The 54,405-nt window shown below is 43.5% G+C and overlaps 1 protein-coding gene and 1 long non-coding RNA gene across 3 annotated transcripts; both read right to left on the reverse strand.

The window, feature by feature from the left end:
• Window positions 1-1,120: 1,120 nt before the first annotated feature.
• On the reverse strand, window positions 1,121-11,301 carry ERVMER34-1 (endogenous retrovirus group MER34 member 1, envelope; the record flags this gene model as incomplete). The annotated part of the gene is made up of 4 exons (XM_082642987.1): window positions 1,121-5,051; window positions 8,709-8,846; window positions 9,157-9,399; window positions 11,297-11,301. 4 exons carry the CDS (start codon window positions 11,299-11,301, stop codon window positions 4,550-4,552), a joined length of 888 nt encoding a protein of 295 aa, XP_082499113.1. The 3' UTR covers window positions 1,121-4,549.
• Window positions 11,302-11,859: 558 nt separating this feature from the next.
• Window positions 11,860-18,006, reverse strand: LOC309793851. 2 transcript variants are annotated; one of them, XR_014291951.1, is made up of 3 exons: window positions 17,936-18,006; window positions 16,855-16,966; window positions 11,860-14,907 (listed from the first exon to the last, which is right to left on the reverse strand). It is a non-coding gene; the product is annotated as an uncharacterized lncRNA (long non-coding RNA). The 2 variants fall into 2 exon arrangements; XR_014291952.1 differs by lacking the exon at window positions 11,860-14,907 and adding an exon at window positions 15,189-15,820.
• Between the last annotated feature and the right edge of the window lie 36,399 nt (window positions 18,007-54,405).

Raw genomic sequence — 54,405 nt, forward strand, 5'->3', positions numbered from 1 at the left:
ACCCTGCATTGGCAGGCGGACTCTCAACCACTGCGCCACCAGGGAAGCCCTGTTTGTAGATTTTTTGATGATGGCCATTCTGACTGGTGTGAGGTGATACCTCATTGTAGTTTTTTTTTTTTTTTTTAGTTGCATTGGGTCTTCGTTGCCGCGCGCAGGCTTTCTCCAGTTGCAGCGAGCGGGGGCTACTCTTTGTTCTGCTGCGCGAGCTTCTCGCTGCGTTGGCTTCTCTTGCTGTGGAGCACGGGCTCTAGGTGCGCAGGCTTCAGTAGTTGTGGCTCTCCGGCTCTAGGGTTCAGGCTCAGTAGTTGTGGTGCATGGGCTTAGCTGCTCCGCGGCATGTGGGACCTTCCCAGGCCATGGCACAAACCCGCGTCCCCTGCCTTGGCAGGCGGATTCTTAACCACTACGCCACCAGGGAAGTCCTCATTGTAGTTTTGATTTGCATTTCTCTGATGATTAGTAATGTTGAGCATCCTTCCATGTGTTTGTTGGCAATGTGTATATCTTCTTTCCCACCAGCCATTTTTAAACCATCTGCTAGCTGCAACCTTATCTCAAGGTTGTTCCCCCGTGTAACCATGCAACCAATTCAGACCCCAGTCAATCCTTATTTAACAAGCACCCTTACTTCCTGCCAGCTCCCATTATAATTCTTAATAAACAAGTTATGTAACAACTGTAACCTTGCAGTTTTTGCCTTGATAAGTCTCCCCTATTTGGTAGTCTGGTGGAACACAATTCAAGTGCTTCTTGAAGCTGTCTCCCATCTTAATTCTATTTGTAGATTAAGGTGTTCAAATCATTTATCATTGTAACAAATATCATTCAAAGGATTACTCTTAATTCTAACAGAATTGATTACAATGGCCCCTGCTTTCTGGCATCTTTCATTGAGTCTTGGTAAATGTTGATAAATAATTCAATGAATTGTTAAAACATCTGAGGCTTTTCAGTTGGCTAATAAACTCTTTTGCCAACTAACATATCTTGTGCTCCATCTGTTACAAACTGATGGAAAGACAGTATCTGTCCTACAAAATAACTTAAGATCCAAGTATCAAAAATGTGTCCATTAATAATTTTGAAACTATTTTCTATAACTTTTCATGCCCTACAAACTTTACATAAGGAAGCAGAAAAGGTGTATATCCTTTAACGCAATATTGTGTGGCTAAACACACCTCGAAATCACTCATGCCAGCTGATAGAATAAGACCTTATCCTTCCAATAGACATTTTCTTTTTTTTTTTTTTTTTGCGGTACGCGGGCATCTCACTGTTGTGGCCTCTCCCGTTGTGGAGCACAGGCTCCGGATGCGCAGGCTCAGCGGCCATGGCTCACGGGCCTAGCTGCTCCGCGGCATGTGGGATCTTCCCAGACCGGGGCATGAACCCGTGTCCTCTGCATCGGCAGGCGGACTCTCAACCACTGCGCCACCAGGGAAGCCCCCCCAATAGACATTTTCTAACATTCCAATTACTACACTCTCATTTCACAACTTTTCCTCCTAACTTTGTTAGAACTCAATGGTGTGAAATAAGGGCTGAATAAGTAGATTTGCATATATGCATAAGGTTTCTAATGTACCCGAATACTTGAAAAGGGAAACAAAGTAAGCCATGATCAGAACTCCAAAATGGCATATAATCAACTTTATTCATAAGTTTTTGGAAATTTACATCTGACAACAACCAATGCCAAAGTTCAAACCTGCTACTCATATTGGCTGTAAGTGAACTCTATCTTACATTTAGTTAAGCAATGCCCAAGGTCAGCTTTACATGCATTACTTAATCCTCACCACAACCCTCTTCATTGTGATTCAACAAATATGCCTGTCCTTGTGAAGCTTACATTCTACCAGGGAACAGACAATAGGTATACAAATAAGTTTATAATCTAGTGTGTCTCAAACCTCTTTAAAAGTGACCCTTGAGCACTGAATTCCAAGGGTCAGTAGCTATCAATCTTCTCCTGAAAGGAAATTCATTAACAATAAACTTTGTATCAGTTTTTGTCACAAAGGCCACAGAGAAAGCAGTGGTGGCCTACCTACCCTTTACTGTTTTTCTCCATTTTACAGAAGAAAATTGAGATTGTGTCAAGAATCTAGATTTCTTTTCTGATCACTTCCCCCAATTGCTTAGAACACTCCTGCCACTCTAATTCAGCATCCCATGACCCTCATCTATCCAGGTACCACAAAATACCCAATACCGAAAGCTGAACGCTCATCTTTTAATGGTTTCTCTAGTTTCAGTGCAAGAATTTAACTACTGTTTGCTTACACACACAGGAAAGGAACAGATAGAGGACTGCTGCTCAGGAGCCCCCCTCTTACTATGCCCTGTACCACTGGAACAGTTTTCATATTTTATCTTCTTTTGATATCAATATCACTATGAACAATAAACCCACCTCTAAGGATGTACCCAGAATACTGTTCATTTTTTGGCATAGCTTGAAATAACTTTTCAAATAATTTTCTCTATGTGAAGTTGTCAATTTGCTATAATGTTCATTAGTTTGTTTATATTCAACTTTCAGTTGTCTTTTTGCAAAGCTGAGTAAGTATATGTATGTATACATACAGGCATACCTCGTTTTATCGCTTCACTTTATTGCACTTTGCAGATACTGCATATTTTACAAATTGTCGGTTTGTGGCAACCCTATGTGGAGCATGTCTGTTGGTTCTATTTTTCCAACAGCATTTGCTCACTTTGCATCTGTGTCACATTTTGGCAACTCTTGCAATATTTCAAACTTTTTCATTATTATTATTATATTTCTTATGGTGATCTGTGAAGTCACTATTGCAAAAAAGATTGACTTGATGAAGGCTCAGGTGATGGTTAGCATTTTCTAGCAAGAAACTATTTTTAATAAAGGGATGTGCTTTGTTTTTTAGACATGTTGCTACAATAAACTACAGTATCGTGTAAACATAACTTTTATTTGCACAGGGAAACCAAAGTATTTGTGCGACTCCCTTTATTGCAGTGGTCTGAAACCAAACCTGCAATTATCTCCGAGGAATGACTGTGTATTTTTTCTTTTTTCCTCTATGAAAGGTTGCACACTAGATACCAGTTCTGCATCTTGCTCTTATTTTCAGTAATGGTATAGTCTTTTTTTTTTTTTTTTTGGCTGCGCTGCATGGCACGTGGGATCTCAGTTCCCCAGCCAGGGATTGAACCCATGCCCCCTGCATTGGGAGTGTGGAGTATTAACCACTGGACCACCAGGAAGTCCCAGTAATGGTATAATCTTTAGCAAGTTATCTACCCTTCCAATTTATTCATCTGTAAAACGGGAAGAACACTGTGTGAGAATTAAACGGAATAATGTAAGGACAGGAGCAATGGAGTGACACGTGCAATACGATAAATGCTACCTCCACTTGGTCCCTACAGCCCCCCTCGCTGCTGCTGCCCATAATCCTAAGACAGCTACAACTCATACCAGACAAACACCCTTTAGACCGTAGATTAAATGCTCACGGGTAATCAGGAGAGTACAGCAGATCATCCCAGATTAAATGGTCTACAGCTTTCTCCCTAAGGGAAATAGAGAGAAAGTTTGCAGTCAGTTATTAAACACACAGTTTGAGACAAATTTAAAAGGATTTCCACAGAGCCTGTGTACATGTACACTGGATTCTTTCACCTTCCAACAAAATCAAGGTTTCCAAATTCCCTTATGTATTTGAACACATTCTCTGGTGGATCCAGAAAAGTCTAAAAAGTGTTACTGGGATGAAAACCTTTTCTTTACCAACTTAGGTTGAAGTACTGGGGGCCTGTGAATTAACAGACAGATTAATAGAAGCCAAGATTATTATACATGTAGGCAAGAGCATGCTGTAAGGAGTAAGAATTTATATACCAGCTTAATAGGATGGGGGTGGAGTGGGGAAAGGTATTAAGGCCTCAGTGGGAAAGTATGGAAGGTTCTCCCAGGATGTATTTACACAGTTCCTTGGCAGGTCCTGATGCCAGAGAGGGCTTACAGCAGCTGAATACTTAGAAAGACCTGCTTTACTTATCAAAGGGAAGTTCAGAGAAAATTTTCTGTATTTTTGGTGTTTTTCTTTTTCCCAGCAGCTGCTGTTTGTTCAGATGGTCTCAGTTTCAATAGTCATTATGCCATTTTGGTGAGGTGAGTCCCTTCATTTCCCTGTTATAACCTATCATGAAGTTTCATAGGCAAGGAGCTGGGGAGATTGCTATGGGGAGACATGGATTAGAAGTCGGGAGGTTAAGACATCTGCGAACAAAAACATAGATAACGAGGATGAATACGCATAAAAGAGCAAATCCCAACACAGAGCCCCATTTTTCACTGAACCAGTCTCTTATTCTCGAGGTCAGTCCAATTAATCAACGGTGCTTCACTCATTTTATGTAGGATGTCAACCCGTTCTTTTATACGGTTCAAACTATCCTGTACTTTTGATTTATTTACATACAAGCAGCACTGTCTGCCAATGATGGCACACTGTGTTCCCTGTTGGGCAGCCCGTGTAGCCAGGAGATGGCGATTTCAGAGCACAGAGGCGAAACTGCTAACCCCTGACGGATGTGCTTTCAAGATCTGTGGGGTGCCAGTGAATCCTTGTTCCATGACTTTGGAAATGTTCAGAATTGCTTCTTCTAAATCAGAAGTTTTCAAGCTTGGAAAAAGGGTCCTTACTGAATCAGTATTGCGATACATGCGTGGCTTGCCTACAATGTCTGGTTGGATGCGTCTACTTGGTGCTACTTTATGCCTGAAGGAGCCCAGGTTTGTAATCCAGCTAGCATTTAAAGTGGGATAACTAGTGAGGGAAGGTGCCAGGTAGCCAAGTCCACATCGCCCTGACCATTTAGGTGGGAACCCTTTATATATCTTATTGCCACATAAGATAAACAGACCAGAGGTGTTCACAAACAAGGTCAGAGTGGAACCTGTGACCCACCAGATTGGAGTTCGGTGTCCATGGTGGCCTTTGTCGTTAGTTATGTTGGCATCTGTATATCTCCATTTCCCATGTGCCTCTGTCAGGCTGTAAGAGCAAAACAGGCTACGAAATATCTGGTAAGAGGAGACCTTCAGTCTGGTTTTGGCAGCTACCGAGAAAGGTCATTCCAGAATTTTGGTCGACCCATTTGTGGCCTGGGGTATCAGGCAGACCAACCAGGGGAACAGCTGAGCTGTTCCAGGTCCTATTTGTGTGGCCTGCAGACCAGGAATACTGTCCAGTGACTAAGCAAACATTTGTATCATTATAATAATCAGTCTGGAACTCATTTATAACATCTTTGGAGGATTTGAAGGTGTCATCTGTGGAGTCAAACCACAGTGTTTGATTACAGTATTGTTTTGGTATGTTACCTAGGAAGGGTCCAGTGCCGTTTTTATTTTCAATGCAAAGAGAAAATTTTCCCTCCAATACCCTCACCTGAGTGAAGGACAGACCTCAAGCCTCCATGGGGGTTCCCCAATGCCAAGTTACTCTGCCATAGGAGGAAGCAGAGTGCCTTCCTTACTTCCACTGTCCAGAATGGGTCCACCAGGTGCTTGCACTGGCAGGGACAAAACCTAGTTCAGGTTCTGGTGCGTTACTTAGACGCTGACATAATCAGCAATTAGACTGATTAGTTAAGGTGGCCAGGGTCTGAAAGATTGGTGTGAATGGGTGTTGTGGTCATGCTAAAACTGTTGAAAAAGCAGTAAGAATTCGCTGAAGCAAGACATAGTCTGAAAGGGAGCCCGTAGTGGGGGAACAGAGGGAGGATAGGTTTAGACAAGCAACCTCCAGTCAGTCCTTCTGTAACTGAAAGAGGAAGGGTTTTGTTTAAATTTCTATGTCAGAGAATTTTGCAGGTCAGGCAGAGGTTGCAAGGGAAGATAAATGGAGACAAAATTCTTGATCAGAGATCTTGGGTACAAGCTGGCTACTTGGTGGTGTCGTCTGCTTCTGGAGCCTGAGTAAGCTCTTGAAATCCTCAATTTGAGGTCACACATAGGGATGGCCTTCTAATTGTCCTGGGGGGTGATGATATGGATCTAGCTTGGTATCTCATGTGAATCCAGGAGGACTTTTATTCTGATGACAGGGTAGATGGTTAGCAGGACTTCCTAAGGCCTCTCCCAGCAAGGTGACAATGTACGTTTTCTTCTAAAAATGTTGATGTATACTCATCTCCTGGAAGAAAGGGATGGCAAGGCCTGTCAGTGAGGACCATGCTTTTTTTCACCTGTTGATGAGATGCACCAAGTATAGACGTTCTTGTATATAGCTAGTCAGAGTAATGAATTGTTCACTCAAGTCCCCATGTTGCTCACCCAATCCAGGAATGGAAGGTTTAGAGATGCCAGCTGGCATTGGGGTGACTAAAAACTATTTCAAGAGGGGTCCCTTTGGAGTATCCTGGATCTGTATAAGGGCCAGGGATAATGCTTCTAGCCATGTAAGTCTAGTTTCTAGATAAATTTATTTTCCCCCGGCATTCTTTTTTATGTCTACATTTTAAGGTCTTCCTTCCCCTGAGGATAAGGGATGGTAGGGAGTATGAAATGTTAACGAATATCCTCTCTGAGTCTTTGTGAGCAAGTGATTTGTTTCTGCTGTAAAGTGAGTTCCTTGGACAAACTAATGGTTACCAGTGGAGGTGGGGGGAGGCAATATAGGGGTGGAGGACTGGAGGGTACAAACTATTGGGTTTGCAGGCTACAAGGATGTACTACACAACACGGGGAATACAGCCAATATTTTGCAACAACTGTAAATGGACTGTAACCTTTAAAAATTGTATGAAAAATTTAAAAATTAAAAAAAAAAGTTCCTTCGTCAGATTCAGTTCATAAAGAAATGCCAAAACAAGGAATAATCTAAGTTATTAGTTTGTTACAACTGTTGTGGCATCAGTATGTCTAGTTGGCTAGCACAGACCATCCACTAAACATGCAGACAATAACTGAACAGTGAAAAGAGCCTAGGGCTGGAGGTAAGTCTATAAAGTCCAACTGGAGTGCCATAAAGGACAGTGTGGGTCTTGGAGGACCCCCTGAGCTACATTGGTTACCTCCAGAAACTTGGTAAGATTTATAGGTGGTACACTGGGAAATAATTTGTAGGAAGTACCAGTACCTGCAGAGGTCAAGAATCTGTGGAACTGCCAAAGTGTGCTAACAGCCTGACAGACTCTAAAGGCTTATCTAGTCGGTGTAAATGTTTGTAGCCTTCCCTTTTGCCAATGTATCAGCCCTAGGAAGAGCTATGAGTTTTGTAGCTTGGGCTGATTTTCTAGTGGGCAGCATGCAGCAAGTGTTTGCTGTGGCATAGTCAGCTTCCCTGAAAATTTTGTTTACAAGAGCCATAACATAGAAGAGCATGTCTGGTTTGCTAAAGGACATGCCCAAGAGGTCTTCTTGTGGTTTAGAAATCATCTCGATGGTTGTAAGGTAACCATGTGGAATGGCTCTTTATCATGAGGGGTTTAAGAGTATTAGAGGTACAAGATGATGGAGGGATATTTAACAGGCCTGTTCATAGGTGGTCTTTCATTGAGAAGAGACGTCTTATGTTTTATGGACTTGTAAGAACTGATACAGCATGGGAACAAAAAGGTGAAAAGGGGAAACTTGTGTAAGGCTACTGGCTTCTGAATCAAGGTGGCAGCCAAGTTAATGTACTTAGGCACAGGAGATGTCTGATGCCATAGGGTCCAACTGACATGAGAAATATTCTGTGGGGTGTATGTGAAAGGGAAAAGGTTGTCCTGGAATACCTGCATCTATCCCACTCTTTTCATGGCAATATAGGTGGAAAGGTTTGTCAAAACTGAATAATCTGAGGGCTAGGAGATGGACAATGTGAATTTCAATGCTTCAGTAAAGGATTCTGTGGTATATCTGGGAGGAAGGCATATAAAGGTTTGGCGGGGACAGCAAAGTTGGTAATCCATTAGTGGCAAGAGCCAACTGCCCATAAAGATTTGCATAATTGTTCATCTTTGGGAGAGGGATGGACAAAACTGAGTCAAAGCATTTGGGGTGAGTTTTTGCATACCCTGAGATATTTCATGACAGGAGGAGGTAACTATTGTTTCTACCCAGTGAAGTGTGACTCTGGAAGTTTTATGACCTTTGTCAACTGGTGCATTTAGATGCTTGTCTCAATTTATAGTCTTTATATCATTCTAGTGCGTTGTCCCGGCCTTCAATGACAAATACCAACACTTGTACTATCAATGCTAAGGTTAAGTTTGAATCCATCACTTCTGCTCTGAGCTGTGTAAAAATATCACAAAGGTGCTCACAATGAAAGGAACTTTTCTTCTGGTTCAGCTGTGACTCCAGACAGGATCCAAAGAGGAGTTCTACAATCTCTTCCCTGGGTTTTATGGAGACTTTCTTTACCCTTATGTGTTAAGACTCTTAAGGCACTGCGTCGACCTTAAAAGGGCACAGGAAAGGGCGATTTGGGTTTTTCACAGGGTTCTCTACGATTTCCTGCGTTCCTCTCGTCAGTGTCCGTGGACCTCAGCAGTTTCTTTAACCGAGTCTGAAAACCCACTAGAAGCAGCTGTTCTGCTTGTGAACGTCCGTTTCCTTTGTTAAAGGAGAGCCGGAAACACGTGCTTGGGAATCCTCCAGTTGTAACTGACCACGTGCTCGAGCCCGGGTCATTTCATTTCACTCAAAGACAGGAACATACCTGCGCTTAGAACTCAGGCCGCTGCACCCGCAGTCGTTGGAGACAAACTCCCCAGGCTCACGGTCGGTCCGAGACCCGCTGTTGCCGCCGCAGGCTGGGCCTGGCCCGAACCCGCTGCAAAGTAGCCGCGGCAGCGCCCTGGGGAAGCAAAGCGCAAACTTGTTACCACGCGCGAGCCAGCAGGCCGGGAAGCCTCCGGGAGGCTGAGCGCAGTGTCTGTGCCTCGCGCGGCCCCGGGACGGGCACTGCCGTCCCTCCCTTCCACCCCTCCCCGGACCGCCGAGGGCTGCTCTACTCCTGCGTTCCGGCCGCCGGGAGCAGCGGAGCTCCGGATGGGCAAAGCTCGAGGGGACGCGAGGCGAGCCCAGCCCCACCCGGGCCCGCGGACCGGCCGGGAACCCTCCCCGCCGCAACAGGCCAAGAGACCGCAGACTAGCGTCACACTCACCGCCCAACTCCGTGGCACAAAGAGACCCACAACCCGCGGAGGCCCAGCAGGTGGGGCGGGACCTGGAGGAGGGCTGCGGGGCGGGCAGCCAACCCCCGCGACGGTTGGGGAGGGGGCGGGACGGGAGGAGGGCAGTGGGGTAGGCAACCAATCCCAGGGAAGTTTCGGGCCGAGAGGGGCGGGGGCCCCGGCCTTTCGACTTCGGCGGCGGCGGGAGAGCTAGCTGACTGTGCGCCGAACGTGCTTTTTGGAGCCTCAGGCAGTCCGCACGCGGAAGCCGGATTTATCTGGCGCTTCCCCAGGCCTTAGCCCTCGTGCATCTGGTTCTCCCAGGCCAACGTTCCTTCCACAAGATCTCTCCTAGCGAGGCCTTCTCCTGTATCCGCTCTTCAGGTTAGCGCCTGGTCCAGGGCTCCCGGTCACACAACCCCCTAGAATGCTGAGCTGCTCGTTCCTATGCCACAGTTTAATTTGAGTGCCTACTATGTGCCATGCACCCTTCTAGTCTTTAAAAAGGCGAAACAAAGGGCTTTGACATTCTAGTGGAGAACAAAAACAGAATCAAGATGTAAAAATAAAATGTAGGGTAATAAGTGATAAGGAGAAAAACCTAAGTATTTTATTACAACTTGGGAAACTAAAGATAGAGACAGTAGTCTTTGCTGTGAACAAACGCCCCTTATGGCACTAAGAAACAAAGAAGCAAAACTTGTCATGACTAGCGTTACTGTGCTGCTTTGGAAAATATATTTCACTGTAGAAATGACTAAATATGATGGAAGGCTGTTTACCAGAGATCCCGAGTAGGGTCCTATTTGGATCCATATTGCAGAGGGGACCAAGATGGACAAGGACAATGGCCCTGGGCTACGGGACACATGGTCCACAGTCCTGGTGGCAGTCACTAGTGAGAGGATGCTCGGGAAGGAGGCTAACTGTCATGGGATAGTGGTCTTCAAACCCTTCAGATTCCCAGGTCTCCTCTCTCAGCCCTGAATAGGCCTGCAGCCTGCTTTATCCTCCCCAGTGTTCTGTCAGCTGGGGGGAACCCTTCCCCCAGAGCAGCACCAATCCCACTGCTCTGGTCTGGGCTCCAGTCCTATTAGCTTCCTCAGCCCTCCCAGGCTATTTATTTTTTATCTCCTGCCTCTTCAAATTTCTCTCTCTTTTGCTCTTCAGTCTGGCTCAAAAAATGGGTGTAACCACTATTCACACTGCCCTTTGCTTATGCTGATTCACTGCCCCATTTATAACTCTGTTTATTTCATTGATGTCTCTTTTCCTCCCTCTCCCTTTTAAATTAAATTACATTTTGTTTTCCCCAAGCTATTTTTACCTTCCAAAACATGTTTGTTTTCACAGTACAGCTGAGTAAAGCCAGGGCTGAGGGGAACAGTGATTGTGAAATAAAGTGGAAAGAGAGAAATGCTCAGTCCTTGGAAGGAATTGCCTCCTGTTGGGCTGTGTTTATTCATTTATAGAACTTATATGTATTGAGAACTACCATATGCCAAGCCCTGTGGTAGACCTAGAGGTACATAGATAGTAAGAAAAAGAAAAAAAAAAAAAACAGAACAAATCATGGACCTTGCCCATGTGGAACTTTTAGTCTAGTGGGTAAAACATATTAATAAAGAATCACATTTTTAAAACGTGAAATTACCACTTAAGAGCTAAGATGGAGGTCAGAGACTCAGCTGTGAGGTTGAGGAAGGGGTGATTAAGCAGAAAATTGAAGATGAGTTTATAAGGCAAAGCAGAGGAGCCTGGGGTTTAGTTCCACATAGAGGGAAGAGCATGTGCAGTGTGGGCTCCAGGAAGGAGCTCAGTGCATTCATGGGAATGTATGAAGGCTGCTGTGACTTCTGCACAAAAAGCCAAGGGATGGGGATGGAGAGAGATGCAGGATAGGCATGATACAAACTGGGCTTGGGGGTAGGGGACTGGGGTGTGGAGGGCGGGGTTATCTGGAGATGCTAGTGGCTGCCAGAACTTGTAGACCATAAAACTGCCCATATATAATGCTCATTAATAATGTGTTGTATACATGCAGGTCAGGAAAGTTGATGTTTGCAAGGCTGGCATGTGTTCAGGCCAGCATGTTGAAGACCATAAGAGCTAACCTTTATCGCCCACTTACTACATGCTCTGAACTCCTTAAACTGCTCTACACAGATTAGCTTATTTACTCCTTTCAGCCACCTACTGGGTACACAATTTCTCATTTTGTACCAGAGGACCCACATATTGCTAATATTTTTTGAGAGCTGTTCTCCTGCCACTCTAATAGTTTAGGTGGCTGGTAAACATATTAGGAATTGTGAGCACATCCAAACAGTGGGTCAGGTTCCTCCCCAACACGTGTACACAAACATAACCTTAGGGAAGGAAACTGAAATCATAGCTGCAATGGCCAAATGGTGGACAGAGGATGGCAGCATGGAATTCTCAATTTCTGTAACTTTGAAGGTGCTTTTCCCTAAAAGTGATTGTGAAATTTCAATTAGAACTCTGAGAAAATCTAGAATTATGTTGATAGCCATATTAGAAGTTGCATGTTGACCAGCTGAACCTGAACAATGGTACTTCCTGTCCTACAGTATTTGATTATACTGGATTTTAAATATTGCTTTTTCTTAAAAAAAAAAGCGCTCTTTAAAATAATTACATGTTATCCATGAGAAATGGATTATTGCCTGCCATGTCAGTAAACAAAGGATGTCACAGTCATCAGCGATTGCAGCCGCAGCCGAAGGTAACCTGGTGAGCCCCGAGGGAACTCAGGAAGGAAAAGAATACCTGCCATCTAGCAGCCATCAGACTGCAGCCACTCCCTATGATGAGTCCTGAGAAAACACCGATGTGAAAACACTGGATACTGGCCTGGAGAGCTGAGGTGCATATCAAAGGAATGATTTCAATGAGCCCCAGACTCTTGCATCTTCCTATGCATAGAAAAGCGCTAAATTCCTTAACTTGAGATATCTGGTTTTCTTTCATTTACAATAATCTTTTGACATTCAGACTACCTGCCCTTTGTTGCAAAACTCCTATAGGTCCTGGCCCTTACCTCACCTCCTTGGAGCAGTTCTCTCAGGGTTACTTGAGATGCTACCTCCCGGGCTTGAAGTCCTAAAAATTTCCACCAAATAATACATAACTCTCAACTTTTAGGTTGTGAATATATATTTTTAGTCAACATCCATTATGCTTAGCATCCAATGTACTCTATGAAAATAGTATATAAATTATATTTGGCCAGTTAAACTAATTAGCATAAGGTATCCAATTGAAAGTACAGCAAAAAATGGACTATTTAATTCTATTAAAGAAAATGGAGTGAAGAGCTAGACCTGCTTCTTCAGTAGCACAATTTAATGAGACTGCTTCAGATGAGTCCTGTTCTACATCAGAAAAGGAACACAAATCCCTCCAGCTTCTATTTCTGGCTCTACCACAGGCTTTGCTATTATACCCAGAGCAAGATGGAACCTGCTACTTTTTCTCCATCTGCAAAACGTAGGCAATGCTTTTAGCCTTTTTCACAGGAGGGGCAGGATTAATGAGAGCCACAAATGACCTTGACCTGTTTTGTAACTGCAGATGCCTTTTTATTGCTATATTTTCATGAAAAGTGAAAATCTGCTGGATTTTTTTTTCTGACGAGTTAATATTAGGCTAAAACTTTAAAGTCTGGAATATGTACTTTATCAGCTGCTCTTTAAAATTCCAGTATCCAAATTTAAACAAAAGGAGAATAAGATAAATCTTTCAAGTGATAATCAAAACAGTAGGAAGGAAGTGAAAGGGTTGCCTTATAAATTGAGGTCTATTTGTTTTTTCAAAACTGTTATTTTCAGTAAGATTAGTAAGACTGAAATACATTATTAAAGCCATGTTGAATGAGGCTAGCTTGCTGGAAAAAATACATGCCAAAAGTAAGTTGGCGTGTCAGGATATGGTCCACGTGTTTACATGTCAAGCCAGTTGAGAAGTTTGTGATAATGTGCTTTAGAATGATTGTTGATCACTCTGAGATCTTTTCATCAATCCCAATACTGATGCCGCAGGCCTGGGATTGATGGTACATGAAGAAGAAAAATTCTTAAACGTGGTGCTTTTGCAGAGCTCTGACTAGTCAGAGAATATCTTTTCCATCCTAGGCAATGGTTACTGGTCTACGTCACTGTAGGAGAACGCAGTCCTTATTTCAGCAATTAGGTCAGATACACATTGTGATATACTTGCTTTTGAAAGACAGAATCTAGGTCAGAATCATAAGGAACGAAATCAACTATTTCAAAATACATAGCTGGTTAGTGGGAAGCGCTTAATTCCCTATGCCTATAGGTTCCAGGTGGAGGTATTTCTAGTAGAATAACATGCTTGTCTGTCTCTGCTCCCTTGCTTCCTCTTCCTCAGGGAAGGAAGGGCTTCTCTCCTGGATGAGTTTGAAGAAGGAGCAGAGCAGGAAGGGGCGGCCTCTCCCTACCTCGGGGGCTCTGAGACCAGCTGAGCTGCAGTTGCTGGTGTGAATTCTGTTTACTGCAACTGAGTCCATGTAACATATTTGCTTTGTGCTTCTGGCCATGCTATTATTAATGTCTGTTATCTGGACTCTGGGATGAATTTCACATAATGAAGAAAATGAATCCATATTCACAAAATTCTCCCATATCAAGTCTTATCTTATTTCAGAAACTCAGAGGAGAAATCACCCATTTTATAGATGCCAGAATCCAGATGACATGTAAAATAATGGATATTCTGTCTTTTGCTTGTGTTCACATTCTTTCATATTCTTCATGGCAGTGGCTGTAGAAGTATAGAGGGAACGGGAAAAGTGCAACGTTTTTACATATACTTTTCCTACTTTAATTTTAACTAAGACTGTGGGCTGTACGAGGCCATCTCCTTAGATCTAACATAGTAGCTAACACACACTTGAAGCTCAACACATATTTGTTGACTGAATGAATTATTAAATTCAGGGCATTTTAATTGAAATGTTTAAAAACCATTTTAAGGTATTTCATAATGCCCTTAATCATATTCAATAATAGATTACTTACAGGTAATCTGATCCAGCCTGGGGGTCCTACCAAGCTCCTTTTTGGGCAGACCCATCACGAAGGTCATGAGTGTACACAACTGAGGAAGCTTTTAAGTATTTATCACACAAAGGAGGGAACGACCGCATTAGCATAGACCTCACATAAATATATAATACAGAAATATAGAATCCCAGCCAAACACTTCTGGATGGGAAGAGTTAAAAAGGATAGCATCTATCATGGACACTGATTACAAGGAAAATGATATCAGCCCTCTGGGGCCTGAAGCTCTAGCCTGTGCCCAGTAACGGCTGTCATTCATCATCTACCTCAACTCAGCCTGTACCTGATGAGCCCCTTTCTACTTACTAAGTGTACTTCCTCTGCCTCCCTCTGACCTTTCTACATCACATCCTCCAACTGCCTGTCCTTGCTCCAGATGACATATACCGCTAGGGGTTCTCCTTCTCCTTCCCCAGACTCCTGGGGACTCTCATTTTCAGCCTCATGGGTGAAGGGTGGGCTCACTTCCATTCATGCACTTAATTGGGCAACAGGCACTAACTGAGCACCAGCTGTGTTGAGCACCGGGCTACGTGCCTGGGATACAAAGATGATCCAAACATAGTCCTGGTTCTCCAAGAGTTCATGGATGACGGTCAGACAGGAAGTGATGCGGTCGAGGTAGCACCGGGCACTGTGGAGACAGAAATGAGACACAAAACCAGCCCCAGAAGAGTTCCAGGAGCAGAGCCTCCTTCCTCAGGTTGCCATGTCCCAGAAGAGATGGAGGTGGAGGTAGGCTTGAGAATTTTTTTTTTAATTTTTAAATTTCTATTTTTTTTATAGTAGGTCCTTGTTGGCTATCTATTTTAAAAATAGCAGTGTGTACATGTCAGTTCCATGCTCCCTAACTATCCCCCCCCACTATTCCCTCCCCACCCCGGTAACCATAAGTAACCATAAGTTGATTCTCTAAGTCTGCTTCTATTTTGTAAATAAGTTCATTTGTATAATTTTTTTTAGATTCCACATATAAGCAATATCATATGATCTTTGTCTTTCTCTGACTTGCTTCATTTAGTATGATAATCTCCAGGTCCATCTATGTTGCTGCAAATGGCATTATTTCATTCTTTTTAATGGCTGAGTAGTATTCCATTGTACATATGTACCATATCTTCTTTATCCATTCCTCTGTCAATGGACATTTAGGTTGCTTCCATGTCTTGGCTATTGTAAACAGTGCTGCAGTGAACATTAGGGTGCATGTATCCTTTTGAACCATGATTTTCTCTGGATATATACCCAGGAGTGGTATTGCTGGATCATATGGTAGCTGTATTTTTAGTTTTTTAAGGAGCCTCCATACTGTTCTCCATAGTGGCTATACCAATTTACATTCCTACCAATAGTGTAGGAGGATTCCCTTTTCTCCACACCCTCTCCAGCATTTATTGTTTGTAGATTTTTTGATGATGGCCATTCTGACTTGAGACTTGAGAATTTTGAATAAGTCCCAGATCCAGAACAAAAGGCTTTGTGAAGCTGAGTTTGTGCTCAGACGAAGAGGAATAGTTAGATGTGGGCCCAGCAGAGGAAGGAAAGTTCTGCAGACGTTACAGAAAATGTCAGTTTAGATTTGGGGGCTTAGAAACAGCACTCATCCCTCTTTTTGATGGGCCTTATTGGCACTTTTTTAAAATTGGGGTTAGAGAATCAGGGCTAAGGCATAAAAAGGGTTCATTTACTAAAATTCTTATAATACATCAGGAAAAATTATGTGTGTGCTGTAGGTATTTTACTGCCATTTTAGAGGAGGTTTATGGTTTCTTAACAAGCTTCATTCATTATAACGTGCATACTTGTATAGACAAGTTGAGGAGAAAGCTTAATTGACATTAATCCCAAAGGTGTTGATGGGAAGGGCTTTTTTTGTTTGTTTGGTTGTCTTTGAAGTGAAGATCAGAGGTGATTCTTTGTCACCCACAAAACTTTGATGTTTTCCTGCCCTAATGCTTACAGTCAGGATGTAAACACAAATATACACTGGCAACATCCACAATCACTTTATGACTAGGTGAGAAATTTGTTAAGGAAAATATTTGTTACTGCTCAATGTGGCTTTGAAATGTTCCTGGGCCCCCTGGAGGGAAACCTAGTTCTAGAACAGAAGCATTAACATCCATTAACAAACAAAGTCTACATAAAAAGCCAGTTTAACAGACTGCAAATGAATGTATCAAAATGGAAAAGAAAAAAAAAAAGGTTGGTGGGGGGATGGGGGGGACACTTGCTTTAGTACAGTTGGAGTGGGAGTGTATAAGGATGTGAGTCTGACTGAGTTTTGGAGCTGGACAGGCTCAGCTTTGAATCCTGGCTCTGTTATTTGCTAGCTGTGTGCCTTCAAGCAAATTACATCTTCTCAGCTTCCTCATAAATTAAATGGAGATAATACTGCTGTTAGGATTAACATTGCTAACATATTAGCAATTACATAGTTAAGGTGCCTAATATATAAGTACATGCTCAAAATGGTAGATATGTTGATCTTGAGCAAAACAGTCATTTCACAAAATTTTAACTGATATCTTAAAGGATATGGTATGAATTTTAAGTGTACTAAATGCCCCAAATGCCCTACCTTGCCAGCTCTTCATGGTATGATACTGGCTTATGTGTTTCATTGTTGCCGTGGATGCTGAAGATGCCAGAGAGGATTCATCAAAGGTTATGGATGAAACCTGGTAGAGAACCTGAGGACCAATTTATTCACACACATAACTACAATTATTCCATATGTTGTATTAACACAAGCATCGATGAGTTCTGGTTATATCTGGCTCTCTCTTACAAATATTATCCTCTGCTTAATTTATAACCTGATATACCTAGGTGGAAGTAGTACTTTTGTTAGGTAGTTAGACATTAGCAGCAAGGAGGTTACAGTGGTGAGAAAACCAAGACGAAATTAAGTCACACACCCAGCCATCTGGGGACTCTGCCTTGGCACCACCCAGACGGGTAAAACTATGGTCGTGTGGTGGGCAGCTTATCCTGGTAATAGAGGGGCACAGTAACACAATGCGAGTTCCCCCGGCTGCGCATGCCCAGACCAGACAGGCGTATAACCTATAGTAAACCCAAACTCATTATACCATAATTATAAAAAAATCTACATGTGGTTTTGCCGCCCCCCCCCCCGCCCCGTGGGCGTTTCTTAGCGATTCAAGGGTGAGAGCATGCGCAGCAGTAAACTTGTTACATAGCTCGGGACTGTCAATCAAATAATGATCCCCTGTCACTCACCCCCGCCTCCCTGCAAAATGCTCCTTAAAAGCACCCTTAAGCGTGTATAGGAATGCTGCTTTCCATTCGCAGAAACAGCCCGCCCTCTCTCCCTCTGAGAGTGTACCTTTGGGTCGATAAAATTTGCTTTGGCCTTGCTTCACTTCGCTGAAACAGCCCGCTCTCAGAAACAGCCTACTCACTCTCTCTCCCCCTCTCCCTCCTCCCCCTCCCCCTCCTCCCTCCTTCTCTCTCCCCCACCACCAGAGTGTACCTATGCTTAAATAAACTTTGCTTTGTGCTTAAGCTTAACGGGGTAGTTTGCAATTCTTTGCTTACTATCGTGAACCGAGACTGCTGGTCCGGGCCTTCCGTTGACCTCCTCGGTTCAAGCTATTTTGTTATAACGTACGTCCACCCCGTGACACTGCTCTTACCGTGAGTCGAATCCGCAACGGTACGTTTGGGCCGCTGCCTAGTAGCTCCCACGGCTTTCTGATCAGAGGTATGTTTGCGACGCCTACTTTGCGGCTTCCCCGCGCCTGCTTTGCAGCTTCCCGCAGCCTGCTTTACGGCTTCCCTGATTTCGCATTCGCTAAAGGTAGAATTGCGCTCGCGGGATGCCTTGCACCTTCCCAGGCTTTCGTTCAGTTGCATGACAGTTGCCCAGCCTGTCTTACATGCCTCTGCTCCTTGCCTCATTCACCTGAGAAGGGACTACTCTGTCGCTGCTAACGTGAAATGGCCCTAATGCTGTTTTATTTTCCTACTCACAACTCTCCTTCCCGGCCTCTCGCTTGCGTCCTTCACCACTGCCGGCAGCAACGGTGGACGAATTGCCACCTTCTGACTCTGTTAAGTGTTTACACCTGTCAAACCGACCTCCCTGATCAGCTTCCTTAAATTACGGCTATAGAGAAGGCTTCACACCTCTCTCCGGCTCAGCTTACTAGACCTCCTAATCATTTTTTCTGTCACTGACTGGAACCGAGATCAACAGTGGGACTCTGGGAGGTCTTTTTCCCACTTTCATTTCGGGGCCCTTTTTTCCTCTTCTGAGACTCGAAGGAGCTTTCTTCTGTGGATAGGTCAGGCTGATGGCCGCCCTGAACACCCAATCTGTTATATTTGTGAGGACTTCCAGCAGTTCCACACACCACTTTTTGGCCAGACCGCTCTAATTTGGGATCCCCTCATTCTTTTCCTTGTCGTCTCAAACATCTGTTTTACATGGTCCCTAAGGAAAGCCAACTCTTCCTCCCCTCAGCCACCCAGAACAGTTTCCATCACTTACCAGACCTTGCCGATTGCCAGCCTGTCAGGAATCTCCAGGGACTTGCCTTTACGGTCCTGATCACCTGCATAGGAGCCTTGGCCCACTGGCAATGGGAAAGAAGGAATAGCCACGCTATTATGAGATTCAGGAGCCAGAGAGTACAAACAAACGGCTCGTTAAGGAGAGGGAATCTCTTGGTGACACAGCCTCGGTGCGGTGTATTCCCTCTACCTAAAAACCAACTGCTCATCCAGGTGAGAGAATCTCTGTAGGTGACACAACCATTGGCACACGGTCTGTTCCTCTCCCTGAATGTTGCGTGTCCTCACTGCCAGTAAGGCAGGGGGATCTCTGTTGGTGACACAGAGATCTGGCCTTTGGGCCAGAGAGGACAGACAGTAGTCCTGGAGGGCTATGGCCAGGGCCCTCCACTGATACCAGGAGGAGGGGACGGCCTCTCCTGCAGGCGGTCGGGGATACCAGGACGCTGAGACTCCCCTGACCTCAGTGTTGTGTATTCTCTCTCTTTCCAGATGGGTAACCAAACCTCTGGCCTCCTGCCACCTGAGCCTCCCTTAGGCTGCATCCTCAAGAGCTGGTCGGCCTCTGACCCTGACACCCTAAAGAAAAAGAGAATGGTCTTTTTCTGCAACATTGCTTGGCCCCAGTATAAGCTGGGGAGCCAAGAAGAGTGGTCCTTACATGATAGCATTAACTTTAATACCATCCTTCAACTAGATCTATTCTGCAACGGCAAGGAAAATGGAGCGATGTCCCTATGTTCAAGGCTTTTTCGCTCTTAGCGATAAGGAAGAACTCTGCAAGACTTGTAAAATTGACTCTGCTGTGCTGGTCCTGATGAGACAGCCCCCATCCTCTCCTCGAGAGGATCCATCTGAGCGGGGCCATGCTAAAAGGGAACCTGAACCAGATAAGAGCCAAAGGGAGAAAATCTTTAAACCTGGGGATAGCACTAAACCCACCCCATTCTCCATCTATATGCCCCTTTGCCACCGACAGCCCCCTTAACGCCTTACCTGGGAGATCTGACTCCCACAAGGCCTCCCCCTAGAATTTGCCCTTTGGTGGAGACAACGGGTGAATTTGGACCCCAACTCATTCAGAAGACTTTTACTCTTCTACAGTTAAAGCACATCAGACAGAAACTAGGTAAATTTTCTGATGATCCTGACCACTACATTGACAACTTCGGCTTTTGACTTAGCCTGGAAGGATGTCATGATAATCTCAGAGCAAACTCTATCAGATACTGAGAAAGAAAAGGTCCTAAAGGAGCCCTGCAACTTCGTGGACAGCCTCCATTTGTCCAGCTCAAAATATCCTGTGGAGGAAACCACCATTCCCCATAAGGACCCTCACTGGGATTACAATAACCCCAATGGACAATGGGAAAAGGTACATTTTACAATCTGTATAAAAGCTGGACTCAAAACAAGCAGAAGGAAACCCATTAATTCCTCAAAGTTTTCTGCCGTCAGCCAGGAACCCAATGAAAACCCTACAGCCTTCCTGGAAAGGCTCAACGAGGCCATAATTAAATATAGCAACCTAGACCTGGACTCCCTTGAAGGAAAAATCATTTTAAAGGATAGGTTCCTTACCCAGTCTGCACCAGACATCAGGAGGAAGCTTTGAAAGCTTACGCAGGAGCCCAATGTTAATCTAGATGAATTCCTAGCTACAGCCACCACTACCTTGTATAATTGGGACCAGGAGAAGGAGGTCAAGGCTCAGGAGAGGGAAAAGAGAAAAAATAGGCAGGCCCAATTATTGGCAGCCCTACAGGGGCAAACCTTATCCGGAGAAGCCCGGACCCATCCCAACGGAAGCCAAGACCGGTGCCGGGTCTGCAAAAAGCCTGGCCACTGGGCGAGGGAATGCCCCAACAAGGACAAGCCTCCTAAGATACCCTGTCCAAAATGCCAAAGAAGTGGCCACTGGGGAACCAACTGCCCCTGGGCTAAAAGGCCAAGGGGCCAGGGGCAGCCCCTTGGATGGCCCTAGATTGACGGGGGCCCTCCACTCCAGATGGCCCCCCTGTTTAACGTCAGTATTACTGGACTGGAGCCAAGGGCAAACCTGGATGTGGCAGGTAGGACCATATCTTTCTTATTGGATACGGGGGCTGCCTACTCTGTCCTAGTTTCCTTCTCTGGACCCTTCTCCTCCGACTCCTGTCTGGTTACAGGAGTCTCGGTAAACTTACTACTAGGCCTTTCACTCTTCCTTCGTATTGTTACTGGGAAGGATATACATTCTCTTCTTCCTGGTCATACCTGAATGCCCCCACCCACTGTTAGGTAGGGGCATCATGAACAAGCTGGGAACCAGACTGCTACTTGGGGGAACCACTGCAGTAACACCCCTGCTGTTCTTAGTCTTAGAGACACAGCCCCCTCTGAGGACTGGCACACCAGCCTTAGCTGAGTTGCCAGTAGGCCCCCAGGTCTGGGCCGATGGAATGCCAGGGGGAGCTATAACCTCCTCCCCAGTGCTTATCACCTTAAAGGACCCAAACTCTTTCCCCAGTCAGAAACAATATCCGATTCGCCCAGAAGCCCCAAGGGGACTGCAGCATCTCATATCCAAATTTTTACAACATGGGCTACTTATTCCTTACAGTTCTCCCTGCAACACCCCTATCTTACCTGTTAAGAAGCCAAACCGAGAATACAGACTGGTCCAAGACTGAAGAGCTCTCAATGAGGCAGTTGTCCCACTCCATCCAGTAGTCCCCAGTCTGTACAACCTGTTGGGGACCGTCCCAGGCACAGCCTCCTGGTTCACTGTGTTAGACCTGAAGGAGGCCTTCGTTTCCACACCTCTGGACCCCCAGTCCTACTACCTCTTTGCCTTTGAGTGACATGGGGAAGGGAATAGAGAACGACAACTCACCTGGACAGTCCTACCCCAAGGGTTCCAAGACAGCCCTCACCTTTTTGGCCAGGCCCTGGCCTAGGACGTCCAAGATCTACGCCTGGAAGAAGGGACTATCATCTAGTATGTGGATGACCTTATTTGCTCCCCAGACCACGAGAGAGCCTTAACTCATGCTACCCAGACACTTAATTTTTTGGCCAAATGAGACTATAAAGTCTCTAAGTCCAAGGTCCAATTGGCACAGCAGGAAGTCAAATATCTGGGAGTAATCCCCTCCCCAGGGCAAAGCAGGATCTCCCCTGAGAGAATACAAGGGATTTTAGATTTGCCAGAGCCAACTACCCAAAAACAGCTCTGAGCCTTTTTAGGCCTCATGGGTATCGCAGATTATGGATTCCTAATTATGGACTAAAAGCACAACCTCTTTATGAGGCCCTGGAAAGAAAATCTGACTCTGAACCTCTGCTCTGGGGCCCTAACCAAACCCGAGCTTTCCATCAGCTAAAGACATTACTGTCTCAGGCCCCAGCCTTGGAAATCCCAAGAACTGATAGGCCTTTTCAACTATTTGTGGCAGGAAAACAAAGGATGGCTTTAGGAGCCTTAACTCAGGAACTTCTCCCTGTCCAGAGACCTGTAGGATATCTGTCAAAGAGACTGGACCCAGTGGTCACTGGCTGGCCCAGCTGTCTTAGGGTAGTTGCTGCTTTGGCCTTATTGAAGGAAGAAGCCTCCAAGCTTATGTTGGGGCAACCCCTGACAGTATATACCTCCCATCAGGTTACCTCTCTCTTGGAAGGGAAAGGCCATTTCTGGCTCACAGATAGCAGGATCCTCAAACGTCAGGCATTACTGTTGTAGAATCCAGACCTACGTGTCACGGTCTGCTCCTCTTTAAATCCAGCTACACCGCTCTTCTTCCCTGAGGAAGGTCTACCAGTTCATCAATGTGAAGATATAATATTTCATTCCTTGTTGCCCCGACCCGATCTAACCGATACTCCACTACAAAACCCTGAGGAAGTTTGGTTCACTGATGGAAGTAGTTTTGTTTCTGAAGGATATAGAAGGGCAGGTATGCGGTGGTCTCCTTGACACAGGTTATTGAGGCCCGGACTCTTCCCCCAGGGACCTCAGCCCAATTAGCAGAAATAATTGCTTTAACTCGAGCCTTAACCCTAGCTGAAAATAAGGCCCTTAATGTATATACTGACTCTAAATACGCTTTCTTGGTTCTGCATACTCATGCTGCTATCTGGAAGGAACGTGGCTACCTGACAGCCTGAAGCAGCCCGATTAAGTATGGACCTCAAATTCTCTCCCTCTTGAAGGCAGTCCTCAAGCCTTCCCAGGTAGCAGTGATTCATTGCCTAAGTCACCAGAAGGGTGACGATGAAATAACAAAAGGAAATCGGCTAGCCAATCAGGCTGCCCGACAGGCAGCCCTTCATCCCTTTGTGATAGAGAGCACCTTAGTTCCTTCCCTTAGTTCTCTCCCTTCCCCGTCTTACCTGCCTGAGGAGATCAAATGGACCATAAATCATGGGTACCACCTTGACCCAGAAGGATGGTACCGGAGAGAAAACTTAACTCACCTGCCCCAATGGATCCAATGGAAAATTATTAAATCTTTGCATGAGGCTTGTCACCTAGGGAGAGATGTCTTATACCAGATTGTTTTTTCTATCTTCTCTGGGAAGGGACTTTCCTATGTATTTAATAAGGTAACCTCATCATGCCCTGCTTGTCTGACTAACAATCCTCAGGGAAGTAAGCCACCATCGTTGTCCCTTCCCACTCAGAGACATGGAACATATCCAGGGGAAGACTGGCAAATGGACTTTACAATGGTTCCTCCCTTCCGAGGATATAAGTACATTTTGGTGCTTGTGGACACCTTTACCGGCTGGGTGGAAGCTTTCCCTACCAGGACAGAAAAAACTTAGGAGGTAGTCCAGTAGCTTTTAACTGAAATCATCCCTAGGTTTGGCCTTCCATCGTCTCTTCAGAGTGATAACGGACCTGCCTTTGTTTCCCGAATTACTCAGCAGATATCCAAGGCTCTAGATATTGAGTACCACCTTCATTCTTCCTGGAGACCCGAATCCTCAGGAAAGGTAGAAAGAGCCAACCAACATTTTAAAAATACCTTAAGGGACTTCCTTGGCAGTCCAGTGGTTAAGACTCTGCGCTTCCAGTGCAGGGGGCAAGACTTTGATCCCTGGTCGAGGAACTAAAGATCCCACATGCCGCGTGGCATGGCCAAAAAAAAAAAAAAAAGCCTTAAGAAAAATAACCCAAGAGACCTCCCTCAGTTGGAAGGAAGCCCTCCCTATTGCTCTTTTAAGGACCAGAACAGCCCCAAAGGCCTTACATAACCTTAGCCCTTATGAAATGCTGTATGGTAGGCCTTTCTTACGAGGGGACCTACTTATGGACTCTGACACCTCTGCCATTACGTCTTATGTTACCTCCCTTGTACAGTTCCAACAAGCCCTCCAGGACTACAGGATAAAAAGGCTTCCTTCCCCAGAGTCTGCTCCTTGCCTTTACTCTCCAGAAACACAAGTGCTCATCAAAACTTGGAAGGATTCTCAACTTCAGCTGACCTGGAAGGGAACCTATCCAGTCTTGCTCTCCTCCTGCAGTTGTTAAGGTACCAGGGATTACCAGTTGGATTCACCATTCCCAGGTAAAGCCCTGGACAGCCACCGAGTCCAAGGACATCTCCCCAGCTAAGTACACCTGTGAGCCTTTGGAGGACCTCCAACTCCTGTTCAAATGAAAACCGCAAGATAAGTACATTCTAAATTCATAAACCCACCATTCCCACAGCTGGCAGAAGTAATAGGCCTACTGTATCTTCTGACTTTTCTCATTGTGCATGCTCTCATTCTATTCTGCATATCATCACAAAATGAATTCACATGCTGCCTCTTATTTCCCTAATATGACATCTCTCCTTGAAGTTATTGGACTTTCCCCCTTTCCCTTTATTTCTTCGTATTCTCACCATCCACTGACACCCACTGTAAATCAAGTTGCAAAATTAACCAATAAAACTGCCTGTTGGATATGCCCCAAAGGAACCCAAAACCTAGAGGAACTCTACCTATTGGCCCTCCCTACCTCCATCGAACAGCTGTATAACTTACTTGATCAATATTATGGGATGGATTACCTTTTATATGGGGGCCAAAGGCAAGTAGACCCTGACTCTTTTGCCTTAGGCCTAGTTGTCCACATAGGTACAGCCTCCAAGCTTCTAGGAAAGATACAACTTTGTTTCCAGAACCTGGAGTGATGGGGACACATCTTGGGCTGGTTAAATGACTCCTTTTGTAACTATACCCTCAACTTTAATCAGACTAGCCTGGGGTGGGATTCCTGGTCAGAAGAAGATGAATACAAAGTATACGAAGGTAATTTCACTTTGTACTGGGGAAACTCAAGGAAAAATGCAACGAAGAAGTATATTAGTGAGGACCGTATCCCCATAAACAGCTCAGCCCTGGGAACAAATTATGTAGGAATTGGCATGACCACCAGACACCTACTTAACTTAACTGTCCTACAAAATCCTCCTCCAAAATATAATGAAATCCAATTAATATTCAGAAATTTATGCCAATCCCCCCATCACACTCATAATCAGTCAGAACCCAGATTCTCCCCTCTGTGTATAGATGATTACTTCCTTGGGGTTTGATCTTCCAAATATAATCCTAGGCCATGGGCCCCAGACTTTTTCCAGAGGAAAACTCCCAACAGGTCAAGGCCTGGCTCTGGGGACCACGACAGGGATATCCTTGAGGGGCACCGGATTTTCATTCCAATGTGGTACTGGGGTATATCTAGATCTTCCCACACTTTGGAGGGGCACCTGCACAATCATTGCTGCTGTCCCAGAGGCAACCATTGTGACTACAAAGGATTTAGCTTCCTCAAGAGATGTTCCCAACCTTGGGTCATTCCTCAAAGAAGCCTTAAAACCTGTCCAAGAGACAAAAATGAACTACTGATCGGGGAGGACATACTCATGATAACCTAATTCTTTTTTTTTTAAACATCTTTATTAGAGTATAATTGCTTTACAATGGTGTGTCAGTTTCTGCTTTATAACAAAGTGAATCAGTTATACATATACATATGTCCCCATATCTCTTCCCTCTTGCATCTCCCTCCCTCCCACCCTCCCTATCCCACCCCTCTAGGTGGTCACAAAGCACCGAGTTGATCTCCCTGTGCTATGCAGCTGCTTCCCACTAGCTATCTATTTTACATTTGGTAGCATATATGTGTCCATGCCACTCTCTGACTTTGTCCCAGCTTACCCTTCCCCCTCCCCATATCCTCAAGTCCATTCTCTAGTAGGTCTGCATCTTTATTCCTGTCTTGCCCCTAGGTTCTTCTGACCATTTTCTTTTCTTTATTTTTTTTAAGATTCCAAATATATGGTATTTGTTTTTCGCTTTCTGGCTTACTTCACTCTGTATGACAGTCTCTAGGTCCATCCACTTCACTACAAATAACTCAATTTCGTTCCTTTTTATGGCTGAGTAATATTCCATTGTATATATGTGCCACATCTTCTTTGTCCATTCATCTGTTGATGGACAATTAGGTTGCTTCCAGATAACCCAATTCTTGATCAGCCTGAGTGATCCACAGTGACTTTAGAGGAGTTTTTTGGGTTTGCAAGTGTACCCCTCTTGAGAGGTATTGAGAGAAGAGTATTCTCAATCTTACCATCATGGTTTAAGAATCTTGGAAGGCTACAGCAGCAGCCATTGAGAAACAAAAATCAGCCCTAGATTCTCTGGCTGAGGAGGTTTTACAAAATAGGAGGGCCCTTGATATTATGACAGCCAAGGCCGAGGAGTCTCTTCCCTGCTCAATGAAACACGCTGCTTCTATATTAATACCTCTGACCAAGTTGAAGAAAACCTTTGGGTTTTAAAAAGAAACATCAAGCTAACAGAGGATCTGAAAGAGAGAGCAGGACAAGGCCCTAGCTGGCTTTCTTCCCTCCTCTCCTCTGTGGAGACCCAGTTATGGACAGGGGTCTTGACATTGTTGGGACCACTAGTCCTGATAGTCTTTGTTTTGTTGTTAGGCCCTTGTATCATTAACCTACTTGTTTGACTCATTTCGGAACGCCTACAAGCTGTTCGATTCCAAATGGTTCTGTGATGTGGCTACCAGCCGGTTCAGCCTGGCCCTGAGACCCAGATCTACATGGGACCCTTTGATGGTCATCGCTCCAGACCACCTCCTTGCTGAAAGAGACAAAGAGGAGGGACCCAGTCAAAACTCTGTCCCTTACCAGCAGGAAACAGCCAGAGTGGTTGTCGTCCATGTCCCAAAGAACTGGGTCCCATACTCTTGAGATGGGAATGTTAGGTAGTTAGTCAGACATTAGCAGCAAGGTGATGACAGTGGCGAGAAAGACAAGAAGAAATCTAGTCACACACCCAACCATCTGGGGACCCTCCCAGACAATAGCAGCAAGGAGGTGACAGTGGTGAGAAAAACAAGGAGAAGAAATCTAGTCACACACCCAACCATCTGGGGACCCTCCCTTGATTGCACCCAGAACAGATGAAACTATGATCGTATGGTGGGCAGCTGATCCTGATAAAGATACAGTAATACAAGGGGAGTTCCCTGGGCTGCACATGCCCAGACAGGTGTATAACCTATAGTAAACCCAAACTCATTCTACCATAATTATAATAAAATCTACATGTGGTTTTGCCCCCAACCGTGGGCCTTTCTTGGCGATTCAAGGGTGAGAGAATGCGCAGCCCTCTCTCAGAAACAGCCCCCCCACTTCTCACTCTCCCTCTCCCCCCCCCACCCCCCAGAGTGTACCTATGCTTAAATAAACTTTGCTTTGTGCTGAAGCTTAACATGGTAGTTTGCAATTCTTTGCTTACTATTGTGAACCGAGACTGCTGGTCCGGACTTTCCGTTGACCTCCTTGGTTCAAGCTATTTTACAGTGAATGTCCACCTGGTGACAATTTAATCAGCAGAATGGTCCTCCAATCTCTGATTGTCCTACTGTGCCTTAAAGCTTCAGGAGAAAAGAATAGGGTATTGAAGAAGGAAACCACTGCCTGGCCCGTCAGTACAACCAACTTCATCCGTGCATCCATCCATGCTTTCATCCATGCATGCGTGCATCCATCCATCCAGTACCACGTTTTAAGCGGTGGGGACACAATGTTAAGCAGACAACTACCCTCATAGAGTTTTCAATCTATGAATCACTGGGGTGGCTCATCTTCCAGCCAGTTTGCCCTCATATCAGAGCAAAAGAAGAACATTTCATTCCAAATAATTGTTTATTCTAGAAAATTTAGAATGTATACAGATAGAAAGTGATGATCATCTTTAATCTATTTCCTAGAGCTAATCATGGTTCAAGAATCTTGGAAGACTACAGCAGCAGCTATTGAGAAACAGTGCAGGAAACACAACAACCTTAGGGTATTTCGAGAAGAGAGGCATTTAATATAGGGAGTTAGTTAACCATTAACATTTTGATGTATCTCCTTAAGGTCTTCTGTGTTTGTGTGTGTGTAACAATAGTGAAATATTGCAGTACATAATTTTACGTCTTGTTTTATTATTCGCTTAACATTATATCATGAGCAATTTCCTGTGCTATTAAAACTTAAAAATATGACTTTTAGTAGTTGCTTGATGTTCCATTCTATAGATCTATTAAATTAATTTTTGCTAAAAGTTTAGATTGTCATTTTTCCCTTTTTTTTTTTGCTTTTAATTAATACTAAAATAACATCTTTAAACCAAAAATTGTACCCAAATCTCCTTAGGGTTTCCCCTTAGATCGCTAGAAGTGTAATTTCTGGGTCACTGGATATGCAAGTTTTATGGCTTTTGCCAAATAGCTTTCCAGAATAGAAAAGATTCCATTCTAGAACATCTGGAAAATTTAAAAATCGTTTAGCTCAGTGTTTGCTGTCATGCATATCAATCACAATGCCATATTTGGCTGAATGACGGTTTCTTCTTACAGGTCAATGTTTGGACACAAGCTTTGTAAATTATAGGTTTTGAGAGGGTGACTTTGAATGAACCATGCTGAAAACAATGGACGTTTTTGGTGTTTTTCTCTCTCTTTTTTCTTTTTTTCTTTTTTTCCATTCCTTACAGCTCACCTTCCTCATTCCCTTTCTTTCTCTTCTTACTCATATCATTTCAAACCCTCCACCCCATTTCCGTGCCTCCACCTATGCTGGTAACCCATCCTTCCATGTTTTTCCTCAAGCTCACATAATCAGATACACATTTATGCAGACACATGCACGCGCACGTGTGCACACACAATCTTGTTATTTTACAGAAATGCTATCTCATTATATTCACTTCCACATAAAAGAAAAAAGAAAACAGTGCCTCTGGTGGTGAGTTCAGCAGGGTTTTCTGGGAATCATTACTGGAGGTCCAGCTTAGAGCCAACTGTCCTAGCTCTTTCAATAATAACTTCCGGTATTAAGTTTCTAATTAAAGCAGCTAGAGTGGTGCCTCTTTCTAATTAAAGCAGCTAGAGTGGTGCCTCTTTTCTTCACATGAATCCTGGCCTTATTCAAATAGTCTCCTGCCAAATCCCATGATTAATATATGTCACTGCTCTTTAAAATTCTTGCCAGTATGATGGGTATTAGTGATATCTTGGTATTGCTTAATTTTTTTTTTTGCGGTACGCGGGCCTCTCACTGTTGTGGCCTCTCCCATTGTGGAGCACAGTCCCCGGACGCGCAGGCTCAGCGGCCATGGCTCACAGGCCCAGCCGCTCTGCGGCATGTGGGATCTTCCCGGACCGGGGCACGAACCCGTGTCTCCTGCATCAGTAGGCGGACTCTCAACCACTGCGCCACCAGGGAAGCCCGGTATTGCTTAATTTTGGATATGAGTCTAAACATTTTTTTTTCTTTATCTTTGCCATTTGTGTGAATTGCCTATTCATATCCTTTGCCATTTTTCTTTTGGGTTGTTTAACTTTTTCTTATCCATCTTGAAGAGCTCTTAATAATATATTAACTTCTAAGTCTTTGTCTTTATCAACAGTAATTTCCACCCTCAATGTATTGCTTTTTAAATTGAGTTTGTTTCCTAAATATAGTCAGGTCATTTGATGTACAGTCATAATTCCTAACCCTTTCTAAATACTTCCTGATCACAGGGGCTGGAAAGAGAAAAACACATTTCACAGACTCCCTTGCAGCTAGGAACGTGATGTGAATTAGGTTGCACCAATGAGACGTACTCATGCAAGGTCTGGAAGATAGAAGTGCTATTTTTGCTGGAAAGCAAGTTGGAGAGACATGAATATTTGTGGCCTTACTTTGCATTCTGTTGTCTGATCACCAGCTTCCTGATCATGACAGTTGAGGAGGCAGTAGTGGTAGCAGCAACAAATTTCTGACATCTGGATTGTAACTCTGTTAATGTGCCCTTGAAATCAGTCATACGGTGGCAGCCACCTTACGCTCACTGGTTCTCCTGGCCCTCTCAATACTTTTGTAAACAACTAATTCCCTATATTAAATGCCTCTCTTCTTGAAATACCCTAAGGTTGTTGTGTTTCCTGCACTGTTCCCTGACTGATACACTTTAAGATATCTTTTACCTTGAGAAGTTTAAAATTTTTATATAGTCAATATGTCTACTACTTTTATTTTATGAAAGTTCATGAGATTCCTGACTTGGTTAAGAAACATCCATGACCCTAGATTACGTGGAATCTCCTGGATTATCATTTAAGATTTTTATTATTTAATTTTTATAATTAAGTTTTTCTATCTTATTCTATAAGACACGGATTGAGTTTTACTTTTTAAGGTGGTGTTATGGACTGAACTGTGTCCACCTCAAAGGCATATGTTGAAGCCCTAAGCCCCACATGTGACTGCATTTAGAAATAGGACCTTTAAGGAGGTAGTTAAGATTAAATCAGGTCACAATGTGGGTCTTAATCCAATATAACTGATGTCCTTATAAGAAGAGGAAAAAATACCAGAGATTTGTGTATACAGAGAAAAGACCATGTGAGGACACAGGAAGATGGCCATCTGCAAGCCAAGGAGAGGCCTTAAGAGAAATCAAAGCTGCCGCCACCTGGATCTTGGACTTCCAGCCCCCAGAACTGTGAAAAGATAAACTTCTGTTGTTGAAGCCACTTGGTATTTTGTTGTGGAAGCCTTAGCAAACTAGTATAGGTGGATAGACAATTGTATCAACATTACTTATTACTTAATCAGCTTTCCCTCATTGAACTGAAATACCATTGTATCATGTATAACTTTATATATATATAAAGGGGTCAATTTATGGATTCTCTAGTCTGTTCTTCTCTTCTGTTTACTACTATGTCTATACAACACTGATTAGATTATACTGGTTTTATGGTATGTTTTGATGTTTGATAAGGCAAATCCCCACTCTGTTCTTCTTTCTTCCCCCACCCCCATGGGTTACTCCTTGAAAAATATACATGTATACAGTTGGAAAAATATACATGTATACAGTTGGAAAAACCAAATAGTACCATAAAGCTTGTAACTAAAAAAGGAGTCTCTCTTTGGCCCTTAGTATGCTTGTGAATGCTTAGCAACTGACTGTCTGGGAAAAGGAAAGAAAGCTTTGATGTATAGTGTTTTCTGTTCCAGTGATATAAATACTCCCACCATGACTGATTTCAAGGTCCCACTGTGATACCACTGAATAGGGAATTGGGAAGAGATGTGCCCAGCTGGCTTCTCAAGCCAGAATTAAGTCAGCTCTAGCACACCACTGCCCACTCCTGAATTCCTCTTCTGAAACTCTTTCTGGCTTACATCCATACCTTTAAACAGTGTGCTTCCATTACTATTTCCAGGGTATACATTTTAGGCATTATCTATTGATATCCTATGATGGATGATGGGATACCATCAAATACTTTTCTATCCCCATGCTCTCACGTCCTGTCCCAGTAAAGTTCTATCACAATTTTTGTTTAAATGAATAGTCAGTGTTTATTTTATTATAATTACCTATTTATATGCCTAATTACATGCTGAGTTACAATGTTATTATTATGACTATATCCTACTTGGTGAGGCAAGTAACTTACCATGATAAAATTTCCCTTATTATACATTTTTTAAAGCTCCTTTTTCCTGATGGCTAAGTTTCTCAAGTCCCTAACCTGTTTCTCCCAAACTTTCCAAGAGTAGAACCTGTGATAAAGCTGGGAGCTTGATAGGCTGTCATTCGGTGAGAATGAGGACTGATCTGCTTGCTGCTGCTGCCACTTGAGGTTATGAGGAGAACCATTTGTTTCTATCATTATTCTGGGAAGAAAAAGTTAAAAGAATTATTTCACATGAAAACTGACAGTACCTCCAACATGCGGCTGTGGGGTGTAAATTTGTATTGCTAGGGCAGTCAGGGGGAACCCCAAGCTCAGAACTAATGTTACGCGGCTCACAGCTTGCAAATGCCTCCAGGCATATGGCCAAGCCTCTGTAGAGGAAAGCACCTCCCACTGGGCTCAGGGTTTCCCCCAGATCAAGTGCAGTCACATAGAGGCTCACAATAAAACATTACCCAGCACAAAAAAGTGACTCATCAGAATGAGAGGCAGCAAAAATGCTAACAAAAAAATAGACTTCCCAGAATTTAAGATATTGGCATTACTAGCTACAGAACATACATGATGCATAAACATTTAAAAACAAAAGATGAAGTGAAAATTGAGAAAGGAGAAAATTTTAAAAATTAAACTCTGTTTGAGGAAGAATCAAATAGAACTTCCAGAAATTAAAAAATATATATATATATGTATACATATAACCATTGAAATTATGCCCATCCTCTTTGAAGTTTTCCTTCTCCTTCTTTATCTAATGAAATTGGTATCTTCCCCAAGGCACTGCCCTACAGCCTTCTCCAGAGCTGGCTGTTGTTTCTCCCGTACCTTTCTGATGTGTCTGAGTATCACTGCCACTCTTTCTCCCTCTTCCCAGATTTTACCACCCTGCTACCGTTTGCAGTTGGTATCGTCTACTGATTCATAGGTTTTCCCCCTTCATTTAAAAATTATTTTAGCTCGTGCTTCCTTGATACTCTCTCCAACACGACTCCTATCTTAATTCATGGCATGTCAGTATCCATGCAGGCAATACTTCCAGTATCCTCACCTCTCAGTGTTCATTTCTTTCAGTTGCCGAGTTGCATTTCATTGTATGTATATAGCATCATTTGTTTATCCACTTACCTGCCAGTGGATCTTTGGGTTTTTCCAGTTTTTCACCCATTGTAAATAAAGCTGCTATGGACATTCATGTTGGTCTTCACAGTCAGATACAGTGACAAACAGACTCAGAGGTCGTCCACAGATTCCAGCAGGCCCTTGCTCTCCTTTGCTCTGCTTATGGCTGTTTTTTTTAAAATTGAAGTATAGTTAATTTACAATGTCATGTTAGTTTAGAGTGTACAGCAAAGTGATTCACATATATACCTAAATCTATCCATTCTTTCTTTTTCAGATACTTTTCCATTATAGGTTATTACAAGATATTGAATATGGTTCCCTGTGCTATATAGTAGGTCCTTGTTTTTTACCTATTTTACATATAGCAGTGTGTATCTGTTTAATCCTAAACTCTTAATTTATCCCCACTATCCTCTTTGGTAACCATAAGTTTGTTTTCTGTGTCTGTGAATCTATTACTGTTTTGTAAGTAAGTTCATTTGTATGCCTCTAGCTCTTTAAGAGCTAGTCCTGCTAGCTGGCAGTAGCCCCCAGACCCACTGCAAATGCTTGGTGGTGGACTCACAGCAGGGATAGCTACATAAAGATAGCAGCTTCCCACAGACCTGTCCACAAGCTCCTTCTTTATGATCCCATTGCAATAGCTGGCCATGTTTAGCTTCTCAAGAATTACAGACTTGTCTACTTACACCAGGGCACAGAGCAACTGCTTGTGGCTTTTTCTCTAATCCACTAACTCCACCTTTTAGACTCTCTCCCCAATCATTAAGATCTAAATCCTATAATAAATCCCCTATTCCATAACACCTACAGTGGCTTTGCTTCCCTGACCAATATATGCCCCCAAAGCTGAAATAAACCTTATTTCTTTGATGTTCATTTCCTTTTCCTTTGCCTTCCTCTTTTTTTAAAAATGAGAATGTTTTTAGCAGCTTGATTTGTGATAGCCTCAAACTGAAAATAGCTCAAGCATACATCAGTAGTAGGAAGGGAAAATAATGTACATTTTATTCATAGAACGAGATGCTACTTAGCAACAAAAAGAATTACTAATATCCTCAGCAACATGGATAAATCTAGCAGACAAATGCCGAGTGAAAGAAGCCAAACAACAAAGAGAACATACTGTATGATTCTACCTATATGAGGTTCAAAATAGAGAAAAGTGATTTATGGTGATGGAAGTTGGGACAGAATGTTCTTGGAATACCCTTTGAAAAGGGCTATGGACAGGGAAGGGACATGAAGATTTTTTCTAGTGATCGAAATGTTCTATATTGTGGTCTGGGTGATGTTCACAAGGATATATACATATGTTAAAATGTTAGCAAGTTGTTCAATGATGATTAGTGTACTTTGTCTTTGTATATATGTGGAGAGAGGGAGAGACAGAAAGGCTAGTCTCCTAGTCTCTTGTCTGGACTCAAGCTCGTTTAAAAAAAAAAAATTTTAGGGAACTTCCCTGGTGGCACAATGGTTAAGAATCCATCTGCCAATGCAGGGAACAATCAGGGACCAGGGTTCAATCCCTGGTCCGGGAAGATCCCACATGCTGTGGAGCAACTAAGCCCATGCGCCACAACTACTGAGCCCGCAAGCCACAACTACTGAAGCCCGTGCACTCTAGGGCCTGTGCTCTGCAACAAAAGAAGCCACCACAATGAGAAGCCCGTGCACTGCAATGAAGACCCAATGCAGCCAAAAAAAAAAAAAAAAAAAAAGGAAATTTTTAATTTGAAATGATTATAGATCCACAGGAAGTTGCACAGATAGTACAGAGAAGTGTCTTGTACCATTTACTAGATTTCCCTCATTGGTTACATCCTATGGTGTTCATTTCTTCAGAATCATTTCCATCATCATCATGTGGCTGCCCACTACCAGTGGATTTGGAACAGCAGTGTCATTTCTTGACAAAAAAGTCCAGAAAATCTTGTTTCATCATTTATCAATAATGGTTAACATTTTTGAAAATACAGATTTTAATTCCCTAATTTAGTTAATAACAAATAAGTTAAAAACAACCTTGATTAAAAATTAAAATGATTATAAAAATAATGAATTATAAAAGTAAGTAAATGCTTACATTTTATCAGATTTTTTTTTTTTTTTTGGCGATATGCGGGCCTCTCACTGTTGTGGCCTCTCCCGTTGCGGAGCACGGGCTCTGGACGCGCAGGCTCAGCAGCCATGGCTCACGGGCCCAGCCACTCCACGGCATGTGGGATCTTCCCGGACCGGGGCAGGAACCCGTGTCCCCTGTATCGGCAGGCGGACTCTCAACCACTGTGCCACCAGGGAAGCCCTTATCAGATTTTTATACACATTTGTGTTACCCTTGACAAACTAGCCTCAAAATGTCACATATTGTCATATGGTTCTACTGCGCATGCCTAATACTTGGCTCCCTCACATATGGTGGAAATCTGACAGCTCCTTACAGGTCTAGACCATGCTCACTGAGATACGTCCGCAAGTCACACACCTAGATGTAGCAGCAACGTCAAATTGCTATAAAGTTTCTAAGCGCTTACTCAGTTTCTCTACTGGTAACAAAGAATATGCAGACAGGGCTGGTCAGTAGACTGATCTAGAACATTGTTAGTTCTGGTGCCAGAGGGGAAAAAAAAGGCTCCTGATGGGTTGTGCGAAGTCAATTAAATGCATGGCTGAAGTGACAGGCAAAGCTGTGATCACTGTTCTAGCTCCAAGCTCCCTCTGTTTTTGGAACTTTCTTTCTTTTGAGGATGGCCATTTTTAAGTGCTCTTTTTATGTTTATCCACCATATCTATGTCTTTGTATTTTGGAGTGGGGTCTGCATTAGCTCAGGAGTCAGATTGCCTGGGCTCTAATCCTAGCTCCACTAGATCGTAGCTGCATGACACAGGGCAAGTTACTGCACCCCTCTGGGTCTCTGTTTCCTCACCTTTAAAATGGGAGAGAAAAATAAGAAAGTTATGGTAAAGATTAAATGTGTAAAGCACTTGGAACAGGGTATGGGACATAAGTATCAATGAATACATTTTTGTTATTAATGTTATCAGAAGTACCACCCTTAGATATGTTATGTCAAGCCCTTGGAAAATTATTATCCAAGTGTTAACTTTTTAAAATCTAATTTGAAGGAAAAAGCTGAGAATGTCTCTTCTGTTCTAGATTGGGTTTTGCCTTTTTCAGGAGCCAATGAATACTGTTGGTTTAATGGGGGGTGGTGGGCGGAGCTCTGAGAAGCTAAGAACTAAGGACTTTTGGGAATAAGATTACATAGGTTTAATATCCCCAGCTATCTTCAGAATATCAATGTTTGTTTGATAATTCTGGATACACTCATCTTTATTGACATTGTTAATTTTTTTTGCAATGCATGATTTAGTAAAATATTAACTTAGACACAAACAAAATAATAAGGTGTACGAAGGGATGACTGACCTCTGTAATCAGATTGGGCTAACATGAAAATGGAAAGATTTTTGCTGTTGTATCTATCAAGGTAAAATATGTGAACATCAAAGCTAAGAGATACCTTTTGTTGTGGTGTGGTAAGCTTGGTTCCACTCTCCGAGAAATAATAACTGTCATTTACCCAATAGCTTCCAAAGTCAAAGACAATCCTTCCTTTAATAGGATTTTCCCATGTAGTCGCTAGATGTGTTCCTGATAATATCAGAGCTCTGATCTACATACTGTGTTTCTTTTCTGTGTTTTAAGAAGTTGGCACTCATATTCCCTTTGGTTTCCTTGTTGTATCTGTAGCAGTTAATTCTCTTTACTCTAAAATGATTTTTAAAAAATGCCCCCAAGTACTTAGTGTGTTTTTCTGGTGAGATAATAAATCAGTTAAGTATCTATGACTTATACCAAGGATTTCATTTGGTCACTATTCATTTTGCTTGGGTACTTTTCATTTTTCAATGTGGTAGAGCCTATTTATATACATTCATTATTTTTTAGTCTCTAGCACAGAATAAAACTCTAGCTATCTAATGGGAAGTGGGTCAAAAGAGTTATTCTTTTAAATTATCTATCTATCTATCTACCTATCTATCTACTAAGGAAAGAATTTGCAATAAAGGTTTAGGGAAATCCTCATGGTGATTTTTGAACTGGAAATTGTAGAAAATGTATCCAGTTTCCTCATTACTTTTAATTCCCCATAATTACCAAATGCCTCCTGAAATCTTCTCTCTCTCATCTTCAGGGAGGCTTCACAGAGTAATTAGGGGAAGACAGAGCCCCCCTATCATATTCCAAGTTCCTACAAAAGCATTGGTCTCTTTAGGGGCTTCTTTCTTTTTCCATGGATATTTTGTCTAACACTATTATAGGTTTAAAATACATCTTCATGTCCTGAAGAGTGATTCTCCCAACTATCTCAGAGTTATCTTGGCTCTTCTCAAGCATTTATTGTTCCATATAAATATTAGAATCAGTTTTTCAAATTCCCCAGAAAACCTAACAGGAAATTGGATTGGGATTGCAGTGAATGTATAGCTTAATGTGGGAGAATTGAATTATTTGGAACAATTTTATAATTGATGATTCGGCAAAAGTTGCCCATGAAAACCATTTGAACATGCTGTCTTTTGGGGAGAGGAAGAAATTTTTTAAATTTCTTTAATATTTATTGGTTCTGGTGGATTTAATTTTGTTTTTTGTTTTTTTTTTTTTTGCCATCCAGCATCTGAAATACCTTCCTTTTGGGGAATTCCCTATTGTTTGAATCTTGGCTAAAGGCAGGAACTGTATTCCACTGTAAGAGTTGAAACAATCAGATATATACTTTCCTCTGCCCTCTAGCATCTAGGACCTGGGAATATGTTTTTGGCTCAGCTCGTGGGACCATCGTGCCCAGGATTTTAAGGCTGGAGCCAATAAGCAGAGAATCAAGGACATTCTAGAGAGGTTTTTTTGTTTTGTTTTGTTTTTGTTTTTTTGTTTGTTTGCACGTGGCAATGGTATGAGAAATAGCATCGAATGTTTAGGAACAACAGTGTCTAGTGGTATCATGGTGTCCTTTCCAATTATGGCATGATTTACCTTTGGATCCTTTTTTTAAAAAGTTCATTGCTGCATTCAGTGAACTAATATTTTATTTTGGCTATTTGTAGGTATGTTCATAAGAGATATTGGCTGGTAACTTTTCTTGCACTATCCTTTTTTCTTTTTTTTTTTAACAAAGCAGAATTATTTTCTGTTGCTTGAACATAGGAACCATGACTAACAAAGTATTCTCTTCAGATCTTCTTTTTCACATTGAATAAATTTTAGTATTCATATTTTTCTAGAAAATTATTCCACTCTGGGAGCAGACGAGGGTGTCCAGGTGGAGGACTGTCCTTATGACTGTATGATTCAAGAGTGGTGGTCACACAGAGGATTAATACAGCGGGAGTGTCCCCACGCTCTGTGTTCTCTTCTCCTGCCCTGGTCTAGCTTTGTTGCCTCAACTTCTCCCCTGCCCCACAATGAGGAGAGTCGTGACTTGATTTGTTGATTTCTGGGTCTTTGGGATTCTACATGGAGAGAGTGGGTATGGGTGACAGGGCAGGAGAGGAGGGAGGAAAGACAAAAGAGAATGAAGCTTCCAAGAAGGAGGAGAGCATCAAGATTCTGAAGCAGTGTCAGCATGTGAGCAAACAAAATCCCTTAATGACAAGGAAGTGTTGCTGTGGGATATAACTCAGACTCTGTTACTGATCTTTGAAAATACAATCAATGACTAGAGTTACTTTTTAACTATTTCTGGTTTTCAGACTTTTTCCTTCGAATGTGCTTAATGTTTAATTTAGCAATATGAGCCCCAGCTTACATCCAGGTTACAATTGGATAACCACCCCCTTTATTTGTTCAGGTCATTGACTCTTATCTCTGACTAAGTTAAGTTAATTCTTCTCACCCAGGGGGGAGCTGCCCAGTATTAGGGGGTAGGGAAGCACCTTTAAGGAGCTGAGAGTAGACTGGCTCCTCCTTACTTGGCTGGCACTTTTTAATTTTTATTTGGCTGAACTTTCCAGTGAGGCTCAAGAATTCTAACTACTCTTGTTGACTATTGTTGAGTAATTCTTGAAATGTATTTTATCAGTGTCATGGGAATTTTCAGAATTTATATTTCATTGTTTTTTATTTATGTATATGTAGCATTAATTCCTAATTATCCCCAGTATCCTTTTCCCCTTTTGCCTTAATAATAAAATTACCAATGTTTTAGCTCTCCAGAATAAGGACCACATTGCCCAGCCTCTGTTGCAGCTAGGTGTGGCAAAGGAATTTTTTTTTTTTTTTTTTTTTTTTTTGCGGTACGCGGGCCTCTCATTGCTGTGGCCTCTCCCGTTGCGGAGCACAGGCTCCGGACGCGCAGGCTTAGTGGCCATGGCTCACAGGCCCAGCCGCAACGCGGTATGTGGGATCTTCCCGGACCGGGGCATGAACCCGTGTCCCCTACATCGGCAGGCGGACTCTCAACCACTGCGCCACCAGGGAAGCCCATGGCAAAGGAATTTGAGTGGAAGTTAATATTGTCCTTCTAGGAAATGTCTTTAAAAGGAGAGCACACTCTTCTTCAGGCCTTCCTGTCTTTCTGCAGGTTGAAGTGTGGCAAAGTGATTGGAGCCAAACAACCAACTTGGACCATGAAGCACAGAGCCTCCCATTTAGGATGGTGGATAAATGAGATAGACATCTGGATCCTTGATGATTGTGGAGCCACCCTATCAGACTGGCCTACCACACTATGTGCTGCATACATGTATCAAAAGAGAAATACATTTCTGTCTTTTAAGCTACTGTTATTTGGGTCTTTTGTCACACACAGCCAAAGCTAATCTGAAATGATACATGTACCAGATATGTAACCATATATTGTTTGATGTGTCAAAAAATTACTCTCTAATTTTGTTTTTAATGCACATTCTTTAATCACTGGGAACCCCAAAAAACATGGCATCATAGTTATAGACTAGATAGCTACTTAAGAGTATAAGCTGCAAAGGAGCCAAGGTTATTATCATTAACACTGAGGGTGGTCTAACCAGCAGGAGAGTCCATTCTTCTTCTTTTTTTAAAAAAAATTATTTTTATTTTTTGTATTTGGCCGTGTTGGGTCTTCGTTGCTGCGCGCGGGCTTTCTCTAGTTGCGGTGAGCAGGGGCTACTCTTCATTGCAGTGCGCGGGCTACTCATTGCGGTGGCTTTTCTTGTTGCGGAGCACGGGCTCTAAGCATTTCAGTAGTTGTGGCGCATGGGCTTTAGTAGTTGTGGCTCGCGGGCTGTAGAGCACAGGCTCAGTAGTTGTGGCGCACGGGCTTAGTTGCTCCACGGCATGTGGGATCTTCCTGGACCAGGGCTTGAACCCATGTCCCCTGCATTGGCAGGTGGATTCTTAACCACTGAGCCACCAGGGAAGCCCCAGAGAGTCCATTCTTCTAATAGAAACTTAATTTTGTTCAGATACCTACTCACTCCTGTTCAACACAACCTGGGATAAGCAAACCTCACCCCTGCTCTAGGGAAGGTCTGGTGAACTAAGTGTTATCCCACATCTCTGCTCAGAATTTGGTTTAGGAGGGCCTCTATGACCTAAGTTGGGTCACTGGGATATGAGAAGCAGTTCCAGGAGCTTCTGGGTAAGTTATTACTCATTTTCTCAGGGAGTTTCTGAAAGCTACCCTCTCTCACTTTCCCTGACTGTTGCTGACAAGATGCAAGGCCTGGCACTGCTGTACTCATCTAACTATCAGCTTGAAGATGAAGCAGACACAGAGGAAGACAAAGACAGTTAAGTCACAGGCCTATGGAATCACAGCCATTGGATTTGGATCATCCCAAAGTGGGTTCTATCTCTGGCCTTCCAGTGAAGGGAGCCAATCAACTTCCCTGTTATTGAGGGAAGATAAAATTGGGTTTTCTACAACTTGCAGTTAAAAGCATTTTTGTTGCTGTTGTTTTTTAATTGTAAATGTTTTTTAACTTTTTTTAAAAATTAATTTTTATTGGAGTATAGTTGCTTTATAATGTGTTAGTTTCTATTGTATAGCAAAGTGAATCAGCTATGCTATATATATATATCCTCTTTTTTGGGGATTTCCTTCCATTTAGGTCACCACAAAGCATGGAGTAGAGTTCTCTGAGCTATACAGTAGGTTCTCATTAGTTATCTATTTTATACATAGTATCAATAGTGTATATATGTCAATCCCAATCTCCCAATTCATCCCACCCACCACTTTCCCCCCTTGGTATCCATACGTTTGTTCTCTACATCTGTGTCTCTGTTTCTTCCCTGCAAACCTGTTCATCTGTACCATTTTTCAGATTCCACATATCTGTGTTAATATACGATATTTTTCTCTTTCTGACTTACTTCACACTATATGACAGCCTCTAGTCCATTCATTTGTCTCTACAAATGACCCAATTTCATTCCTTTTTATGGCTGAGTAATATTCCATGTATATATGTACTACATCTTCTTTATCAGTTCCTCTGTTGATGGACATTTAGGTTGCTTCCATGTCCTGGCTATTGTAAATAGTGCTGCAATGAACACTGGGGTGCATGTGTCTTTTTGAATTATGGCTTTCTCTGCTAATATGCTCAGTAGAGGGATTCATGGGTCATATGGTAGTTCTATTTTTAGTTTTTTAAGGAACCTCCATACTGTTCTCCACAGTGGCTATTTACATTCCCACCAACAGTGCAAGAGGATTCCCTTTTCTCCACACCCTCTCCAGTATTTATTGTTTGTAGATTTTTTTTTTTTTTTTTTTTTTGCTGTACGCGGGCCTCTCACTGTTGTGGCCTCTCCCGTTGCGGAGCACAGGCTCCGGACGCACAGGCTCAGCGGCCATGGCTCACGGGCCCAGCCGCTCCGCGGCATATGGGATCCTCCCAGACCGGGGCACGAACCCATATCCCCTGCATCGGCAGGCGGACTCTCAACCACTGCGCCACCAGGGAGGCCCGTTTGTAGATTTTTTGATGATGGCCATTCTTACCAGTGTGAGGTGATACCTCATTGTAGTTTTGACTTGCATTTCTCTAATAATTAGTGATCGTGAGCATCTTTTCATGTGCTTGTAGGCCATCTGTATGTCTTCTTTGGAGAAATGTCTATTTAGGTCTTCTGCCCATTTTCTGATTGGGATGGGGTTTTTTTTGATATTGAGCTGCATGAGCTGTTTGTATATCTTGGAGATTAATCCTTTGTCAGTTGTTTCATTTGCAAATATTTTCTCCCATTCTGAGGGTTGTTTTTTCATCTAGTTCATGGTTTCATTTGCTGTGCAAAAAGCATTTTAAAGTAATATGGCCACACTGTGGAAATAAACCCTCAGCTGGAGGAGAATACTTGGTTCTATTCCCAGCCTTGCCACCAATTAGCTGTGTGACCATAAGCAAGTCACTTCACCTCTCTGAAACTCAACTTCCTCATCTGAAAAGGGGAGGAGGCTTTTGGACTAGATCAGTGGTCCTCAACCATGGGTGGCTCTGCTTCCATAAGATATTTGGGGAAATGTGGGGCATTTTTCATTATCACAATAAATGTGGAGACACTGCTGACATTGAGTGGGCAGGGGACAGGGATGCCAAATATCTACAATGCTTGGGATGACCCAAAACAATGAAGATTTGTCTCACCCAAAATGCCTCTTGAGATACTATGCTAGATGCTCCTCTTATCTCTTACTTCTCTTCTGACTCTGGGTCATTTATTCCTTTCTCTTGATTTCTGCTTTCTTATTCTTTGCCATCCACTGGTCTCCCTTTGACTGCCTAGACAGAGACTTTATATCCGTGTTTCTCAGTTTTGGTCCCAAGGACAACATGCATCAGAATCACCTTGGGGAACTGCTAAAAATTCAGTTTCATGGGCCCAACCTATGCCCTACTGAATCATCATCAAGATCCCTAGGGGACTCATATGCAGTCTATAACTTGCTTTACATGTTTCTCCATGTCACCAGGCCACAAAATGCCAACAATATAGACGTTTTCTTAAAAAACTTGAAAATCTTTAAAGTCACTTATAAGGTTTAAAAAAATAAGGTTATCACCCATCTTGGTATTTGAGTTCTTTGCATAAGTTATTTCACTAACCCTCACAGAAACCTAGTAAAAGAAGTCTCCTATTCCCATTTTACAGGTTAAGGAAAGGGCTTCCTTATCATTACAAGTTAGCAAATGCAAGCGCTGAGACTTGAGCCCAGATATGCTTGAACCCAAAGCCTGAACTCGCTCCATTATGCTATATAGTCTCGTGGGGTTCTCTGTCTTTGTGATACTGGCTACCAAATAGACACACCAGAAAAATGCCTGGCTCCTACTTGCAACGATGCTCTGTTCACACGAGTGATGTTACATCTACAATACATGTGACAGATGTGTGATTTGATTTATTGTTAACAAAGAAAGATCCAGGTCATAAAACAGTAAGTGTATATAGTATGATCCAATTTGTTAGCTATATTCCAAATGTTAACAGTAGGAGGCATTGCAGAATATATTTTTAAAATGTAATTATATTACACAGTGTGGCATAGATGGCTGGCTAACCCTTCCTTAGCTCAGAGTTATTACTTGGACACAGCTGCCCAATGAAGGATTACATATCCCAGCCTCCTTTGCATCCAGATCAGGACATATGGCTAATTCTCACCAATGGGATGTGAACAGAAGTGCTGTGTCACTTCTGGGTTAGGTTTTTTTTTTTTTTTTTTTGCGGTACGCGGGCCTCTCACTGTTGTGGCCTCTCCCGTTGCGGTGCCCAGGCTCCGGACGCGCAGGCTCAGCGGCCATGGCTCACGGGCCCAGCCGCTCCGCGGCATGTGGGATCTTCCCAGACCGGGGCACGAACCCGTGTCCCCTACATCGGCAGGCGGACTCTCAACCACTGTGCCACCAGGGAAGCCCTGGGTTAGGTTTTAAGTAATGGGCTGTGCCTTTTTTCTGCTCCCCTCTGCCATCTGTCAGCCAGGTGCAGAGAACTCCAAGGAAACTGGGGCTATTTGACCCACAACTTGGAAGGTGCCCAGATCCCTGAATGACCGTGTGTAGGAACAGTCACTGGCTGGGCAAGAACACCTACTGTTACATGAGCAAGAAACAAGCTTCTGTTGTGCTGTCTTGTGGAAATTTGGGGTTTGTTATGGCACCCTACCTAATACAAGTAATTGTGCTACCCTATCTAATACAAGTTATACAGACTGATCAATAATTATAATCTTTATTTTCTTCTTTTTATAAATGTGTGATTTAAAAAAATAACAATAACATTTACGGGCTTCAATGCTCTAGTTATAGCAATGAGCATCCTCACTGGTTTTTTTGTTTGTTTTTTGTTTTGTTTTTGTTTTTGCGGTACACGGGCCTCTCACTGTTGTGGCCTCTCCTGTTGCGGAGCACAGGCTCTGGATGCGCAGACTCAGTGGCCATGGCTCACGGGCCCAGTCACTCCGCGGCATGTGGGATCTTCCCAGACCGGGGCACGAACCCGTGTCCCCTGTATCGGCAGGCGGACTCTCAACCACTGCGCCACCAGGGAAGCCCTCCTCGCTGGTTTTTAACTCTCAAAACTCACATCATCTAAATATATTGGAGAGATCCATAGAAGAAGGTATAAAAAGCTGGCAGGATGACTAGCTGCCTCTTTCCTTTTACATAGAGTCAGACCATATATAGAAAGTCATTTAAACATCCTTGAGTTATTACTACACCAAAGGGACAAAGAGGTGTCAAAGATTCTGAATCAACTACCAAAAATTTGTTTTTCCTTGCATTGAGTGGCACTTTATACACAATAAGTATGTATAAACATGGGACAACAGTTTGCAAAGTGCTCTTAAGTCATACAGAAGAATGCATAAAAGATTTGCCTATCCTTTATCATTATACCTGGTATAAATAAAGGAAGCTGAGTTTAATACCTAATTGACTGCAAAGAATCACAGGTTTTTGAAAAGTTGGGCAGTGCCTTGGATTTAATTTCCAGTCAGTTATGCTGCAGCGTCTTATCCAACAACTCATATGAATTGCAGTAACATAATCCAAAGGCAATTACAAACAAAGCTGACTTAACCATGAGGTTTGACAAGAACCATGAAGAGTACACATTGGAAGCATTTTAATAGGTTTAAGATTTCATGAAACATTAAAAAGAAGATGAAGGAAAGGTTTGGAATTGCTTGAGGTAACAGAAGACATCAAACTAGTTTAACTGTTTAGAATGAGAATTAACGCACGAAATGAAAATTTTGTGAGAGGGTTTAGCTCTAAATATAAGAGAATATTTATTTTCATGGACAGTATCAAGGTAAAATGGCAATGACATTTGGTTTCTCATAGTTCCATGATTACTGTGTTCCCTCCCTTAGTATCTGTATGGGGATGGAAACAGACCTTTGTGGACAGAGACTTGATTTTAAATGGATCCTTCACACTGCCTGGCTATGTCTACATGAAACTAGAATATCTAGATCAGGAGCATAAAGCTTAAAAAGTGCCAAATGATGCCAAGGTTTCTGATGTTTCCAAAGATCCAAGTTTTTATACAGATGTTTCCAAATATGTAGATGCTGATGTTGACAGTTTAGTTGACAAAATTCAGATAAGTGCTGGGAATTTTTATTTTTAGCACAGCTATTTTTAGCACAAGGTTCTATCAATGTTTAGTAATGGATGATAGGGTAACTGCTTCAAATTCTTGACCCCAGGAAAAGCCCAGGTATTCAGGGAGGCATTTGGAAATGTGCCCATCCCTCCAGGCTTCTTTGGGTACCACTACCCCTGTCACTTGAAACCTAATAAGTCCTCTAAACATTCCTGAGTTATTCCAGAGAGGTGAAGGCATTTCAAAGCTGTGGGGAACCTGACAAAATGACCTGATGGGCAGCCAAGTAATTTTTGGCTGGACATGCAGTAGACGCTCAATAAATACATGAGAAAATGTGGCAATCAGGGCTTCCCTGGTGGCGCAGTGGTTGAGAGTCCGCCTGCCGATGCAGGGGACACGGGTTTGTGCCCCAGTCCAGGAGGATCCCACATGCCGCGGAGCAGCTGGGCCCGTGAGCCATGGCCGCTGAGCCTGCGCGTCCGGAGCCTGGGCTCCGCAACGGGAGAGGCCACAGCAGTGAGAGGCCCAGGTACCGCAAAAAAAAAAAAAAAAAAAGGAAAAAATGCGGCAATCAGAAGAGAAGGTTCACAGCCTCCTTTTACCACATCTGCCCACTGACGGCATCTGAAGCCACATCTTAATACAGGGGAATTTCCTACGCTCCCGTCTAAAGCCAATTCTTCCACTTTGCACTAGAGCCCGTTCACTCTTGCCTACTCAAGATTCTTAACCTACTCTCATCAGGCTTCTTGTTCTGCCCACTCCATCAAATCTGCTGTCATCCAGCAAGGCTGCAGAATCCATATGAACCCATCAGTTCTCCGTCCTCATCCTAACTTGACCTCTTTGTAGCCTTTGACCCATTGGATCACTCCTTCTTCCTTGAGCCTTTCTCTTCATTTGGATTCCAGGACTTCAGACCCTCTAGTTTTCTCTCTACCTTGATGTTGGCTCTTCTCACTCTCCTTTGCTGTTTTTTCCTCTTTCTCCAATCTTTTGAAGGTGGGTTATCATCAGAGTTCAGTCATTGACCCTTTCCTCTTTTCTAGGCAAATGCGTTTTCTTGGCGATTTTACTTAATCTTGTAGTTTTAAAATTATACCTACGACTCCTGAAGTTACATCTTCACCCTAGCCCTGTCTCCCAAACTCCGGATGTTCATCTTTCTAACTGCCTTCTCCATGTCTCCACTTGGATGTCTGACTGATTCCTCAAACTTAGCACTTTCCAAACTCCACGCCTGATCTTCTCTCAATGAAAGGCAACTCCGTTCTTCTAGGTGCTCAGGTCAAAAGCCATGGAATAAATCCTTGACTCTTATTCTTCTCACACCCTACATGTAATTCACACCCATGGGACATCCTGCTGGTGTTACCTTCACAACAGGTCCAGAATCTGCCCACGTTGGGCCACCTTCACTATTTCCACATAATCGGAGTCACTATACTCTCTCACTGTGGAGGCCCCTTAACAGACTCCCTGTTTCTACCCTTGACGGATACAGTCTATTCCAACACAGCAGCCAGTGATTCTCACAACACGGAAGCCACCTCATGCTGCTCCCCTGCTCAGAAGCCCACAGTAGCCCCCCACTCCATGCAGGGGAAGAGGCCCTATAAGGCTCCATGTGATCTGCCCCCCACCTCTCTTCTGTCACCTCCCCCCTCGCGCCTTTGTCCCCACCCACACTGCCCCTTGCCAGCCTCCGAGGCTCCAGCACACCCCTGCTCTGAGCCTTTCTCCCGTTATCTGCTTGTCTGCTCTCTCAGCCCCTTCAAGTCTTTGCTCAACTGTCACTTTCTCACTGGCGCCTCTTCTGATTACCCTTCTTAAAATTCCAACCTGAGCCCCCAAATTCCTGAAAATCCTTCCCCTGCTCTGCCTTGTCTTTTTCCATAGCACGCTCATTATCTTCTAAAGTACCGTACACTTATTTCTCTTTCAGCTCTATTATATATTGTCTGTCTCCTCCTCCCTGCCACTAGTTCTTTTTTATTTTTTTATTTTTTATTTTTTTTCGGTATGCGGGCCTCTCACTGTTGTGGCTTCTCCCGTTGCAGAGCACAGGCTCCGGACGCGCAGGCTCAGCGGCCATGGCTCAAGGTCCCAGCCGCTCCGCGGCACGTGGGATCTTCCCAGACTGGGGCACGAACCTGCGTACCCTGCATCGGCAGGCGGACTCCCAACCACTGCGCCACCAGGGAAGCCCCCTCCCTGCCACTAGGATGTGAGCTCCCATTCAGGCCAGGATCTTGGTCTGTTTTGCTCACTGATGTACCCCGAGTGCTGAGAACAGAGCCTGCCACATGGTGGGCACTCACTAAGAATTTGTTAAGTGAATTGAATCCATGAGTGGAAGAACCATCATCACAGGCCCAAGCACTTTCTCTCATTTAATCCTCAAAATAGCCACATGACATAAATGTATGTATTTCCCCCATTTTTCAGATGAGAAGTCTGAGGCACAGAAAATTTCTATCATTTGCCCAAGACCGCATGATGGGAGGATGGCAGAGCCAAGGTTCAAGCCCAGTCTGCATGTTTGACTTCCCCACTATCCTTATGAATTCCTGGAGTGAGTATTAATTGGTGCAGCTCTTCTGGAGGGTAATTCTGCCTATGGATAAACAGCTTTACAAATGTTCATACCCTTTATTTTAGAGAACTAATCAGGGAGATGCACAAAGGCCTATCAACACCATTGTTTGTAATGGCAAAAAAGCAAACAAAAAACCAGGAAAGAACCCAAGTGATGCATAGCAGGGAACTGATTTTTTAAAAAATCATGGTACATTCACACAACGGAAAACTACGTAGTCAGCACTAATGATGGTATAGAAGAATGAATAATGAAACGGAAAAACCTTCCCAGCATATGTTAAATATAAACAACAAAGACGACAAAGTAGGATACAAAATTGTATACACATCATCATTCCCCCATTTTGAAAAATTATTTATGCACACACACAGAAAAATGACTAGAAGGAATATACCAAAATGTTAATAATAGCTCTTCCTAATGGTCTGATTATGGGTGATTTTTATTTTCTCTGTAAATTTCTGTGTATCTTTTTATAATAAGAAAACATCATTTTAAAAAGGAATCTCTGCCTCAACATTAAAATATGGCTTTCTATTTATATGCTACATTAATAAATGTTATGAAAAAAATTCAGCATACCTGAATAGGTGAAATGAAACACTAGATCCCTGTGAAATACCCAAGGGTTCTAAGAAGTTAGATTGTTACAACTGTATTTCATATAGCCAAGACTAAAATAGTTTCATTGTACTGCAATATTCTTATCTAGGTAAACTGTACTCAACCATTTCGTTTAAGCCCACTAGATTTTCCAAGTTTTAATAAGGTTTAGTTTTTCTTTTCCTTTCTTTTGGAGATATCCCCCAAATAGGTGTTATATTCTTTTTCTCTTTGGAGCACTAGGATCTCTTAATTGGAGAGAAGTATCTCATTCCACAGCACAAAAGTACCTCAAGTTGTTTCAAGAAATTGCAAACAGAACATTTAGATTGTGTCATCACATTAAGAAATCACTGTATTAAGGCACATTCCTAAGCAATTACTTACATATAACTTTTCTCTTTTAACTCCATTCCTGGAGAATAATCTTTAAAGCCCATCTTGGAAAATGTCACTTGTGGGTTTTTTGTTTTTTTATGTTTTCTGATCACAAGCCATTTTAAAAGCTTTCAGAAACTGATATAGTGTGAAGGATACTGTGGGGTTTCTTAACATTGAAAATGAGGGCAATGCCAGAATGATTAGTTAACTTACTAAACAAAGAAGGAAAAGGACACATTTAGGTTTGCTTGCTGAACAACTGGAAAGATTCAAAAAGGTTAATGTTTCTACATTAATGGTCATGCAATTGGAAGTGACTTTTTTTTTTTTTTTTTTTTTTTTTTTTTGCGGTACACGGGCCTCTCACTGTTGTGGTCTCTCCCATTGTGGAGCACAGGCTCCAGACGCGCAGGCTCAGCAGCCATGGCTCACAGGCCCAGCCGCTCCGTGGCATGTGGGATCTTCCCGGACCGGGGCACGAACCCGTGTCCCCTGCACCGGTAGGTGGACTCTCAACCACTGTGCCACCAGGGAAGCCCGGAAGTGACTTTTATAATAGATAATTCCTGAAGCCCAGATAGAATCTTAACATTCTTGTGGGTTTAAAGATAAAATGTTTCCAAGGACTGGGATGAATTTATTAAAAGAGAGGCTGCGAAGAGAGTGGAGGGGCTGACAGGAGGGGCCACACTGGAGAAGGACACACACCACAGAGGCACACACACATGTGTACACAGGCACACACCCAACTGTGCACACGGGTCCCCAGCAAAGTGGCCTCACTTCTGAGACCTGAATATGAGCCAAACGCCTGCTCGAAAGGGTGTGTTCAGCACACGTCAACGTAGCCCAAGAGAAGGGGAAAGCTACTGAAGAGAAAACAGATGCGCCATCAACCTTGAAATGGAAGACAGGGGCTTCGGCCTGAATGCCACGGCCGCAATAGAGGCTATAAATGAATGGAGAGGTGACTGCCAGCATATTACATGGCTATAAACAGGGATAAGAGAAGAAAACTAATTTGCTTGGGAGAACCTAGTGGTCCAGTGGTTTTCAGCAAACGCCTGGGCGGGTCTGGAGCCTAATGGCCGCCCACCTCCCCCAGCTCTGTTTTCACTCACATGCCCTCAGCACAGTCTTACCTTTTCGGGCGCCGTCAGGGCCACTGCCCTTCTCACCTCAGACCCCCTTCCGACCCTCCAGCAGAGGTGGAAATGCCTTCCTAGGAGACCCCTCTCCCCGGGGAGGAGTAGGGAGCATCGGGCCAGGTCATAAGGCTTCCTAATCCCGCAAGGGGAGGAAAGGCCCACCCCTCGGAACAGCCCACGCTGTCGGGCACACAGCCTGTCTACCAGGTACTATCACACCTGTTTTTACTCTCGAGGAAACGAGGCCTATCCTAGCTCACTCAGCTGACAAGCAGCAGCGTCAGGACTTAAAATCAGTTCTGGGACTTCCCTGTGGCGCAGTGGTTGAGAGTCCACCTGCCGATGCAGGGAACATGGGTTCAAGCCCTGGTCCAGGAAGATCCCACATGCCGCGAAGCAACTAAGCCCGTGCGCCACAACTACTGAGCCTGCGCTCTAGAACCCACAAGACACAACTGGGGCCCGTGTGCCTAGAGCCCGTGCTCCACAACAGGAGAAGCCACCGCAATGAGAAGCCCACGCACCCCAACAAAGAGCAGCCCCTGCTCGCTGCAACTAGAGAAAGCCCGTGGGAAGCAACGGAGACCCAACACAGCCAAAATAAATAAATAAATAAATTTATTTTTTAAAAAATCAGTTTTGCTTTCCTCTAAAACTCAGGTGCTTTTAATCACCCCATGATGCCACATCAGAGTTCTAGTCCTAATGGTAAATCCTTAACAAATGGTGGCAAGAATTTCTGACAGAAGCTGGTTTTAGAAAAATCTGGTTGTGCTTTTTCTTTCCCCCCTTCTGTCCATTCATCCTCTCCCTCCTTCTAGTCGTCTCTCTCCCTTTATCTTTTCTTTTTCTAATCTGAAGGGGCAGCTTTAGCCCACAACTCTTAATATCCAGCCTTCCATCTCTGATATGGACAACTGAAGTTTTCTGCCTCGTATATAAGGTGCGGCCTCAGAGCCCGTCCCCTCCCTGTACACCCTCTATCAGCCTGGCTGGCCAACCCCATGTTTATAGAAGTTCTGTGCCAGGCCCACATTTCTATGCACCTATTACATGCTTTCAGAGTATCTGGAATACTGTGCCTCTCAGGAAGCAAGGCACATCACCCAGGCTGCCTGCACTATTTCTGCTGTGCCCTTTCTGGATCTTTCTTGCTTGCAATGGGCTAAAATCCCAGGCTTCTCATTTTTCTTACCCCTGTTGAGAAAGAAAAAGAGAAACAATGTTCAGATGGGTGGATGCAGGGCATGGACCCTTCCATGTAGGACTCCCCCAGAAAGCAATTGAAAATTGAACACATGCTTTAATTTTTTTCCATTTCAAGCCTTGTGTTTTCCAACAGAAGAAAATGTTCTCCATGGAAACAACTATTGGGATAAAATATGGGAGTGAAGGTCATAACAAGCTTGTGGTGAAGAAACGTGAATAGCAGAAAGAACAATCTGGTTCACACCTGGGGCCCAGGCTCTTCAGATGGGTGGGGAGTGGGGTGCGGGGCCTGGCCAGGCAGGGAGGCCCAGAGCAGGCGGGCCGGGCCCAGGTGTGGGCCTGCCTCTGTTCTCCTCTGGATGCTTATGTGAGGCTGCCTTTTACTCCAAAATCTTCTGGAACCTAAGAAGAAACATGATAAAATAAATGGGCTGACCCATTAAATAAATGGGCTGACCCAGAAAAGGCTCAGCCTTTCCTGGGGGCTGAGTCTTTCCTGGGGGCTGAGTTCCAGGAAAGCCCACCCAGCAGTCCTTACCAAGGGTCCCTGGCGCTCTGTTTCAAATAAATTAGGAAAATAGGACTAATGGATCAGAAGGGTGTAGTGTAAAGCCGTGATATCTGTGTACACGTGTGTGAGAATGAAGCCTACTATTTCAGATAAGTCAAGTGTGTTTGGATCAGGGACCTCAGATGTGGCTCATGCATTGCCTCCTCCAGGAAGCCTTCCCTGACTGCCCCCAGCACAGTCTCCAGGGTGGATTAGGCCTTCCTCCCCTATATGCAGCAACCACTCAGCATACCCAGCAGCGCCTTTACCTGGTGTACTTCTCCAGCTGTAAACTTCCTGAGGACCAGCGCTGGTTTTGGTTTTGGTTTTTTTGTCTTCACGGTACAACACCTAGTCCAGGACCTGGCACACACTAGGCCTTCAAGACCTGTGTGCTTGGTAGTGAGGCATCTTAAGACTTTAGGTAGCTGGATGCAGGGTAACTAGTGGTTTATATTCAATTGCTCTGGAGCCAGACTTTTTGGAACAAATAACTAACGCTCTTAGCCTGTAGGAACTGTGGACTCTTAGACCTTAATTGCCTCATTTTTTTTTTTTTTTTTTTTGCGGTACGCGGGCCTCTCACTGTTGTGGCCTCTCCCGCTGCGGAGCACAGGCTCCGGACGTGCAGGCTCAGCGGCCATGGCTCACAGGCCCAGCCACTCTGCGGCATGTGGTACCTTCCCGGACCGGGGCACGAACCCGTGTCCCCTGCATCGGCAGGCGGACTCTCAACCACTGCACCACCAGGGAAGCCCAACTGCCTTATCTTTAATATGGGGGCATGATTGGCACCTGCTTCTTTGGACTACTGAGTGTTGAATGAGGTAATTATTTCAAGAGCTTAGCCCAGAGTCTGCCGCTTAGCTTAGTAGGCCGTCCATAAATAACAGCTAATCTTCCTGTATTGTTCGGTGGAGGGAAACTTTCAGAATATGAACCAATGAACTCTAGTTCTATCCCTACTTTGCCTCTAAACCAGGTTTTAGAGACCGCCTCATCCTAAATCCTGTTTCTCTCTCTGTGGCGTGTGAACAGGTCCAGCTTTCCTGGAAATGACATTCTAGTCACTTATCAGCAATCTGAGCTCTGTGACCAAGGCTCGTGACTGCTCACTGCTCAGGGAGCAAGTCAGTTTAACTTTGGCATTTCCAAGGAAGACATCAGCCTAATTCTGTCCACTTAAGGACAGTGGACGTTATCACACTTCTGTGCACTTAAGGACTTCTTGCTGGTTGCTGGGTTATAGGATGAACATCAGACAGATGGAGTGTTGTTTGCTTCCTTGGTGCTTCCAAATCTCTAAATACGTCACAGATTGGGAATTTCTCAAAATTAACATCCTCCATTACTCACCCCTACCCCCTGCTAAGCCCATTAATTATTACCTCACCAGCTCACATAACAATCTTATGCGATGGTCAGGCTAGCCTCCCTTTTGTGGATGAGAAATCAAAGGCCCAGAGAAGTTAAGGGAATTCTCAAGGTCACCTTGATAACAGTAGTCGGGGGAGGGGCACTGTAGAACTCAGGACTCTGGACAAAGAAACCAATGTCTTATTTTATAACATGTTTTGGCAATGTTAGAAATATTCCCTTCCTTAAAACCTTTCAGTACTATAGCAGAGACTGCTATATCCATTCTCCCCTCTTTCTTAGTAATAATGCATCCAATTTTTAACCAGGCACACGGGCAACGGGAGAAAGACTCTATTCCCCAGCTTCCCTTGCTGGTAGATGTGGCTACATTATTAAGTTCTGGAAATGAGAGTAAGTGGAAATGATGTGTATCCCAAAAGGGAGAAAACATATCGTCCCTCCTCCTTTCTGCTGACTGCCATGTAGATGTGATACCTGGCACTCAAGCAGCCATTTTGAACCATGAGGTAGGGATAAACTCTGTCCTGAGGATGGCAGATGAAAGATTGAAGGTGCTAGTCCCTGATACCGTGGACAGTCATCCTACCCTCTGAGGGATTATGCAAACCTTAGTTCATGTGGGAAGTTATATATTTCTGCCTTGTTTAATAGATTGTTATTTGGGGTTTCTGTCACTTGCAGCTGAACCTAACCTAAACAAAACAAATGGTTTCTACTGCACTAAGAAAAAAATCTTAGATACTCAATGAGGGCTGCCATGCCCTGCATGACCCAGTTCTGGCTTACTTTTTCAGTTTCGTCTCATCCCTACATTTTCACTCCACTCTCCTTTTTTCTCACACGCTGTTTCTTCTGTGTGGAATGCTATTCACCTGGATAACTCCTGCTCATCATTGGGGTCTCAGTCTATGTGCCCCATATTCAGAGAGGCATTCTTTAACCAAGCTTCTTTTATGCTTTT

This window comes from Mesoplodon mirus (genome assembly GCF_964341445.2).
Source record: "Mesoplodon mirus genome assembly, chromosome: 2".
Taxonomy (NCBI): Eukaryota; Metazoa; Chordata; class Mammalia; order Artiodactyla; family Ziphiidae; genus Mesoplodon; species Mesoplodon mirus.